This window comes from Zingiber officinale, chromosome 8B, assembly GCF_018446385.1.
Source record: "Zingiber officinale cultivar Zhangliang chromosome 8B, Zo_v1.1, whole genome shotgun sequence".
NCBI lineage: Eukaryota > Viridiplantae > Streptophyta > Magnoliopsida > Zingiberales > Zingiberaceae > Zingiber > Zingiber officinale.
Window position 1 is genome coordinate 86,819,128 of NC_056001.1, and position 72,089 is coordinate 86,891,216.

The 72,089-nt window shown below is 36.7% G+C and overlaps 3 protein-coding genes and 1 long non-coding RNA gene across 4 annotated transcripts; 3 read left to right on the top strand and 1 right to left on the bottom strand.

Annotated features, from left to right (window-relative positions):
* Nucleotides 1-9,834: 9,834 nt before the first annotated feature.
* Nucleotides 9,835-10,332, top strand: LOC122014392. The gene is made up of 3 exons (XR_006120662.1): nt 9,835-9,966; nt 10,131-10,202; nt 10,307-10,332. It is a non-coding gene; the product is annotated as an uncharacterized LOC122014392 (long non-coding RNA).
* Nucleotides 10,333-13,110: 2,778 nt separating this feature from the next.
* Nucleotides 13,111-14,720, top strand: LOC122014014 (pentatricopeptide repeat-containing protein At3g04760, chloroplastic-like). The gene is made up of 5 exons (XM_042570212.1): nt 13,111-14,101; nt 14,183-14,203; nt 14,252-14,254; nt 14,368-14,475; nt 14,691-14,720. Exons 1-5 carry the CDS (start codon nt 13,118-13,120, stop codon nt 14,718-14,720), a joined length of 1,146 nt encoding a protein of 381 aa, XP_042426146.1. The 5' UTR covers nt 13,111-13,117.
* Nucleotides 14,721-35,621: 20,901 nt separating this feature from the next.
* Nucleotides 35,622-37,470, top strand: LOC122016403 (putative F-box protein At1g23770). Its single transcript, XM_042573685.1, has one exon. It carries the CDS (start codon nt 35,700-35,702, stop codon nt 37,221-37,223), a length of 1,524 nt encoding a protein of 507 aa, XP_042429619.1. The 5' UTR covers nt 35,622-35,699; the 3' UTR covers nt 37,224-37,470.
* Nucleotides 37,471-38,389: 919 nt separating this feature from the next.
* Nucleotides 38,390-41,934, bottom strand: LOC122017982 (inositol-tetrakisphosphate 1-kinase 3-like). The gene is made up of 10 exons (XM_042575714.1): nt 41,391-41,934; nt 41,022-41,103; nt 40,746-40,778; nt 40,273-40,393; nt 39,955-40,047; nt 39,717-39,836; nt 39,460-39,636; nt 39,317-39,372; nt 39,142-39,226; nt 38,390-38,734 (listed from the first exon to the last, which is right to left on the bottom strand). The coding sequence occupies exons 1-10, from the start codon at nt 41,564-41,566 to the stop codon at nt 38,592-38,594; spliced, it is 1,086 nt and encodes a 361-aa protein (XP_042431648.1). The 5' UTR covers nt 41,567-41,934; the 3' UTR covers nt 38,390-38,591.
* Nucleotides 41,935-72,089: the final 30,155 nt, after the last annotated feature.

Genomic DNA, 72,089 nt, shown 5'->3' on the forward strand with positions numbered 1-72,089 from the left:
CGTTTGATCCAAAACTTAATCTATTTGTTCTTTTAGGTTTTGACTTGGATCTCCTGCGGAACTTAACACGTTCGACCCAAACCACCTTAAGTTATTAATTCCATTAAATATTAATTTCCATAATTGGTTCCCAGTACTGACGTGGCGAGGCACATGGCCTTCTTGGATATGGGAGCAACCACCACCGACTAAACAAAACCTTTTATAGAAATCTAATATTTAATTTCCTAAAATAACTTTAGGTTAACCGAAAAGAACAATCAAATCACAAGGAAAAATAAAACAAAAGAACACAACTTCGAAAAACATATTCGAAATACTAGAATCGTAAGCCTCTTGTATTTGGTATTATTTCCAAAAATAACTAGTATGATGCGGAAAGAAAAAATACTAGTTATACCTTTTAGAAAGACCTCTTGATCTTCTACCGTATTCCTCTTCTAACCTCGGACATTGTGTGGGCAACGATCTTCCGAGATGAGAATCCACCAAAGCACCTTCTTCTCCTTTCTTCAAGTTTCGGCCAAGCACAAAGCTTCCAAAAGATGAAGATCTTTTTCCACCAACCAAGCTCCAAGGGATACAAGCTTTCTCTCCTTCTTCTTCTTCTTCTCCAAGTAGTATCCGGCCACCACCAAGAGGAAGAGAGGAAGAGAGGTTGGCCGGCCACAACACCAAGGAAAAGAGGGAGAGAAATAATAGAGGTTGTTCACCATGAAGCCTTCTCTACCCCCTCTTTTATAATCCTTGGTCTTGGCAAATAAGGAAATTTAATTAAAAACTTCCTTAATTCTTTTGCCATGAAAAGGAAAATTTATTTAATTAAAAACAATTTTCTTTCTCAATTCTACATGGCCGGCCACACCAAAGCTACAAACAAGGAGAGTTTTAATTAATTAAAACTTCCTAATTTGTCTCCAGAAATTTATAAAATTTCTCCAATAATTTAATCCCTTCATGATTGGTTTATAAAAAGGAAATTTAATAAATTAAAATCTTTCTTTTAAACATGTGGATAAAAAGAAAGTTATCTCTAAAATTAAAATCTCTTTTAATCTACAAATAAGGAAAGATATCAAATCTTTTCTCAATCTTTTGTAGAAACTAATAAAAGAGAATTATTAATTTTTAAACTTTCTTTTAAATCATGAACATGGTTAAAAAGGAAAATTTTCTTAAAATTTAAAATCCTCCTTTAATCAACAAATAAGGAAAGATTTCAAATTTTAAACTCTCTTTTAAACATGTAGATGATTTACAAATAAGGAAAGTTTTACCAAAATTAAAACCATCCTTTTAAACTACAAATAAGGAAAGAGATTAATCTCTTCTCTTAATCTTTGTAGAAAATTATAAAAGGAAATTTTAATTTTAAACTCTCTTTAAAATCATGATATCCACATAAGAAATAATTTTAATAAAATCTTTTTAATAGTGGCGGCCACCTAAGCTTGGGACCCAAGCTTTGGCCCTACATGACTCATCCACTTGATCTTGGCGGCCCTAGCTTGGGTTCCAAGCTAGCTTGGCCGGCCCCATTGATGGGTAAGAATGTGGGTATGTGGGTATAAATCTCTATATACTAGAGGCTACGATAGGGACCGAGAGGAGGATTTTGGTCTCCCGATGAAATTAAGCATCCCGTGTTCGCCCCGAACACACAACTTAATTTCATCAATAATAATTCATTCCACTAAAGAACTATTATTGAACTACCGCACCAATCCCAAATTATATTTTGGGCTCCTTCTTATTATGAGCGTGTTAGTCTCCCTGTGTTTAAGATATTGAATGTCCACTAATTAAGTGAGTTACTGACAACTCATTTAATTAATATCTAAGTCCAAGAGTAGTACCACTCAACCTTATTATCATGTCGGACTAAGTCCACCTGCAGGGTTTAACATGACAATCCTTATGAGCTCCTCTTGAGGACATTATCAACCTAGTATCTCTAGGACACAGTTTCCTTCTATAATCAACAACACACACTATAAGTGATATCATTTCCCAACTTATCGGGTTTATTGATTTATCGAACTAAATCTCACCCATTGATAAATTAAAGAAATAAATATCAAATATATGTGCTTGTTATTATATTAGGATTAAGAGCACACACTTCCATAATAACTGAGGTCTTTATTCTTTTATAAAGTCAGTATAAAAGGAACGACCTCAAATGGTCCTACTCAATACACTCTAAGTGTACTAGTGTAATCATATAGTTAAGATAAACTAATACCTAATTACACTACGACCTTCCAATGGTTTGTTCCTTTCCATCTTGGTCGTGAGCTACTGTTTATAATTTATAAGGAACCGATAACATGATCTTCTGTATGTGACACCACACACCATGTTATCTACAATATAAATTAATTGAGCAACTACATTTATCATAAATGTAGACATTTGACCAATGTGATTCTTATTTCTAGATTAATGTTTATACCAAAAGCTAGGCTTTTAGTATACACTCTAACAATCTCCCACTTATACTAAAAGACTAAGTGCCATATCGGCTACATCCGATTCCCAACCCTTCAACATGCCCATCAAAAGCTCTTGCCTTAAGGACCTTAGTGAAAAGATCTATAGGTCATCACCGATGCAATCTAAGCGACAACAACTTCTCCTCGCTTATACGATTTCTCGTATTGGTGGTACTTGCGCTCTATTGTGTTTACTTGCCTTATAGACTTATGGTTTCTTCGAGTTTGATACTGCACCAACATTATTACATTAAATTGTAACAATCTTTGGACAAACCAGAAATCATATCTAAGTCTATCTTGAGGTTATTGAGTCATTCAGCTTTTATGGCTACCTCAGAGGCTTGCCATATACTAAGCTTCTATGGTGGAGTCCAGAAAAACACCTATGCTTATCGCTCTTCCATAGTTATGACTATACCTCCTAAAGTAATCACAAAACCCCGAGGTTGACTTATTATTATCCCTATCCGATTGGAAGCCAAAATCCATGCAACCCACTAGGACCAAATTAACTGCCTTGTAAGCTAGCATATAATCTCTAGCGCCTCTAAGGTACTTTAATATATGCTTTACTGCAGTCCAATGTCCTTGTCAAGGGTTACTTTGATATCTGCTAACTATGCCCTTGGCAAAACAAATTTCAGATCTCGTGCATAGCATACATTAGGTTGTCTAACTGCCGAAGCATAAAGAACTGCCTACATGTCCTCAATCTCCTTTAATGTCATCGGAGACATCTCTTTAGATAAAGATACTCCATGCTTAAAAGGTAAGAAACCTTTTGAGGAGTTTTGCATGCTTAAAACGAGTAAGGATTTTTCCGATGTATCAAGCTTGGAATAAATATATTTTTTTCTTGTGATCCCTTATTACTTTGATCTTAAAAATATATACATTCTCCCAAGTCCTTTATATCGAATTATTTGGACAACCATACCCCTACTTCTGACAACATTTTGATATTGTTTCCAACTACCAAAAATGTTATCTACGTATAGTACAAGAAATACCACCACGTTTCCATCACATCTTTTGTATACACAAAACTTTATCCGTTTACTCAATAAATCCATAGGTGTGGATTACTTTGATAAACTGGATGTTCTAAGACCTTGAAGCTTTGTATCAGTCCATAGACTGATTGAGCTTGCACACAAGATGCTCTTAGCACTTTGCAATGAACCCTTCTGGTTGCTTTATATGGATGCTTTCTTTAAGACTTCCATTAAGGAATGCTGTCTTGACATCCACTTGCCAAATAGATAAAAGAATCTGGATAGACTTAAGCATGGCTACCAGTAAAAAAGGTTTCCTTTTTCATCAAGCCTTGCTTTGAAGGTTTCTACCTTCCTGTCTATCCCTCTTTTTCTATTATAGACCTTTTACACCCAAAGGCTTTTACACCACTTGGTGGTTCTACAAGCTTCCAGATTTTATTAGAATACATATATTCTAATTCTATTATTCATTACTCTTTGCCAAGATGCTTCATATTTATCTTGGAGTGCTTCGTCATATGTCCGGAGATCAAGTTCATGTCTTTCAGGGATCGAGTTCAAAAACTCTCCCAAAACATGAATCTTTTAAGGTTGCTTAACAACCCTCCCACTACGACAAGGAATTTTCTGCAATTGTGTATCATTTGTGATACGTGTTGCAGTTTTCTTGTGGTATCTCATCTTGTACAGTTGGTACTAGATTAGACATGTCTTTTATTATTTTCTTAAGAACAAATTTACTTATGAGCACGTGGTTCATTATATAGTCCTTTTCTAAAAATCAGTCATTGATGTTATCAATGACCTTCTGATTTTTAAGACTATAAACCTACTTTTGTTTATCTAGGATAACTTACAAACAAGTGAACTCCTATCCAACTTATCATTATCTCTCTTTAACATATATGCTGGATTACCTGAATCCGAATATGCTTCAAAATAGGCTTACGCCTATTCAGCAATTCTATATGAGTAGAGAGTTATGACTTGGAAGGCACTATGTTCACTTTCATTTTCAGAGTTTATCCTTAAAACAAATTTGGTAATTTTCTTAATAACTCATCATCTATCTAATTATTCCATAAGAGTTCTTTTCCTTCTTTCTACTACACCATTCTGTTGGGGTGTACCAGATGCAGTTAGTTAGGATTGAAATCCAACTTCTGATAAGTGACTCCTAAAATCTCTCAAGAGGTACTTGCCACTACGATCTTCCATAGTGACTTTGTACTTTATTCCTCCGCATCAACCTTGTACTCTTTGAACTAATCAAAGTACTTAGTCTTGCGGTACATTAAGTAAATTTATTTGTATCTTGAATAGTTGTCTATAAATTAGACAAAATATTCAATACTACCTCTTGTCTAGATAGTCATAGGATCACACAAATCAGAATGAACCGATTTCAACATATCTTTGACTCCATACCCCTTGGACTTAAAAGCTTCTTGGTTATTTTCCTTCCAAGTAAGACTCGCAGGTTGGAAAGATTTCCACTATCAATGAACCCAAAAGTTCATCAGCTACCAATGAATCCTACTCAAGTATAACCTAGCTTTAGATGCCAAAGATATAATTGGTTCATTTCCGAAGGTTGCTTTCTCTTAAAATTAGAAGATGTGTTACTAATTTCTATTTGTTGCATCGTAAGAGTTATTGGATTAAAAATTGTCAACCATCATACCAGAATAGATAACTTCCCTATTTTTCTTGATAACAACTTTGTTATCAAAATAGACACAATATCTATAATAGTTTAGAAACTGAAATCAGGTTCTTTCTAAACTTGGTACGTAAAGACAATTACTTAAAATCCATATTTTATTCTTATCAAAGGATAAACATCTCCCACTGCAACAGCTACCACTTTTATAGTAGTACCCATGTGGACGGTGATTTACCTTTCATTTAGTTGTCGGGTTTCCTGGAACCCTGCAATGAATTGCAGACATGATTAATGGCATCTTGTATCTACACTCCAGGTTCTGGTAGATAACACCACTAGACATGTTTCAACTAATGAATTAAATACACCTAAATTGTTCTTAGTTCTTAGAAGACAGTCTACCTTAATGTCCAAGTCCTATTTCCAATCATTACAATTGGGACTACTAAGTCTTTCTATAGTATGACCACTAGGATTGACAAACATCCTAAGAATCACAAAATATTTGGTCAAGATCAACTCCTTAAAATCTCCATGAATTTTGTGTATACAAAATCGAAGAGGAGATTTTATTCATTAATTTTATTATCTTGTCAACTTTACTTTATGACGAATAAAATTAATAGTTGATCTGTCTTTGATCAAATATTTGGTCAAAACTCTTTGAATTTAAAATAACATTGATTCCTCAAACAATATTATTTAAATTCACCAACACCTCAAACACCGTGAATTTTGCATGCCACGTTAGTGTGGACAAATTTATCATTTGTAAAAGGAGGGTTTTACCCATTGACTATCTTGTCAATATAACTTTTGACAAATAAAATTACCTCAAACACCATGAATCTTGTATGCCACGTTAGTGTGGACGTATACAAATTCAAACATTTGTAAGAGGAGTTTATTAATTTTATTATATTGCCAATCTAATTTTATGACAAATCAATAGTTGGTTTCCCTTTGGTCACACAAGTGATAGTAGTGACTCCGTTGGGGAGGATACTATTAAATGTGTCTAAGTGTATACCATTACTTGACACTAAGTCCATTAATAAGATTATGCCCCTTCCGTTGGGGAAGATCACACGCTCTTAATTAACTTCCTATAGTCATCCAAAAATGGAAGTCTGTTCTAGTGATCCGCAAACAAGCTCATCCGTTATGGAGGAAGGCACTCAGAGCCAACGCGCAAGCTTGTTTGCATCACTTACAAACCAGTAATGGAGACCATGGGATTTATTTAAAAATCCCTCTCCCACTTAGTTATTTATAAATGAGGAATTTTAACTATGCTAGCCTACTAAATATGTAAACCAACATGCACACAATATAAAAGCAATAAATAGAAAATCTAATTTTCAACTATTATGGCTTTTATCTCTAGTTGTCCTCCGTGTGTTGTCATCCCAAGCTCTGCCATATTTGGCCATCGCATCCATCTTGCTCCTAGTTCCGCTGCGCCTCTGGTCCTTAGAAGGTTCCACGCTTTGCAAGATTCGATCCATGACATAAATAGAATTTTACATTTTGATCCTATATTCCATAAAAGGAATGTACATGTATCTAGATCAAAAAATAAAATCCTAATAAAACTAAATACAGCTCCTGCTGTATTTTATAATACAATCATGCACACACTATAAAATGCCCTTGACATGTCCAAGGGTCCAATCACACACATAATAACTATAAGCCATAATAGTTGGATCCTGCATCCACAAAGTTAGCACATCCTACTATTAACCTGCCTAAATTATGTATGACATGTGCATAATTAAACTAATACCAAATACACAGAGGCAAAACCCTAGCTCTGATACCAATTGTTGGTTGCTACTCAGAAAACCTAGAGGTTCCACTGTACAAAAATTTTGTACAAAGGTCTAAACCTTTTCCTAGCTACCATGTGTTCTTTTAAATTAAATTTTGGATCGGCTGCAGAACTTAACACGTTTGATCCAAAACTTAATCTATTTGTTCTTTTAGGTTTTGACTTGGATCTCTGCGGAACTTAACACGTTTGACCCAAATCACCTTAAGTTATTAATTCCATTAAATATTAATTTCCATAATTGGTTCCCAGTACTGACGTGGCGAGGCACATGGCCTTCTTGGATATGGGAGCAACCACCACCGACTAGACAAAACCTTTTATAGAAATCTAATATTTAATTTCCTAAAATAACTTTAGGTTAACCGAAAAGAACAATCAAATCACAAGGAAAAAATAAAACAAAAGAACACAACTTCGAAAAACATATTCGAAATACTAGAATCGTAAGCCTCTTGTATTTGGTATTATTTCCAAAAATAACTAGTATGATGCGGAAAGAAAAAATACTAGTTATACCTTTTAGAAAGACCTCTTGATCTTCTACCGTATTCCTCTTCTAACCTCGGGCGTTGTGTGGGCAACGATCTTCCGAGATGAGAATCCACCAAAGCACCTTCTTCTCCTTTCTTCAAGTTTCGGCCAAGCACAAAGCTTCCAAAAGATGAAGATCTTTTTCCACCCACCAAGCTCCAAGGGATACAAGCTTTCTCTCCTTCTTCTTCTTCTTCTCCAAGTAGTATCCGGCCACCACCAAGAGGAAGAGAGGAAGAGAGGTTGGCCGGCCACAACACCAAGGAAAAGAGGGAGAGAAATAATAGAGGTTGTTCACCATGAAGCCTTCTCTACCCCCTCTTTTATAATCCTTGGTCTTGGCAAATAAGGAAATTTAATTAAAAACTTCCTTAATTCTTTTGCCATGAAAAGGAAAAATTTATTTAATTAAAAACAATTTTCCTTTTCTCAATTTACATGGCCGGCCACACCAAAGCTACAAACAAGGAGAGTTTTAATTAATTAAAACTTCCTAATTTGTCTCCAGAAATTTATAAAATTTCTCCAATAATTTAATCCCTTCATGATTGGTTTATAAAAAAAATTTAATAAATTAAAATCTTTCTTTTAAACATGTGGATAAAAAGAAAGTTATCTCTAAAAATTAAAATCTCTTTTAATCTACAAATAAGGAAAGATATCAAATCTTTTCTCAATCTTTTGTAGAAACTAATAAAAGAGAATTATTAATTTTTAAACTTTCTTTTAAATCATAAACATGGTTAAAAGGAAAATTTTCTTAAAATTTAAAATCCTCCTTTAATCAACAAATAAGGAAAGATTTCAAATTTTAAACTCTCTTTAAACATGTAGATGATTTACAAATAAGGAAAGTTTTTAAAAATTAAAACCATCCTTTTAAACTACAAATAAGGAAAGAGATTAATCTCTTCTCTTAATCTTTTGTAGAAAATTATAAAAGGAAATTTTTAATTTTAAACTCTCTTTAAAATCATGATATCCACATAAGAAATAATTTTAATAAAATCTTTTTAATATTCTAGTGGCCGCCACCTAAGCTTGGGACCCAAACTTTGGCCGGCCACCTACATAACTCATCCACTTGATCTTGGCGCCTAGCTTGGGTTCCAAGCTAGCTTGGCCGGCCCATTGGATGGGTAAGAATGTGGGTATCGGTGGGTATAAATCTCTATATACTAGAGGCTACGATAGGGACCGAGGAGGAATTGGTTTTGGTCTCCGATGAAATTAAGCATCCCGTGTCGCCCCAACACACAACTAATTTCATCAATAATAATTCATTCCACTAAAGAACTATTATTGAACTACACCAATCCCAAATTATATTTTGGGCTCCTTCTTATTATGAGCGTGTTAGTCTCCCTGTGTTTAAGATATTGAATGTCCACTAATTAAGTGAGTTACTGACAACTCATTTAATTAATATCTAAGTCCAAGAGTAGTACCACTCAACCTTATTATCATGTCGGACTAAGTCCACTGCAAGGTTTAACATGACAATCCTTATGAGCTCCTCTTGAGGACATTATCAACCTAGTATCTCTAGGACACAGTTTCCTTCTATAATCAACAACACACACTATAAGTGATATCATTTCCCAACTTATCGGGTTTATTGATTTATCGAACTAAATCTCACCCATTGATAAATTAAAGAAATAAATATCAAATATATGTGCTTGTTATTATATTAGGATTAAGAGCACACACTTCCATAATAACTGAGGTCTTTATTCTTTTATAAAGTCAGTATAAAAGGAACGACCTCAAATGGTCCTACTCAATACACTCTAAGTGTACTAGTGTAATCATATAGTTAAGATAAACTAATACCTAATTACACTACGACCTTCCAATGGTTTGTTCCTTTCCATCTTGGTCGTGAGCTACTGTTTATAATTTATAAGGAACCGATAACATGATCTTCTGTATGTGACACCACACACCATGTTATCTACAATATAAATTAATTGAGCAACTACATTTATCATAAATGTAGACATTTGACCAATGCGATTCTTATTTCTAGATTAATGTTTATACCAAAAGCTAGGCTTTTAGTATACACTCTAACACCGGGATCATATAATATAAGTCTCCCTTTTGTCTTGTCTTTTGCTTTTAAGAAAACAAATGATTCATCCAAGGGACCTATCTTAAATGCTTTTGAGATATACAAGTATATGGAGATAAATTATGGATCCCTAGATGGTAAGTAAAGAAATATCTTGTTAATTTGGTAATCTAGAGCAACACTGTTTTCTTTTAGAGTGTATCCTTTATACCTCTTTTCTCTTCAGCACTGACCATGGAAAGCTTTGTATCACATTACCCAAAAGAAGTTTGGGCACAAGAAGGTGGAGATCCATGCTTACCAGCTCCATGGTCATGGGTTCAATGTAATTCAGATCCGCAACCACAAATTGTTTCAATGTACTGAATGCTTCTCTAACTCTCATTGGTCTTTGTCATGTTTGCTTTGCTTTCCCATGCATGATTTCCAGTTTCTCTAGCTGACCTATGAATTGTTGCTAATGTACAAATTTTAGCTATCTTCTCGCCGCGTGAACTAATGAATAGATTCGTATAATGAACAGTAGACTATCAGGGAGAAATTTGACGGGGAATATACCTGCAGAGCTTGCTAGTTTAACTGGCCTAGTCGAATTGTAAGTTAGAATCTACTTCTGTTCCAAGTCAATTTATTTCATTCGGCACAACTGTTGATGGATTTAATGATTCCTTGTCACTGTGTCAAATTCAAATATTTCAGATGGCTTGATGGAAACGTGCTTTGTGGCCATATACCTGCTCTCGGTGCATGCTTAAGTCTTAGAAACATGTAATATATAAATATTGCTGGTTTATATATCAAACACTTAATCATTCGCTAGACTTTTTGAATTGTTTTTTTGCAGTCACCTTGAGAACAATAAGTTAACTGGTGATCTATCATTTTTGGATGGCCTATCAAATTTACAAGAACTGTATGTCCTTTCTTGCCATTATATTGTCATTTAACGAACATCAATGTTTGCCCAAATTTGTTCTCTTTTAACGTTTGGCTTTGTCTAGCACCAACTCCAGCATGAAGTAACTATTGAGCTTGCAGGTACGTGCAGAACAATATGCTGTCCGGAACAGTACATGGTCATCTTCTTGGCAAAAATATAGTTTTCACGTGGGTATTTCTTATTAGATTGTGTTGAATATCTCTTTAAGTCCTACTTTCCAATGAAATTACAATTATCAAACTTGGGTATGCTATTTTGAGGCGTATCCCCAAGAAACTTAGACTATTTTCAAGAGAAGGTAGGTACGACTCAATACAACTGACTAACTTTTGTCTGAAACATGTATATGAATTAAAGATATTGTTTTTTCATTTGCAGATGATCTTCCACCTCCCCAACCATTCCAAGAGTTAAGTGCTTCTTTCGGAGGATTTGGCATTGAAACAGCACATAGATATTGGTTATCTGAAATCAACGATGCCACAGAAAACTTTGCTAAAAAAGTTGGTTCTGGGGGCTATGGGACTGTGTATTATGGAAAGTTGAAAAACGGAAAAGAAATTGCCGTCAAAGTTCAAACCAATGATTCTTGTCAGGGAAACAGACAGTTCTCAAGTGAGGTAGCCGTTTACATAGCTTTGGGTAAAAGGGTTACTCTTAATTGCTTAGATGATTGCTTAGCCAAACCAAAAAGATATGCTTAAGGTTCTTCATAAAGTGTGTTTATGGTAGCTTGCTGAAGGATTGCACTAAGTTATTATTGCACCAGTTTGACCAATAAAATTTGTTCCAGGTTTCTCTACTTTCAAGAATACATCACAGAAATCTGGTTGAATTTCTCGGTTACTGCCAGCAAGAAGGCAAAAGCATTCTTGTATATGAGTTTATGCATAATGGAGCACTGAAAGAGCATCTTCATGGTAAGCATCATTCTGTTATGTTTCATATTTATCTAAGTTAAGAGTAATTAGTTGGTTCTGGGTATTCGCAGGCTCCTTGTCTCAGGAAAGTCCCATCAGTTGGATAAACAAACTTAACTCTTTGTATAAATCCTTTCACACTTGATACGCATATTGGTGTAATAAGCAAACTTAACTCTTTGTATAAACATGTCAAAGGTCCAGTAGCTCTTGACATATTACAACCTCTAATGTTGGTGATAAAAATATATACTGGAGACTAGCTAGACTTGTTGTTGAATTGGATTAAAATCATGTGATTTTTATTTTCACAGGAAGTAAAAGGGTGTTATATACTTAGCCAGTTTTGGTACTTTAATCACAGGAATTACACAAGTAGAGAAGATTTGATCCAACAAAACAATATACTTTGGCATATATATGTGTGATATATTGTTATGGGTACTATTTAGTTTTGTAAAGTTTGGTGATGTTTGGATGTTGATGTTTGGTACTTTAATGATGTTTGGATTGTAGGTTCTTGATCAATGATATTTTGTAGATAACTTGAACTGAAAGTGAGTTATGCAGTAATTTTAATTTGTGCCTAGAAAGAAGTATTGTTATCATATTCAATTGTGTACAGCGTCTTTGTCATTTTCATCTTTATGCCATTTACTCCTGGGAAATGACTTAACTTGCAATCATATGCTATTTACCTCAGGGAAAAGATAATGATCCCGTACCCAGAAAGGAGAAGAAAAGAGAAGCTAGGAGGGAGGAGAAAGCAGAAAAGGTTGCAGTTATTGATATGGTGTTTAGAAGATGCACAGTGTTTAGAAGATGCACAGTAGAGAAGACTTGATCCAACAAAATAAGATATTTTGGATTTTATATATATGTGTGATATATTGTTATGGGTACTATTTTGTTTTGAAAACTTTTGTGATGTTTGAATGTTGATGTTTTGTACTTTAATGAGGTTTGGATGATGATGTTTGGTACTTTAATGAAATTTGCATTGTAAATATTGATTATGTTTGGATTGTAGGTTTTTTATCAATGAAATTTGCACTAGATGATTTGCCCTGGATGAAATTTGCACTGGATGATGATGTTTTTTATAAACTGTTGAGTAGGAAAAGATTAATAAATTTTTTATTTATTGTCAACACACTACAACAAAAACCCTCATAGACATCGGTGGAACAACAACAGTTTTAAGCAAAAACCGATGTCTATGAGTATTTTACACCGGTTTTTCCAAAAACCGGTGTCTATGAGCACAGATTTTCGCTCATAGACATCGGTTTTTTAGCCGATGTCTATGAGCGCCTTTTTTTTTATTAATAGACACCGGTTTTAACATCGGTTTTTAAAACCCGATGTTAATGAACCAAAAAAAAAAAAAATTAATGTTTCCACTAGTCAAAATTTACAACACTTCGTTCCTTTCAAACCTAAACCAATATCGCGCCGCTTCTCTCAACCTAAACCTAAACCTCCTGACCATCTCTCTCAGCCTCATCTTCCCCTTCCCCTTCCCAAAAAATGTCAATTTCTTTGCGCGTGTCCTTCGCTCCGCACCTCCTTCTCCATGCCACATTCCGCCGGAATTCCATCGGCCGTCGATATAGAGTTTTTACTATCAGGATCTGCAGCTATCAGGCAATGGCGTCTGCTGAAGCCAAGACGACCCAGCCGCAAACCCTAGACTCTAAGGAGTCTCACTACATGAAGCTCCTCAGCCGCTCCTGCAAAGCCGGAAAGTTCAACGAGTCCCTCTATTTCCTGGAGTACATGGTGGGCAAAGGCTACAAGCTCGACGTCATCCTCTGCACTAAGCTAATCAAGGGGCTCTGCAGCTCGAGGAGCGTCGATAAGGCCGTGCGCGTGATGGACATCCTGGAGTCTCACGGTGAGCCCGATGTCTTCGCTTATAACGCGCTCGTCAGCGGCTTCTGCAAGGCCGGCCGCATCGAATCGGCTATCGAGGTCCTCGGTCGGATGAAGAGCCGGCGCTGTCCTCCGGACATCGTCACCTACAATATTCTCATCGGCTGCTTCTGCACCAGGGGGAAGCTCGACCTGGCCCTGGAGGCCTTGGACAGGCTTCTGGACGACAAGTGCCAGCCGACTGTTGTCACCTTCACCATCTTGATCGAGGCGGCGCTGCTGCAGGGAGGGATTGGCGATGCCATGAAATTTTTGGACGAGATGATGTCGCAGGGGCTTCAGCCGGATAACTACACTTACACCGCCATAATCCGAGGGCTGTGCAGAGAAGGAATGGTGGATGCGGCGTACGAGTTCCTCAAGAGCTTGCCTTCGAGAGAATGCGACCCGGATGTAATGTCCTACAACGTCTTGCTCCGTGGGTTGTTGAGTTACAAGAGATGGGAAGATGGAGAGAAGGTTGTTGGTGAAATGCTTGAGACAGGTGTGAAGCCCAATACTGTTACCTATAGCCTTTTGATCAACTCTTTGTGTCATGAAGGTAAGCTAGACAGAGCAAAGCAGTTGCTTGACGATATGATCAGCAGAGGGCTGAAGCCTGATTCTTATAGCTATGACCCCTTGATCTCTGCTTATTACAAAGCACAGTGGGAAATTCTTAGGTCCGTGCTTTGTGAGAATTATATTGTGATAGAGCTTGTAATTGGAAATCATCTGTCTTTTTCTTCATTCATATTTGCAAATAGCATCTTAAAATCTTGTGTTAAATACTTATTCCAGGTTTTTATGAATGTGTTTGCAGTATGTTCTGTAATCTTTTTGAAAACTATTGGTAATATTTTGGCATAGCTGGTATTGATTTTCTATATACCTCCTTTCCTTTAAAAGCATTAGTTCTTCTTACTATTTCTGAACTTGACTTCTCAATCTTGGGTTACCAAATTTCTCAGTAACCTGATTTACAGGTCTTAGCTAGAGGCATAGAGTGCGACATTGCATTACTTGCAGTTGAGAGTGAAGAATTCTGGAAAGGTGCTGAACCACTTCGTTTTGGTCAATTGCCTTGCCTTCAGGTTGCTGTTGTTCATGAATTGCAAAAATGTTGCTCTTCCTTCATGATAAGCAACTTTTCCATAAGTAATTTGTGTTTCTTTTGATGCATCATTGAACCTGGTATTAGCCCTTCTCCAGTTGTTCATTGAATTGGCTTAATTATTTTTTAATTCCTATAAGCATTTTGCTTCAATGATACAACATATGATTGTTTTTTTTAATCCCTGACTTGCAGGATAATGAAGAGCTGGAAAATTGTAAATAACTGGCCTACACTTCTATATCTATAATTTTGATGAATTAAGTGTATCAAAATGCCATAATTAGCCTTTTTGTTCATCAAAGCAAACTCCAGTTACCAAGTTTGATAGATTGCTTGTGGTTCTTGTCACATAGTGGTTAGGTATTTATCCAATGTGAAGAAAGTGAGGAAATTTTATGTTCCATTTTGAATCACTGGTAGATGATGGGCTATTATAATATAATCTATAATGTTCTTTCATAAGGCAACGTACTCCATGTTTCTCCAAGTGAATTTATGCTTTGCCACTTGCAGCATGTTTTCTTTTGAAACAATAAAGATATTGATTATCCACACTTGAATTTTATCAGTGGTAATATGTACTTTTGGTATGCCAAGTCTGTATTTGTTGTCAAATCTTTATGTGATGAAGTGTGATCAAGTAGAAGTTCAGTTGTTGCAACAGTTAACATTTTCTAAGGCTCTCTTTTCTATAGGGTTATTTAATCTAGTTGTTCTTCCATAATTCATCAAACTAACAAGTTATATGATACACATGATTCAGTAACTGTTGTAGGATATCCACTTGGTGGAGATACAATCTCTGTGACAAAGGGTGTGGTATCACGAATTGAGGTTTGATTTCATGAAATTGTGATCATAAGCTTTTAGTATTTTTTTGGTGAATTTTATATTCTTGTTGAGATTGTTTTATAGATGATAAATTGCTGACTTAAGTGTTATCAATTTTAAGTTGGTTGAAAATTTTAGAACATGGTGTCCAAATGAGCTTTTTAATATTAATCATTGTCCAAATTTTAGAACATGGTGTCCAAATGAGCTTTTTAATATTAATCATTGTAATGCAATTGTAATAATATGAATCCTTTACGTTATTTTTGTATGTTTCATTGTAATGCTAAGTACCGCTCCTGAGCCTTGTTTCCCCTTGTTGTGATTAGGGACAAATTAGTGCATACTCGCAGTCTGGGTGACTATACCTGTATTTTTTTAGTAAGCTTACCGATTCTGATTGATGCCTAACAGGACCTAAATGACAATATGGCCATGGGTTTAAGTAATAAAAACACTTCTTATCTGTGTAATTATGAGTGCATAATATATCAAACATTTTAAAGATTTTTTTACTTTTCTCTATTTTGTAGGAATCCATAAATTGTATCAGCTTTAGTAATAAAAGTTCTAGATATCTTTGCTCTGGAGGAAGTGGGCATATTGTCAGAATATGGGACCTGCAGAGGAAAAGGTGCATCAAACGGTTGAGTGGTCATATTGACACAATTACAGGTGTAATGTACAACTGCAAAGATGAACATTTAGCATCCATCAACGAGAAGGGGGATCTCATACTTCATTATCTTGCTTCCGGAACACGGGCTGAACTCAAGGATCCAAATGGGCAGGTTATTGGCTGTCAAATATTTTGAAAATTCCAAACTTTCGCTCTACTAACATCTTTTTTGGTTTAACATGAATCTGTATCGGTGATGCGATTGCAGGTACTAAGAGTACTTGATTATTCTCGATTTAGTCGACATCTTTTGTCAACAGCTGGGGATGATGGATCTGTTCATATTTGGGATACAACTGGTCGCAGACCAAAGGTTAATAAAATAATATTTCTTAATCTGCTAAAATGAAGGAGAAATTGTATTTGTTCCCTGCATTCACTAAAAAATTGATCTCCATTCACTCTGGCTCTTGGTGTCAGGTTTCTTGGTTGAAACAGCATTCTGCCCCAACAACTGGTATTTGCTTCTCTCCATCAAGTGACAAGGTATTATCTTCCTAGGAATCTATTAAATGATTTGGATTTCTGGTGGATAATTATACATGGTTTGGCTAGTTTAGTTGGATGGGAGGTGCTTGTTCTATAGAAAATCAATGGCCATTATATCCTGACTTGTTTTCCCTGTAGATTATTGTTACAGTTGGTCTTGATAAAAAGTTGTATATGTTTGATTCTGGAACAAAAAGACCCTCATATTGCATGCCTTTTGAGGCACTCTTCTCATTGCTGGCATACTGTGATGATGGTAATCTATTGGCTGCTGGGACAAATAATGGACGTGTAGTATTCTATGATGTTCGAGGGAAACCTCAACCTTTCACAGTTCTTCGTGCATACAGTAGTTCAGAGGTAAGATATCTTATCTGCCAAGAATAGCATGTATTTCATAGTCATCTTGATTCTTTTTTTCACTGCTTCATTAAATAGTCTATTTATATGCTGATGATAGCATGCCTTTCATAGTCATGTTTGTTCTTTTTATGCTAAACAATCCTGTCAGGTCATGCAGAACATGCAAGCATATAGATGCTGCAAAGGTTTTTATTAGTTTATTTGATCTCATATGATAGATTTAGATTCAATTTCATCAAGTAATATGAGAAAATCACACGTTTGGGTTTTAGATTATTAGATCACAGGCAGTATAGAGGTAGTACAATAAATAGTATATCTCTTCATTTGCTTGTTAACTATGAACATTTTCTTTGTTCTTCTATGCTTCCTTCACTGTTATATTCGTTATCTTCCACAGCAGCCTTTAAAAACTCAGTATTCTATTTTATTTGATACATGCACACATTTGTTTTAGTTATTTGACATATGGTGAATTTATGTGTTTTTACAGTTTACAAATCTCAAGTACTCCAGAGTTGAAATTGATGAAGTGCGGTTCGAGTGGGCTGAATGCATGCTAGATTACATTTGAGACAGTTGTACCTTGATGTGTTAAAAGAATGTTATACTTTGATTTTGATATCTATTAGCTAGCTTTTGATGTAAAAAGAATGTTTGGGTATTTTATGGATATTGTTGTAAGAAGATTATTTATATAATTTGTGAATATTTGTGTATTTTATGGATATTATTGAATGAAGAATATTTGTACAATTTGTGAATATTTGTGTATTTTTTTTTGTTATTGTCGATTTTAAAATCAAATCTGTACTGTTAAAAAAAATACATATTACATCGGTTTTCCACCGATGTAAAACCGGTGTTATAAAGTAATATTACATCGGTCATTTACCGCTGCCAAAACTGGTGTTATTAACATACAATATTACATCGATTTTACACCGTGTATGAAACGGTGTCGTTAAGTGATACTACACCGGTTAATAACCGATTCGAAAACCGGTGTCGTTAAGTGATACTACACCGGTTTTAACCCGATGTCTAAAATGGCAGACTTTTAACATCGGCTTCATAGACATCGGTCGAAAATCAAATAGACACCGGTGGAAAACCGATGTCTATGAGCGATTTTGTTGTAGTGACATGTTGTATATTGTACCCAAAGACATCAGTTTAAATATGTCAAACTATTGTTAATAGCGTTAAAATACAACAGTGAAAAATCATTGTCAAACTGATGTTAATTAACATTGTTCGCTAAAAAGACAACGGTTTTTAACCGTTGTCAAACCAATGTCATTGGCAAAAAAGACAACGGTTTTTAGCCGTTGTCGTAGACAGTTCAAAACAGTTGTTGAAGAGCCTAGGCATACGCTCAAAGACAACGGTGAAAAACTGTTGTCTTTGAAGGAAAAGACAACAGTTTTTCACCGTTGTAAAAAATGTTGTCTTTGCCTTCAAAGACAATGGTTAAAAACTGTTGTCTTTTACCACCCCTTTTAACAACACGGCCTTTAACAACAGTTCAAAATGGCCTACGACAACGGTGAAAAACCGTTGTTGTTTGACTTTTTTCTTGTAGTGCGGGCTCCTTCTTATCATGAGTGTGTTAGTCTCCCTATGTTTAAGATTACGAATGTCCACTAATTAAGTTACTGACAACTCACTTAATTAATATCTAACTCCAAGAGTAGTATCACACAACTTCATTGTCATGTCGGACTAGGTTCACCTGTAGGGTTTAACATGGCATCCTTATGAGCTCCTCTTGGAGACATTCTCAACCTAGATAACTAGGACACAGATTCCTTCTATAATCAACAACACAGACTATAAGTAATATCATTTCCCAACTTATCGGACATATTGATTTATCGAGTTAAACCTCACCCTTTGATAAGTCAAAGAAATAAATATTAAATATATGTGCTTGTTATTATATTAGGATTTAGAGCACATACTTCTATAATAACTAAGGTCTAGTTCTTTTACTAAGTCAGTACAAAACGAACTTACCTAAATGGTCCTACTCAATATACTTAAAGTGTATCATTGTAATTTATTAGTCAAGATAAAATAATATTTAATTACACTATGACTATTCTGATGTTTGTTCCTTTCCATCTTAGTCGTGAGCAACTATTTATAATTTAAAGAGAACCGGCAACATGATCTTCTGAGTGTGACACCATACTCCATGTTATCTACTATATAAATTAATTGAACAATTACATTTAACAAATAAATACAGATATTGACCAATGTGATTCTTTTATTTCAAAAATAAATGTTTACAAAAGCTAGGCTTTTAGTATACACTCCAATAGTAACCCCATTCTTGGTGGATAAAACTGCAAAGTGGTGGGAGAGCATTGTACCTCCCATGTTGGAAATGGGACCAATCACATGACAGAAGTTTTGGGAAGCCTTTTTGAGGTAATATTTCCCAATGGTCATATGACTTCAGAAGCTGACTAAATTCAACAATCTCACTCAAGCTCCAGAAATGTCAGTAGTAGAATATTCATCCAAGTTCCACGCACTAGGAACCTATTCTCCAGCAATCATGACAGATGAGACATTAAAACTTTATCATTTCAAGAAGAGCATGAATAGCAGAATTCAGTCAGCTCTTGCGGTCTTCGAGCCAAGGGATTTTGAAGATGTAATGAGGGTAACAATCTGAGCTGAAATGGATATCAAGCGGCAAGAAGAGGAAAATAATTTAAAAGGCCCACACGAGTCAGGGCTCCTCTAGCAATGGTCAAATGTTCAAAAGGTTAAATCTTTCAATCCACCAACGCAGAGGACTCGCACCCCTTTGGACCAACCAAGAGGCTAAGGCGTGTCCCACTTGCAAAATTGCGCACCCTGGAGAGTGCAAGAAGAAGGCAGGAACGTGCTTTCGATGTGGACAAGGAGGCATCGTATCGCTCAATGCCATTATCCGGAGTAAAAGGCTGGAGGTGCAAGACATGATACAAGTACAAGGGCTCAGGGAGATAAAAAAGTAGTTGCAAATGCCCGTGTATATGTCATAACCCAAGAAGAAGCAAAGGTAGTCAATGACATCGTGGCAAGTACCATTCTAATCAACAAACTACCTGCTTATATATTATTTAATTACGGTATCACACACTCATTTATCTCTAAGAGAATTGCGAAGAAAATAAGGGCCAAATTAGAAAACTTAGAAGAACCTTATAAGGTAGCGACACCAGCAAATAAAACCCTAGAAAAACGCACACACTATATAAGAGTTTTAGTACCCAAATAATAAATCAAGAGTTTAGGGTCTATCTAATCTAACTCAACATGGTGAAGACCATCCGATTCCAAACTTAGATCAAGAAGAGATCGTGTTCCATGGTAAAGTTAAAGAGCGGAAATCTCTCTTATCCTCTTCTCAAACTTGGAAAGCCATGAAATGTGGGGAAAAGTATACCTTGCAATGATGAATGAGATCAAGGAAGACTCTGAGTTAAGACTAGAAGATATACCGATAGTAAGGGAATTTCCAGATGTGTTTCCAGACGAACTTCTAGAGAACCTCCGGACTGAGAAATTAAATTCGAGGTCAATTTAGTGTCAAACGCCACGCCTATTTCAAAGGCTCCATACCGAATGACCCAAGTGGGATTCAAGAAACTCAGTGAATAACTCTAAAAACTACTAGATAAGACCCAGATAAGGCCAAGTATATTACCATGAGGAGCACTAATGTTATTCATAAAGAAAAAAGATGACAACATGTGATTCTACATTGATTATAAGGAGTTAAATAATATCACAATCAAGAACAAATACCCTCTACCAAGAATTGTTGATCAATTCTTGATCTATTTGACCAACTCAAAGGAGCTAAAGTGTATTCAAAGCTCAACTTGAGGTCAGGATACCACTAGTTTAAAATCAAAGGAGAAGAGCTTCTAAAAATTGCTTTTCAAACGAGAAATGGGCGTTACGAATTCACAGTAATCCCATTTGGATTAACAAACACTCCCATAGCATTCATGGACCTTAAGAATCATGTCTTCAAACCATTCTTAGACAAGTTTGTGGTATTATTTATCGACGATATCCTGGTCTACTCATCAAGTAAAGAAGACCACATAGAACACCTCCGACTTACACTGAAACTCTTTGTGAGAAACAATTATACGTCAAGTTCAAGAAATGTGAATTCTGGCTAAAGAGTGTAATCTTCTTGGGTTATATCTGTAAGACCGTTCGATTCAATAGAGGGGGGGGGTGAATATCGATTCGAAAATCTCGAGTTAAGACGCAACGGAAAAGTAAAGAAGTAAAGAGATGAACACTGTTGATTTTTACTTCGTTCGGAGCCTGTGACGACTCCTACTCGAAGGCCCGTACTCCTTGAGTACTTTCGTTGGGCAATTCACTAGCAATTCGGATAATTACAATTTATGTACAAATATTGCTAATGAAAAGAAAGAAAACAAAGCTAACCGACAAACAATGAATTAAAAAGAGAACCGGAGTGAGTCGTCGGAGCTTTGTGAACGTCGTTGGAGCGCAGAGCAGCAGAGTGATTGGACTCAGAGTTCTCAGAAGACAGATCTTTCGAAGCTCCTGCCTGGGGCTTCTTTTATATGCTGCTCCGGGCGCCTGGATCCCTTCCGGGCGCCTGGATCCCTTCCGGGCGCCTGGAATGTGACGTAACACTCCCAACCAGCATGCTCCAAGTGTCAACGTCGTCCTGGGGATAAAATTTTCCTCCGGGTGCCTGGATCTCTTCCAGGCGCCCGGACTTCCGGGCGCCCGGAGCCATTCCGGGCGCCCGGACCCTCACTGTTCCCTACCTGCAAAACAGTGTTAGTCCGAGGCAAATAAACCCTGCAGCACAGTTTGTTAGCACATTTTTACAGATACGCTAAGTAATAAAAATTAGCATCAAGAGTATGACTTAGATTCCGTCTTTCCAAGACCGGAATCTAGTCACGATCTCGACTTAGATATCCGAAATGGATCTAAGCCGGATCGACGCCTAATGTTCCCTTCTCGGGAACGCGTCCTCGCAGTCACTCCCTTCCAGTGACTTACCTTACTTACCTGCCAGACGTCCGGTCAGCCCGTCGACCCGTCTGGACTTCTTGCCAAGCGTCCGGTCAGCCCGTCGACCCGCTTGGACTTCTCGCCAGCTATCCGGTCAGCCCGTCGACCTAGCTGGACTTCTCGCCAAGCGTCTGGTCAACCCGTCGACCCGCTTGGACTTCTCGCCAGACATCTGGTCAGCCCGTCGACCTGTCTGGACTTCTCCTGCACACTTGATCAAAGTGTCAGACAACAACAAGACTAACTTAACCTATTTGTCATTCATCAAAACCTAGGTTAAATCGTTAGTGCTAGCCGCACCAACAATCTCCCCCTTTTTGATGGAATGACAACCTGGTTAAGTTAGTGAAAGCATATGCAAGAAACAACATGCATTTATGTGGTTTTAAAGTTAGTTTGTGTTTTCAAATTAGTTTAGCTAACTTAACCACCTAACCCTTCTCCCCCTTTGGCATTCATCAAAAAAACAAGGGTAAACAATCATAGTGTAGAGTTACTGAAAACAATAACACCTAATCTTGAAAAATAACTGAGTTTGGTTCAGGATTCAAGGACAAAAGTATAATTTTTAAATCCAAGAAAAGATCAAGTTGACTGGGGGGAGTATAAAGATTTGAAAACTTTTAAGTTTAATTTTCAAACATAAGTGTATAAGGTCTAAATTTCAAGATTAAATTTTCAAAACAAGTTTCAACTTTGAAACGTTTTTCAAACATAAGTTTTCAAAACCAAAATTTCAAAACTAAGTTTGAAAAATCTATTTTTTCAAAACTAATTGAAATTTATTTTTCAACACTAAGTTTGTAAAAGATTCAAATTTCAAAATCAAGGAAAATGTTTTTGAGAAGCTTAGTTTGTAAAATAATTTTTGTAAAAGTTAACCTTCAAATCAAATTGTCAAAACTAAGTAAAATCAAATTTTAAGAACTAGATTCAGGAACATTTTCAAAGTAAAGTTAAATTAAATTTAAATCTTTACTTTTTAGAATGTTTTGATAAAATTTGTTTTCCAAAATCAAATTTTCAAAGTTTAAACGTACTAGATTCAAAACCATGGTTTAAAATACTTGAAAAGTTCAGTTTTCAAAGACTAGGTAAAAAGGATAAAAAGTTTGTGAAAAAAAATTTCACAATTTTAAACAAGTTGTTTTTAAATTTTGATTTTCAAAATTAAGTTTAAAATTCAATTTGAAAAACTAAAGTAGTTTTATTTCTCCCCCTGAATTTGATACTTAAAGCTTACCAGCTGTCTAACCAATTAGGTACTAACTAACTATCAGAAGATAGTAGCTTTCACTTAGTTAGTCAGATTAAGTTAATTATGATCAGTCAGTGTTTGACTTGACTGATGAACTTTAATCTGATTAATATCTGAATTGTATTTAACGTCCAGACTTATGCTGATGCACTGAAATAAGCATCTTAAGTCCAGACAGTTGGCCTATGCATCTCACCCCTTTCTATGTTTATCAAACACAAGCAAGGTAAACCTAAGATGTTGGTGAGATGCTCAAGAACTAAACCTATGGGTACATGCTTTCTAAGGATGTAAAACTAGTCTAAGGCAAAAATTTTTTTTTTTGAAAAATCTAAAAATGGAAAGTTTTGAAAACAAACAAGTTTAACCTATAATTTGATAAAACCATTTTTGAAAGTATTTTGAAATTTCCTAGTCTATTGAGCACATCCCTAATTGTCGTCGTAAGTTGCTAAATTCACTCTCAGGGAGTGGTTTTGTAAAAATGTCAGCTAAATTTGATTTAGACTCAATGTACTTGAGTTCAATATCACCTTTAGTAACATGATCCCTGATGAAGTGATGCCTAACTTCAATATGTTTGGTTCTTGAATGATGTACAGGATTCTTGGTTAAGTTAATCGAACTTATATTATCAATTAATACTTTTACATTTGTGATATTTAAGTTGAAATCTTTTAGAGTATGCATCATCCATAATATTTGTGCAACACACTCGCCTATAGCTATGTATTCTGACTCAGTTGTAGATAGTGCAACACAGTGTTGCTTTCTACTAAACCAGCTGACAAGGGATGGACCAAGTAGTTGGCATCCACCACTTGTGCTTTTGCGGTCTAATTTGCATCCGGCATAATCTGAGTCAGAATATCCTATTAATTCAAAGTTGTTGGTCCTAGGATACCAAATTCCTACATTTGTGGTTCCCTTGAGGTATCTAAAGATTCTTTTGACTTGAGTCAAATGAGATTCTTTAGCACAGGTTTGGTATCGAGCACACATACAAACTGCAAATAAAATGTCAGGTCGGCTTGCAGTTAGGTAAAGTAGACTACCTATTGCGCTCCGATAATGTTTTAAGTCTACTGATTTTCCATTAGGATCATCATCTAGGATTGTGTTTACGGCCATAGGTGTTTTTATTTCTTTAGTGTTTTCCATTCCAAATTTTTTAAGTAATTCCTTAGTATATTTTTGTTGATAAATATAATTTCCTTCATTTGTTTGTTTGACTTGTAACCCTAGAAAATAAGTTAATTTTCCTACCAGACTCATTTCGAATTCGTGTTCCATTAGGTTTGTAAATTCGTTTAAAAACTCTGAGTTTGTTGAACCAAAGATGATATCATCTACATAAATTTGAGCTATAAAAATATCTTCTTTTATTGATTTCACAAATAGTGTTGGGTCAATTTGACCTTGGTTGAACTCTTTAGAGGTTAAGTAAGATGTTAGTCTTTCATACCATGCCCTAGGTGCCTGTTTAAGTCCATATAATGCCTTTTTTAATTTCAATTTGTTTGCAGAAATTTGTAAAAATTTCAAAGGTTTCATCTTTATTTTTTAAGAATTTGACCCAAGTGAACCTGGAATAGTCATCTATTATAACTAAACAGTATAGACTTCCATTTATTGATTTGACCCCATGGGAGTCAAATAAATCTAAGTGTAAAAGTTCTAGGACTGAGTTGGTTTGGGATTCATTAATTGGTTTGTGGGTAGATTTTGTTTGTTTGCCTTGTTGACAAGCATTACATATTGTTGAATCTAAGTTAGGTAATTTTGGTAAGCCTCTAACTAGACCATTTAATTTACTTATGTTTCTGAAATGTGTGTGTGACATTCTTCTGTGCCATAACCAGGTTTCTTCTTTTTTTGTTAAATAACACTTGACTGAAGAGGTGGTTAAGTTGATGGCATAGATATTGTCTTTTCTAAAGCCTTTTAGGCTTATAGTTGGATTATCTACATGTTTGATCAAACATTCTGAGGATAGAAATTTTACCTTATACCTAGTGTCACACAATTGACTTATACTCAGAAGATTGTATTTAAAATTTTCAACAAGTAGAACATTTGAAATTATGAAATCTATTTTTAATTCAATATTACCTATACCAATTACCTTGAGTTTACCGTTGTTTCCAAAGGCAACTGTTCCTAGGCTTTTGTAGGTTAATTGAGTGAACTTGGTGTGATCTCCAGTCATATGTTTGGAGCAACCACTGTCCAAAATCCACTTGGTTTCCTACAACAAGTAGGATTTTTATGTTAGTCTTAGTTTATCAATTTTTAATCAATCAATTTTTTTTTTTTATTTTGAAATTGATTTTTAAGTTTAAAGTTAAAATTTTGAAAATAATTTTTAAATTTAAAACTAACATTTTGAAAATAATTTTTAAGTTTAAAATTAAAATTTTGAAATTAATTTTTAAGCCTTATTCATCTCACCCGATCTATATTATCAATCAGGGAATCCTATGATTTTGTGAGATGAAATTAGATTTTTAATTATGGAGTTTTGGTTTAACGTGTGTTAGATTCAGATTTAGTTTTGGTTTCCACAAATAGGCATTCTTCGGATAAATTTCTAAGCTTGGTGAGTCACATGGACATCATTAGAAGTAACCAACCTTTCGAAGTTTTCTGAATAGTCCTATCCACGGAACTTAGTACTAAATCTTGGTCTAACTGGTTAGGATTCGTTTAAGGGTAGCTTCGGTCAGTTCCACTTGGCCAAATGCACCATATCGAAGCCATATCTTTCTAGACATGCGATGTCCAAGCTTCCCTAACGTACTATCATCCAAAAACTTCACCAGTACCATGAGTCAAGTTAAACTTGGTCTCTCTTTAACTAATCCTAATTACCCTGCCGGGTTAGTTTGTTTTGGGTTACCCTGTCGGGTAGGTTAGTTTTGGAGGTGCCAGCTATTCTGGAGCCTCCCCCTGAATTATTGGTCATTAATTTAGATTTTGGGTTTGTGTCGATTCTTTTTATAGTTATAATCAACTTGGTGATAATCTAAATTTTGTTGAGTTTTGAATTTTGATTTTAATTTAGATTTATATTTTAGTTTTTGATCTGATTTATTCAAGTTTATATAATGTATTTTATCTTTAGGTATATAGAATTGATTAAGTCCTACTTGCGTGGTTAAGCACGCTTTCGGGACCCAAGCTTGTTTAGTTGCTTTGTGTTGGGTTAATAATGATTTAAAGGTTTTGTTTGAGTTTGACTTATATCCAAGTCCGGTTTTATTATAGCATGTCTTTTGGTTATTTAGAATTAAATCTAAATTTTTAGATCTTGTTGTGAATTTTTCCAACAATTCTTTTAACTTATTAATTTCATTTTTTAATGATAAATTCTCCTCCTCAAGTGTTCGATCTTGAGTTGGATTCGAATTTTTTAATTGTTCCTTGAGGTTTTGATTTTCCTCAAGAAGCGATTTATTTTTATTTTCCAATTTAATTTATTTTTATTTAAACACGAGATAATTCTAAAGAATTTACGATTTAAGTTTAGGTATACCTCTTGGAACCTTGGAAGCAGTGCGGACTCGTGGCTCGATTCGGTTCGGACCCGTCTTCCGATTCCTCTTCGCGAGCCATCAGCGCGAGGTGACTTTGGTGCTTTTGCCTTTCTCCCTCCGATTCGTCTGAGGAGGAATCGTCCCATGTTGCTTTGAGGGCTTTCTTCTTTGTTGACTTTGGTTTGTCAAGTTTCAATCTTGGGCATTCGTTCTTGTAGTGCCCCTTTTTGTTACATCCGAAACATGTGACATTTCTTGAGTCGGCTGGCGAACTGATCTTCTTTCTTGTGAAGCTTCTCTTTTCCTGGTGAACATTTTCCTTACCGGGTTCACCAGGTGTTCTTCGTCTTCAGAGTCTTGATCGGAATCTTCTTCAGATTCGGGCTTGTTCTTCTTTTCTTTAGAGGAACTTGCAAATAAAGCTACACCTTTCTTGACCCCGGCGTTAGTTTGCTCATGAAGTTCTAATTCACAAAAGAGTTCATCCAATTTTAATTTAGATAAATTTTTTGAAATTTTGTAGGCATCTACGATTGATGCCCACAAATTGTTTCGCGGAAAGCATTTAATGCATACCTGATTAAGTCTCGGTTCTCCATTTGGTGGCCTATCGCGTGGAGACCGTTGAGGATATCTTTGACCCTCGCGTGGAGCTGACTTGCCGTTTCTCCTTCCTGTATTTTTATATTAAAAATTTTATTTAATAGCAAATCTCTTTTTGTTACCTTCGCGTCGCTTGTTCCTTCGTGTAGCTCGATCAGTTTATCCCAAAGCTCCTTAGCGTTTTGATGCGGTCCGACCCGATTCAGTTCTTCTCGTGTTAGTCCGCAGTGTAGAGTATTGATGGCTTTGTTTTCAATTGATGCCTTTTTCTTTATATCATTTGTCCAGTCTTCAGGGTCTACTATGTTCCCGGAGTTGTACTGGAATTTTGTAAGCCCTTGTGACGCTCATCCATTGGTCGTAGTCTGTCTTCATGTAGACCTCCATTCTCCTCTTCCAGTACGAAAAGTCATCCCCGTTGAATAGGGGAGGACGTACTGTGTTGAAGCCTTCTTGTTGAGACATCTTATCCTGCACACACTAAATTAACTGGAAAAAAATCCCAAGACTTCGTCTTGGATTAGCAGTGCGGGAGAAATAGAAACTCTAAGTTGGTGTTGTACCAATTTAGATTTTAAATGCAATGAAAAAAAATCTTCCAAAAAGATAATAATATCAGTTTGGAATTGTTAAAAAAAATGATTTCACCCCCTGTCTGATTGGATCAGAGCGGTACCGGCTCTGATACCACTTGTAAGACCGTTAGATTCGATAGAGGGGGTGAATATCGATTCGAAAATCTCGAGTTAAGACGCAGCGGAAAAGTAAAGAAGTAAAGAGATGAACACTGTTGATTTTTACTTCGTTCGAACCTGTGACGACTCCTACTCGAAGGCCCGTACTCCTTGAGTACTTTCGTTGGGCAATTCACTAGTAATTCGGATAATTACAATTTACGTACAAATATTGCTAATGAAAAGAAAGAAAACAAAGCTAACCGACAAACAATGAATTAAAAAGAGAACCGGAGTGAGTCGTCGGAGCTTTGTGAACGTCGTTGGGCCTTGAGCAGTGAGTGATTGGACTCGAGTTCTCGAAGACCGATCTTTTGAAGCTCCTGCACAGGGCTTCTTTTATATCTGCTCGGGCGCTGGATCCCTTCCGGGCGCACGGATGTCCATAACACTCCCAACCAGCATGCTCCAAGTGTCAGCGTCGTCACCGGATAAAATTTGCCACAGGCGCTGGATCTCTTCAGGCGCCGGACTCAGGCGCCGGAGCCATTCGCCGGACCTCATTCCTACCTGCAAAACAGTGTTAGTCCGAGGCAAATAAACCCTGCAGTACAGTTTGTTAGCACATTTTTACAGATACGCTAAGTAATAAAAATTAGCATCAAGAGTATGACTTAGATTCCGTCTTTCCGAGACTGGAATCTAGTCACGATCTCGACTTAGATATCCGAAATTGATCTAAGCCGGATCGACGCCTAATGTTCCCTTCCCGGGAACGCGTCCTCGCAGTCACTCCCTTCCAGTGACTTACCTTACTTACCTGCCAGACGTCCGGTCAGCCCGTCGACCCGTCTGGACTTCTTGCCAAGCGTCCGGTCAGCCCGTTGACCCGCTTGGACTTCTCGCCAGCTATCCGGTCAGCCCGTCGACCTAGCTGGACTTCTCGCCAAGCGTCTGGTCAGCCCGTCGACCCGCTTGGACTTCTCGCCAGACATCTGGTCAGCCCGTCGACCTGTCTGGACTTCTCCTGCACACTTGATCAAAGTGTCAGACAACAACAAGACTAACTTAACCTATTTGTCATTCATCAAAACCTAGGTTAAATCGTTAGTGCTAGCCGCACCAACAATATCATATCAGTAGAGAGAGTATCAGTGGACCCAAAGAAGGTGGAGATGATAGTAGAATGGTTACGACCAACAATAGTTACCGAAGTTCGAAGCTTCTTAGGATTAGCTGACTATTATAGGAAATTCGTCGAAGGATTTTCTTCCATAGCCATACCTCTGACCAAACTCACCCAGAAAAATTTCAAGTTCAATTGGGATGGAGATGTGAGAGGAGTTTTGAGACCTTAAAAGGAAAACTAGCGTCGACACCAATATTGATTCTACCCACTGAAGGCAAGAGTTTTATTGTCTATAGTGATGCTTCAAAAGGAGGCCTGGGTGCATGCTTATACAAGAGGGCAGAGTGATTGCGTAAGCATTAAGAGAGTTAAAGACATATGAGCAAAATTATCCTACCCATGACCTCAAGCTGGTAGTAGTAGTCTTCACTTTAAAAATTTGACGACACTACTTATACGGGGTTAAATGTGAAATCTTTGCCGACCACTAGAGCTTCAAATACTTATTTACTCAAAAGGAACTAAACATGAGGTAGAGATGGCGGATTGAGTTCCTCAAGGAGTACGATCTCATTATTAGTTACCATCCAGGAAAAGCCAACAAAGTGGCAGACGGTTTGAGCCTAAAAAACTTAGAAAAGAGGATTCTTGCTTCAGTGCCAGTCGAACCATGCATACACGAAAGAATCAAAATGAGCTAGAACCAATACCCTAATTTGATTAAACTCAAAGCCCAAGCATAGGAGGGAAAATCTTCATAATTTCAGGTAGATGGTAATAACACAGTTTAGATGAGGGAACAACTATGTGTACTAAATGTTGACAACCTCCGAAAGGAAGTACTATCTGAGGCACACAAATCTAAATTCTCAATTCACCTCGGAAGCACAAAAATGTCTAAAGACTTGAGAAAAGCTTCTGGTGGAGTGGAATGAAGCGAGACGTGGTAGACTTCCTAACTAAGTGTTTAGTGCATCAACAAATGAAGGTCAATCACTAGCGACCTAGAGGACTCTTACAATTATTAGAAATTTCAAAATGGAAATGGGAACACATTTCAATGGACTTTGTGGTAGGGTTACTGAGATCACGCTAGAGTCATGATGCTATATGGATAATTATGGATAAACTTACCAAGTCTGCTCACTTCATATCAGTCGGCATAAATAATATTCTCAACAAGCTAGCAAATCTTTATATGAATAACATAATGTGACTTCATGGAGTGGCGATATCTTGTCTGATAGGGATTCAATATTTGTGTCCAGATTTTGAAAAAGCTTCTAACAAACAATGGACTCTAAAGTTACTCTTAGCATAGCTTACCATTCACAAACCGATGGGCAAATGGAAAGAACCATCCAAACACTCAAAGATATGTTGCGAGTATGTGCGCTAGATTTTAGTTCAAATTGGGCTGACCATTTGCCTTTAATCGAGTTTGCTTATAATAAAACCTACTATAGCAGTTTCGGGAGGCCCCGTATGAGGCACTATATGGATGAAAATGTCGATCGCCTTTATACTGGGATGAAATAGGAGAGAAAACACTTATGGGGTCAGAGCTTATACAAGCCACTGTGAGTAAGGTGAAAATTATTCGAGAGCGACTAAAGATGGCCCAAGTCCGTCAGAAAAGTTGGCCTGATGCAAAATGAAGGCCCTTAGAATTTGATATTGGTGAGGAAGTACATATAAAGGTATCACCGATGAAAAGTGTGGTGAGATTCCGCAAATCAAGAATGCTGAGTCCTAGATACATTAGAACATTTGAAATCTTAGGAAGGGTCAGTACCCTAACATATAGACTGACCTTACCTTCGACGTTATCGAGAATCTACAATGTCTTCCATATCTCTCAATTGAGAAGATATGTGGAGGACCCGAGTCATATCCTGAAAGAAGGTTACCGTTGGTAACTCAAGGAAACTTAAGGGAAAACCTGAAGTACAAAAAGATCCCGATTTGAATCGTGGATTCAAAGGATCAGGTGTTGAGACGAAGGACTATTCTGTATATTAAAGTCTAATGGTATATAACCATACTAGGAGGGATAATTGTAGAGATCTAATATCAATTAAGCCATGAGGAACATGATTTAATTTAAGTGCCCATGTGAAAATTTGTGTCTAGATTTTTTTTTTTGTTATTTTTACTATTACTTTGTAAGAATTTCAGTATTTATGTTTTATCCCCCCCTGCTGAGTGATTCCCAAATCACTCACCTCTTACAACTCATTTCAATTAGAGACAAGTGGTATTGAGAATTAGATCAATGATAGAGAGTAAGCTGAGTTCTGGTGATGTGAACCGACTCTAATTACGGACAGGAGGACTAGAATTCTACTGCAACTATGAGTTTCTTAATTTAGTTAAGAGAATGTAATTTAATTCGTCAAATAGTGAAAACAGTGTATTTTTTTATGTTGGGAATGTAAAAATTGACTTTATGTAGCAATTACTATACTACCAAGACTGGTTGTTTTCGAACTTTGGGTTGAACGCCGATGTCAGTTCCCGATCGATCCTCGGTCATGGGGCATGACATCTAGTGTAGATAAATCCCTTAATGATATGTCCATAGACGTGGCAAAATTGAATGTCATCGACGATGTGAGCCTTTTCTAGTTAGGAAACTTTTGAGTATTTGTATCTCTACGTGTTGTATGGATATGATGTGTTGTATGAATTTTGTGTATGTTAATCTCAATTAAACATGTTTGGTTACAAATGTATACATGATAAAATGTAAAAATTTGAGGAAAAATTTTTAGTTTTGTGATAAATTTTGCAACGAAAATTTTTTTGTCACGAACTAAATCACTATGCAAATATGTGATAGTGTTTCATCGCAGATTTGAGACGAATTCATATTTGTCGTAAATTGGCCAAGAAAAGCTATTTTCATCGTAGATTTACGACGAAAATATTTTCGTAGCAGATTTGTGATGAAAATTTTCTTTTCACAAATCAACAACGAATATGAATTCATCACAAACTCTGATGAATCCACTTTTGTCACAAATTTGTGATGAAACACTATTTTCGTCACATATTTGCTTTTGTGAATTTTGCGATGAATTTTATTTTCATCGCAAAATTACAATGAATTTTACGATAAAAATAAGTTTGTCACAAAATCTGTGACAAATTTTCTTCCTTTGCTGCCAAATTTGACGATGCCTTATTAGTGACGAAAACTTTTCGTTGTAGATTTTGTCACAAAAGAATTTTGCTGCATTAAAAAAAATCTCTCATCAATTTATTCATGGGTACTATATTTTTTATTATATATATTTCTTATTCCTCTTTTATATTTTACATTATATACAATTATTTTTTAAAAAAAAAAATAGGAAGTGAATTCTTCGAGTCTACTGCTTTATTTTTTCTTAATTGGATCGAGTTTCTATTTTTTTTAACAAAAACTAAAAAAATATTCTAATAATAAAAAAATTGAAAAAGCGACTCTTTCATGAAATTGAAGCTCCCTCCCTCTATGTCACCACGTCCACAGTTTGGAAGCCCTAGTGCACCAAATACCAATCTCTTCTATTGTAGTTGCTCATATCGTCATTAAAAATTGTTTTACATAAATCCATTTATTTCGTTCTCACCCTAATTTCTTGACTACTAGCTTATCAAAAATATCATTTCAACCTAAAAAAAAAAATACTAGAGTTTAGGTACTATTTAAAAAAATAATTAAGGTAAAGGATCACAGTCAGAAATGACCCTCCCTCAAAAAAAAAAAAATAAAAAAAATACACACACAAGTCTACTTTACAACCATGATCCACGCAGCATGACTACAAATTCACAAACAAGTCAACATGGCAAATTGTGGCTAATTTGCAGTTGTGATTCATAACTAGCCTGTGACAGCGACTACCGCTCGCACACAATCTACAATCGATAATTTGTAGCCAAACAACAAGCTTATGATCATCGATTGGTGGTTAATTAGGCTATGACCGCGACTCATGATCAAGTTTGACTTCGTGAGCTTGCCAACAGTGTTGGATCCCCGAGTCCATCAGAGTTTTTCATGAGAGTCTCACGAGAGAAATGAAATCTTGGATAAGAAAATATTTTAAAATTAATCTGGATTTAGCATTATCCCAGGATAGGAAGTTGTCTCAATGATGACAAAAGGTGAATATGTTCGTCCCTAGTGACCCCGTCAATCCGTCCCTGGGTTAATAGGGAGGAGGTAAATCACAGGCGACTACTAGCCTTTGGTATAGTGACTACACATAAGGGAGACATTTACCTCGACTTTTACCGAGATTCAAACCTCAGACCTCATGATGGGAACACCTCATGTGCTAGCCACGAGACCCATCCGAGGGGACAGGAAGTTGTCTCAATACTCTTATAATTGATGGTCCATCATTGAATTTGTTTATCAATCTTTTATCTATTTATTATTATCAATTAATTTGATTGATCTCATTCATAGAAGTTTTCTATCTGATGCGGTGATGATGAAGGGTCCCATCTCGTTACCACGGTGGAGGTCAAAATTAAAACGGTCAACGCGTAGATGACATCGGCCAGTCGGGCGAAGCATGCCCCGACCGGGGGAGAAGGCCCTGAACCATCGCTACCTTCAACACATGTAGAAGTCAAATGACTGACGCTCAATGAAGACAATATGCAGAAGCCGCCCGATCGAGCGACTTCCCCGCTCGATAAGGAACCAATATTCATCATTGGTAGATGGAACTACTGCCAAGCGGCTACCCTGCTCAGCTAGGCAGCCGAGCATGACATCGACATAATTCAACTTCGGTCGAGCGGCTACCTAGCTCGGCCTGGCAGCAGGTCTTAACTAGCGGAGTGGAACTTTAGTCGAGCAAACACACAAAGGAGTATCGAGATTTTGGTCGATCGGACGGGTCACTAGAGCGGCAGAAGGCCTGTCGAGCGATTGACCCGCTTGGCCTTATAGTACACTCCTTCTGATATCCAACGACATCCTTTTGGGAGTTAATGCCGTTGACATCGGGCATAGACAGACAGAAGATCGTACGGCGGAAGCTTCCACTGTCACTTTAGAGATATGCTCGGCCTGTTAAAGTACTATGTCAGGAAAACTTTACTGACAAGTCTTTTCAGGGGAAGCTTTGAGAAGCGTGTTTACCTTGGGAAGCGTGCACGAGCGCTACCGGAACTCTATATAAAGGGGGATCTAAGCATCAGTGGAAGTATGCGATATTCACTGTTGGCGTACAGTCTTCTTATTGCTACGTCTTATTCTTCATCGTTGGTGACTGACTTGAACGTCAGAGAGGGCTAACGCTGGGGACCCCTTCCTTGGCTCGGCACTGACGTAGTTTGTATTACAGGTCCGAGCGGAGTCCACAAGAGGTCAGCGCGAGCGCTACATCTCCATCTTTTCGTCTCTTCGACTTTCAGACAAGATCATTATTCACCATCAAAATAAATTAAGAAGCACTTACAATAGACTATCCTCAGCCTAATATTTTTAAATCAATCATCTATTAAGAAAAATTTATTTATTAATTCATTAAAATTAAGACTCAATGCTTAAATACGTAAAACACTTAAAAAAAAAAAAAAAATCTATCTGCATCATTGTCATGTGACAACAAAGATAACAAGATATCTCCAGACTATCTTATAATTCATGGTCCATCTTTGAAATTGTTCGGTCATCTATTATTATTTATTTATTTATTTATTTATTATTATTATTATTATTATTATTAGACATAAATTAAGGTGAGAAGAAATCGGAGAAAAAAAAGGGGATTCCAAATGTATAGATTCCAAAGGTATTCAAGGATGCTGCTTTGAAGCCACTACCATAAGGAGAGATGCTGGAAAAGGTAGTTGAAAATAATCAAATACTAATATAAGTTTAGAAATAAAATAAAAATATCTTATTGATTAGATTACCTTATTGAAGCCCATCTAGGGAAGGCAATCTCCGACATAAATTACCTTAAAACGGTAAGCTTTATAGCCCTGAAAATATTAAGAAATATATATATATAGATTACCTTATTGAAGCCCATCTAGGGAAGGCAATCTCCGACATAAATTACCTTAAAACGGTAAGCTTTATAGCCCTGAATATATATATATATATATATATATATAACTCAGTGGTAAAGTGGCGGGACTTATTCTCATATAACGTGGCGGGACTTATTCTCATATAACGATGGTTCTAATTTGATGTTGGATATTTTTGAACGTCCATGGAGTTTACTATTAATTGCGTTGGGAGTCTTCATCTATTTATTTATTTATTTTTTTAATATAAAGCTTATAGACCGTCCATTTATAGAATTCTCTTCTCCATGATATCCATCCATATTTTTTGAATTTATTTGATAGGCATTTCATGGGATCGACCGTCCTCTTATAGAATACCTAAATTATATATAAAAATGTTTAATGTAAAAAAAGTTATATAATAATTTGGAAAACTCAAAACCCTACAATTTTGACTTGTTTTTTAGACAACGAATCTTAAGAAGAGGCGTTTCTTTCTCGCCAAGCCAAGCCAAGCTCCAATCGAAGAAAGCATGAAGCTTCGGATCCGCTCCATGGCGACGAAGGAGACCCTGAGGATCGAAGCCCCCAATTCCTGCTCCATCAACAATCTCAAAACCCTCGTCGCTCGCGCCCTCTCCACCGCCGCCTCGACTTCCTCGATCTTGCCGGAGTCGGTTCGCCTCTCCCTCAACCGCAAGGACGAGCTTTTCGCCTCATCGGACCAGGACTCCCTTCAAGCTATCGGGCTCACTTCTGGCGACCTCATTTACTTCTCGATTGCCTCCGACTCCCAAACACTAGCCCCGTCGGCGTCCTGTCGCCCCTCTCCAATGGGAATATCGAATCTTCATCCGGTTTCGCTGATGGATAATCTCGGGGATGACGGTGATGCATCGGTAAGCCTTCGATCTGTGAATCTAGCTCTATTGTCTTCCCCCGTCCATGCTTCGAAGGTAAATGCAGATAGCTCGAGTATTGGGCAAGTTTTGGTTCCAGATAATTCCACCGCCATAGCCACAGAGCCGATTGTATCTCAACTAGAGGAAATAATTCAAGAAGATGACAAAATGGAGGTAGACGTAGAGGACATGATAACGGGGAAGTCTTTCTCGGTTCCTTGTTTTCTTGAGAGGGTTATGGAAGCCGAGAAGGGGGAGACTGAGGGCATTTTGGGGCGGCTTGTGATCACCATCCAAGCTGTTTTTCTTGAGTCAGGCTTCGTAGTTAATGATGGTGGAAGTGGCTATGGATCTCGATTGCCTGAAGGATGGTCATCAAAAGCTTCTAACTTTTCAATTCATTACACTCTTCCTGAACTCACAGAAGCCCGTGATGGAAGGAACGCCAAGGCAGCCATATTGAGGTTCTCGGTGATGGGGAATTATGCCACGGTTTATGGATTCCTGAGTGGAGCTCATCCGGATGTTTACCGAGTCTGTTTTGATCTGCCAAAGTTGGCACCTATATTGTCCTCATCATTTGATTCCCTCAGTGGATCTGAAGAAGAAGAGATTTTTGAACTGTGGAAGGTTGTCAAGGATATGCTCTCATTGCCTCTTCTCATTGATCTCTGTCACAAGAATGGATTGCAATCGCCAGCTTGCTTTATGCTCCTTCCTACAGATCTTAAGATCATGATTTTCGAGTTCCTTTCAGGCATCGATGTTTCTAAGGTTGGCTGCACTTGTTCTGAGTTGAGGTTTCTATCATCAAATAACGATCTTTGGAAGAAGAAGTTTCTTGAGGAATTTGGGGATGTTGATGAAAGGTTACTTATAGGAAGAAGCTGGAAAGATAAATATGCAAATTACTGGGTGAGAAAAAAGAATGCTGACAAGAGGACTGAAAGGAACATATTTACTATGCGGAATACGCGGTTTGACCCATTTATTCCACAAAGATTTCCGATGATGGGGGGAGATTATGACAGGTTCCCCGAAATTGGCAGTATGATTCCGGGTGGTCCGAGATTGGGATTTGCACCTCTTCGGGGTCGAAGGAACTTCTCCCCTAATTGCAACCTCGGAGGCAATGAGCCAGGGTTCCTTGGGTAAAATGCTTTCATCTTAGTAGTTGTTCAATAAGCCGATACATTGCATAGTTTTTACCCTCTTCTTATTCATAGATGCTATCAGTGGTTCATTCTGTTCATAAGTTTGCTAGGGAAATAACTGCTTTTGCATGTATAGCATATCAACTGAACTCAGTTTCTGATTTGTCTTTCCATCAACAATGTTTTATATACAAGTCATGTTTTGGAAATGCAATATGCAATATGGCACTGAGTATTCTGTTCTTTAATTCATGTGGTGTAGTCTTTGACTATTTTCCAACTATAGGTTTTAAATGCCTTGAAAGTAAATTGATTTTTGCCTAGATAGAGGTTGCCTTGTAAGTGCAATGTATTATTTTCTCCTAAATTAGATCCTCACTAAATGATTGGTAGTGAGAAATGCTAAAGTATTAACAAAATATAGAACCCATTTGTCCTCCAAATAGGCAAGAACCACTTTATTGTTCATTAAGGATATTAGCAAATTATGCCTCTTACTCCATAGATAACCTAATAAATGGCTTCCATTATGATTCGTTTTGTTGGAGATGATTGTCGAGATTTTCCATCATTTTCATTTGGTTACACATCATCCTATCTGATGAACACTGTATCACCTATTCTAAAGAGCTCAAGTGCTAACCTTTTTCTAGAGCCTAGAAATATTTCTCTTCACTCCCCGTTTCCTCGCTTCCCCCTCCTCCCTCCTCTCCTTCAAGAGTAGGCATAGCCTTAAATTGAAGAAAACGGAACAATTAAGGAATTTTTTCCTAGCTTCCCCTTTATCTTTCCGTAAGTAAAACAAAACCGACAGTGCTTGGTTTATGGAAATAACCATACTATACAAATTATCACAAAATAAATACTTAATCTGACTGCAAAAATTAATTTAGGATATCAGTTTCTCGTGGAAGAATGACTTTCTTTATAAATAATAGTTATTTTTTTATTCATTCCATTCATCAAATATATAAGTGTTTAAGCATTCAAAAGTTTATATTATGATGTGAACTAGGCAGGCAACAACTTAAGTAGACCCAGCACGTTGAGTAGGCTGATTAAGCTAAACGAGCTAGATGGCTGGTGACAAACAAGATGATCACATTGGATGAACCTATCAAGCAGGTTCGTCTGAATGGACCAATCAAATTGGTTGGGCTAAGCGGGTTGAATGAGTTAATTCCATTTGACAAAGCCATTACTCTAGGTTTGCAAACTACAATTTTCTTACCGAAAATATCAACGCCCACGCCATTATTTAGAAAAATAAACAAAGAAACGCCAATAAATAAATAAAAAATAAATAAAACCATGACAAACGTAAAGATTTAGATTTATGACTTGAAATGTATTCTCGAGCCATTTGCATTTAGAAGCTGGACGCAATTTCGTCAGTTTTGGGATTTGGTCGAGACGTTCGACTGCTACTAAGTCGCCTTCTATACTTGCTCTGTCCAATGCCGAGAAGAAAATCGGTAAATATGTGCTCATATTCTGGCATTTTACTGTAACCTGCAACCATATAAGTAACTTGTCTCAGGAGAAACACAAGCAAGACTAGTTATATAAACACCTATCATTCGATCAACAATGAAGAACAATTGAATTCAAAACTATAGAGGAAACTCCAAATGGACTAGTGACAAAATGTGAGAATTATTTGAATAAGTTGGTGCGAGAAGAAACAATTTTCCTGCGCAAATGCAGTTCTATGAACTGTTAAAGCATGGTACAATTTGCATAACGTGGAAAAATGAGATGCTTTAGTTACTAACTAATAATTTAGGATTTAGGATTTAGGGTTTAGGGTTTAGGAAAATACTTAGCTGTCATGTTCAGTAATATAACATGGTTTGATTCCATATGGTAAAAGTATCTAAATGAATGAGAAAGACCAAAACATACATGTGGCCACTTACCAGGAAAGTAGTTGATATCTATAACATAAAACCTGTCCCTTGTTCCGCGCTCTCTGATTATGTCTATGTTGAACAATCGAAGGCCCTATACGTGATAAACACGAGACGGGATTATATTATGCTAGCCTACAAAACATTATTCGGTACAATACGACACCAGTAGAATCCAACTGACCAGTCGATTACGGAGCTCCTTGGCAAGTTTCTCAAGCAATGGCCTTGGAGGGAGTTCTAGATCGATTATAAAGTTCAAATCAGTGACAAACTACTGCCGAATATCAGTATACATAGAGACCACACGAATTGCACAGCTCCTACCTGCAATACTAGGGTCCAAATCGGCATCATCTGCAGATGCTGCTGCACATGAAACTCTAGGAAACCGAAAAGCGCCTTTATTGCTTAACTGTTCCCGCTTATCGACATCGGGAAGGGAAAATCGACGAACAACTTTTACTGCCTCTCCAACAATATAGACCTTGAAGAGAATACCACCTTTGAAACGGTGAGGAAAATGTTTTAGAAGGAATATATGCAGAGACTAACTAGTCAGATAACATCCAAAAATCACATACCATGATTAATGAATTCTTGAAGAACCAAGGGTGGATCAAGCATTGACAATGAAAACTCATCATAGGCAAGTGATAACTCATGAGACTTAGCACTGCCATCCACCAGTAATGGTTTAACAACTGCATGCATAATTAAAAGAATTATGAGTTGATCACAGACATAACTCTCTTAGAACATGATATGCGATATTTTGATTCAAAAATAGGAAGGCAACAAGATGTTGAAGGAGGGCATTACCTAATGGCAGACCAAGCCTAGCTTTTCTAACAGCTTCAGGGATTGATGATGGTTCTTTGCTAATAACTAATTGCTTTGGAACGCCAACTTTACCTGGAAAAGAATTGAAAATTTCGACTGGGTTTCGATTGTAATTGTTCGAAACTAGAAGCAAAAGCAATAAATAAATAAATATTTGATGCCTACTAAAAGTTAGCAAAGAGAATCTCAAAATCCTCAAAAATTCTCTAGTCAAGTGATATATTACACACTAATTTCTTTAACAAATGAAGTTTGGATGAAACAAACTAGGGTAGAAGCAAAACTAAAACAAATTACCATAGCTGTCCGACAAGTTTAAATCGACTACGACCTGAAGCATTGATTGTCGATTATGAAGGTGTTGTATGGAAATTGGGGGATCAAGAACAGTAACTCCTGGATTCTCTTCCCTATAATCCTTCAAAAAATAAGGAAAAGAGGGTAAAGACATGAAAAGAGAGAGAGAGAGAGAGAGAAATCCCAAGTCATGCATATTTAAATGCAACCTCAAGAGATATCGAAAAGTAAGAGAATGGACAAAGATGTATGAAATCTTGACACTTATCCTATCGACAATCATGAAATTAGAAATCAATGGATTCTGCAGGGTTTTCACAGTACAGAATAGCTCAAAGTACCGTATTCTCTCATTAGCAATCCATATATTACTCTGAACTATTATCATTCAGATTGGTTAAATGAGCACAATTTAGATGATGAACTATCCGGATCGGCTAAAGAGGGAAGAATGAAGACTTTTATTTATTTACCTCCAGAACATGTTGCCACTCTTTTCCAGTTAACTGCAAAAAAAAAAAAAAAAATTATAGATTGATAAGAAAAGTTGGATGAATGCATTTCCTCAAGGATCGTAAAAAGTGCCAGTAAGAGGAATTCTTAAAAGGAAAATGCCTACAGTCTGTTTGCCTGTTTTCATAATAAGGATCTTTCATCTATCTACCAAAGTTTAGTGCTAGCCTTGATCATTCTTAGGCTAGTTTTTCTGAGTGATTAAATGAAAGATCATCAAGTTTTGGACTACTGACCTTGTGAAGAACAATGTCAAAAGGACCTTGATCCAGAAGAGACCGGCTCTGATCAATGGCCACAAATATAATCCCTTTCTTCCTGCATGTCTCAATACATGAACATTGAAATGGAAGCGACTTGCAAATCTTAAATCCGATGCAATAAAAATTAATCAGTCTCATCAAAAAGTCAGCAGCATAGCATAGATCAGGGGACAAATCAGATGCAATTTGTAAACAATGAACTAAACCGTTAGCAATGTAATATTAATTAATGTCTAACAGAAGAAAACTTGAAAGAAAAAAAAAAAATCTGATTGCACAGTTCAAAAAGGTTAAGAACAGCCATGTGACAGAAAGAAGTAAAACAAGGTCAATAAGGTTCACCTAGCCAATCTTTCGAGCTTTGGCTGGAAGAAGCTCTTCACTTTTTTGGATGTCAGAGCGTACCCGACGATGAGCCTCTGCTGCGGCGGCGGATGAGGTAACGACATCAGGTGCACCTGCTCATTCTCCTTGTCCTCGTCACTCCACGGGACGGGGATTCCCAGGTCGAACCTCATTCTCCGGCCGGCGTAAACAAAAGCCAGAGTTTGGAATCGAGGGGACGAGAAGCGAGAGCAGGGAGAGGGGGAGGGGATAATTGTGAGGCTTGCGAGCCGGGTATTTGTAGAAGACGGTCAGTCAAACAAGTAGCTGCAATCATTCCGAGACGCCACACAGATTCTGAAACTAGAGGACAGTGCACCGGCTCTAAGTCTGAAACTCTCTATTCAAACGAGATATGAAATTTGCTCACGGCTCCTCCAACTCAAACATCAGTGGCCTTGTGTGATCAAACATCAGGAGCGACAAGTCTAAAACCATAATGAATGAATTCTACTCCCTTGGTAGAAAATATCAGTGCACAGGAATTCCAACTTGCAACAGCAACCATAGATAAACCCTCTCTCTACCCATCAATACAATGTGGCAAATACAAGCATCATATACTGATGTAGAAACAAGCCATGATTCAGGAAAAAAGTGTGGCTGTGCCTCCCTGCGAAATATATTAATTCTACAAATTTAAAAAGCTTGTATTTAATTTTAAGCCCGTGCAAATTATGGTCCAAAACATATGGAGCAATATGATTGATCGAATTGGAGGTAGTTTCTGAAGTAGAGCCAAGTGTGAGGTTCATTTTTGTTTGGAAGAAAAATAACTGAAGAAGCAAGAAATGGCAATGGAGGCCAGGGAGGTCCTAGTCGAAGAGGAAGTCGTGTCATATGTGTGTGACTGCAATTAAAGATGATGCTTTCCCATGAAAGGCAATGCCAAGATCTTTTGTTTTTTCTTTTCTTTTCATTTTCCCCTGGCCATTGGTTTCAAACAAAAACATGAATAATTTATTCATGTGATGGTGAATGACTCCTGTCGATCTTTCAAGTATGATTGATATAATGTCCCAGGCATTTTTTTTTTCATATATCTCAGAATCGAATATCAATTTTAATAAATTAATAGATTAATTTCTCTTAATGAGTGTTGATATCACTGGACTAATGATTAATCCGTTTTGAATGTATTTCAATTTATGTTAATGGTTGATGAAAAAGTTCATCAACTAAAAAAATAAAAAATGAGGGGCAGTATACGGAATGCCACGTTATTTGTTTGGCGGAATCTGTCCAAATTGCTTGGTTCCACTTCTGGCAAATATGCCAGCAAATATAAGAAAAAATATTTTCTAACATATTTTATAATCACATCTAAATAGTAGAAAAAACCATATATTTTTTCTATTAAAATGATTTTTTTAGAAATAAAAGTATATTAGTGTAAACTATTTTCCAAATAAATTAGCTTAGAAGATGGCTCAAATCGAGTCAAAATGGCATGACCTGTGACCTTCTAATTTGAGTCGGGGATAGGCCCATGAGATCGAGGTTGTGCTCGAGTACTTGCTCAGTCTTGTATCCACTCCCATCACACTTGGGTTGGGTAGGTCGAGTTTGTCAAATTTAGACATTGTGCGTTTGCTATTTCATAGATGATCCAGTAGCATAATACATATTTTTTTTTTCTTAAATAACTCTAACAATTTTATGAAATAAGTGGTTGTGCAAAACATTTAACTAGTTCAATATTATATTACATAGGACATAAAGCAGTACTCTTGAAGTGGGAGTATATACAATGGAAAATTCAATTGTAGCAAAAAAAAAAAAAAAAAAAAACTCTTTATATGGATGGATTCTTAACGTATAATCAATTTTATTGTTATAGTAGTTTCCATGGATTGACGCAATTATATTAGTTTATACAAAAGTATTATTGTCAATAGATTTGGATTGCTTTTTAGCAATACGAAATGCCCTGTTGATTGTTTTAATCCATCCTTGCATACATTATTATTACTAGATAAATTTCTCGTGATTTCCCTTCCTTTCAAATAGTAGAAAGTCATCCTAAAGGGATCGCTGAGATTATAATTTCACCTTGTTATAGTAAGTTAGCATAAATCTACATTCATATGTTGATAAACCATGCTTAAATTTTAAAGTCATTTTGTAGATTGTGTTTCACTTATATTTGTATAAGTCAATGAATATTTTTCTATATTTCAAAACATTCAAGACAAGCTACTAATGTTTATAACTATGGTTTCAATTTTATTGGAGCCCCAAATTTATGATATTTTAATATTCTCTATTATTTTTTTTTTAAAAGATCACTTTTAATTTTAAATTATCTTTAATAATATTAATTTTAAATTTTAGTTTATTTTTGTTGGGTATTCGGGCCACAAAAATCGCGTTTTCGCTTCGCGGAAACCCCGAATCACCCATGCCACTGGATCTCGTGCGAAGGATAGATTTCAAAAATTTAAATACGAGTACGAGTTTACTAAAACTTAGATCTACTCCTAGATCTACATGGAAGAGATCTATACCTTCGATGCGTGCCCTTTTTCGTATCCCGCTCGTCCAAGATTCGTCGGATCTCGAAAGTATCAAGGATAGATACTTCTCTATACGTATCCACACGAACACACTAGGTGGAGATAACCAAAACAAGGTGTGCTAGCACCTTATGGGATTCGGCCAAGGAAAGGAGAGGGAGAGCAAAAATGGCTAGAGGAAGGAGATGAAGTGAATGCACATGAATGAGAAAATGAATTCACATCCACAACAAAAGGTGGCCGGCCACTTTCCCAAGTGTAACCCCTATTTTTGCATTAAGTGTGACCATTAAGAGATTTGTAACCTCCATGAGGTGGCACACACATGTGCTAAACATGATGATGTGGCACCTCATCATTGGCCACTTAATGCCAACTCACCAATGAGGTGGCATGAAGTCAAGTCAAACTTGACTCTTCATCTTCCTCTCAAGTCAAGTCAAACTTGACTCTTCATCTTCCTCTCAAGTCAAGTCAAACTTGACTTAATCTCTCTCATGGTTGATCTAATCCAACCATTTAATTCAAGCCAATTTAATATAATGAATCTAATTCATTTAATTAAATTGATTCAATGAGTCATAATCTAAATTAGACTCATTAAACACATGAATCAACTTGAGTCCAACTCAAGTTAGCCCAATTAGGATTACTCTTAATCCAATTTGATTCATCAAATGAATCTAATCCTCTTGGTTCATCATATGAATCCAATCTCCATCTAATTGTCCTTAGTGTGTGACCCTATAAGTTCTTGTAACATTGGCAATGCCCCTAAACCCATTTAGGAGCATAAGTAATGAGCGGTATCTAGCAACACATCATTACTACCCAATGTTACAAGAATGTTGAGATCCAACATCACCTTGTGACTACTAATTGTGACTCCTCATAATATATAACAAATGTCCTTCTATCCTACACATCTAGATTGATCAATATGAGGCATAGACCGTGTCATCCTCTAATCAATCTAAATCTTGAACTCTAAGTAGACTCACTAAATCAAATGAGCTCAATATCTCATATTGACTCATTTGGGCATGGCCATGCACTTCGTGGTCTCACTCTATCAAGAATATCGATGTCTCTCCCGTCATATAGGAGGGATAGATCCCATCTACATCACTCATATCCCTCCGCATAATTTGTTACATACCCAGTAATCGCCTTTATAGTCCATCCAGTTACGGGTGATGTTTGACGAAACCAAAGTACATAACTCCTTATGTAGGGAACCATGGTGACTTCAGGTCTAAGGACTAGTAGTCATACTAATAGCCACATGAGAAAGTATATGACACTCATATAACGATCCATGATACTTTCTCATGGCGGGTCATTCAGTATACATTCTCCAATGCATACCCATGTGTCAACTTGATATCTCTATATCCATGACTTGTGAGATCAAGTATCGAGTTGACCTACATGCTAGTCTTATTACATTAATATTGTCCCTGAATGTTAATACTCGACTTGGAATGATTAAGAGTAGTGCTCCCTATATCATCTCACTATCAGTTCAACTAACCGATTGATATAGGTGAGAACTGTCTACTCAAGGACGTTATTATACTTAATTTATTTGGCCCCAATACAAGTAAGTATAATAACCAAAAACCAAATGCCTTTATTTATATATAATATGATACAACAAGTCCAAAATACAATCATCAAATGATTGGCTCTAGGGCTCTAGCTAACAATCTCCCACTAGCACTAGTGCCAATCAGTGTAGGCTCTAAGCCCAAATGACCTAGTGTGACCATCATGCTTCCTCTGTGCCAAAGCCTTGGTCAAGGGATTTGCGATGTTAACCTCTGTAGGTACTCTGCAAATCTTCACATCTCCACTCTCGATGATCTCTCGAATGAGATGGAAGCGCCGTAGTGTGTGTTTGGTCCGCTGGTATGAGCGAGGTTCCTTCGCCTGTGCTATAGCTCCATTGTTGTCACAATAGAGCTCAATAGGGTCAGCAATGCTAGGAACCACCCCAAGTTCAGTGATGAACTTGGGAATCCAAACTGCCTCCTTTGCTGCCTCTGATGCAGCAATATACTCGGCCTCTGTCGTAGAATCAGCTACTGTGTCCTACTTCGAACTCTTCCAGCTCACAGCACCACCATTAATGCAAAACACGAACCCCGACTGCGATCTATAGTCATCCTGGTCGATCTGGAAGCTAGCATCACTGTAACCCTTTACAGCTAGCTCATCATTGCCTCCATATATCAAGAAATATTCTTTAGTCCTTCTTAAGTACTTAAGAATAATCTTGACCGCTATCCAGTGACTTTCACCTGGATCTGACTGGTATCTGCTCGTCATGCTCAAAGCATACGAGACATCAGGTCGAGTACATAGCATGGCGTACATGATCGATCCTATGGCTGAGGCATAAGGGATCTGATCCATGCGGTCTTTCTCTTCTCTAGAAGAGGGACCTTGAGTCTTCGAAAGACTCACGTCATGTGACATCGGCAGAAATCCCTTCTTGTTGTTCTGCATGGCAAACCGAAGGAGTACCTTATCAATATATGTACTCTGACTTAGGCTAAGCAATCTCTTAGATCTATCTCTATAGATCTGTATCCCTAGAATACGAGATGTCTCACCTAAGTCCTTCATTGAGAAGCAACTCCCTAGCCAGGTCTTGACAGACTGAAGCATAGGGATGTCCTTCTCAATGAGCAGTATGTCATCCACATACAATATGAGGAAGATAACTATGTCCCCTACAACCTTCTTGTAGACACAAGGTTCATCTTCGTTCTTGATGAAACCAAACTGTTTGATTGCATCATCGAATCGAAGATTCCAGCTCCGAGAAGCTTGCTTTAGTCCATAAATGGACCTATGCAGCTTGCATACTCTGCTAGTATGCTGTGGATCTACAAAACCCTCAGGTTGTGTCATGTACATATCCTCGAGTAGGTTTCCATTCAGAAACACGGTTTTGACGTCCATCTGCCAGATCTCGTAATCGTGGTAAGGTGCAATAGCAAGCATGATCCGAATGGACTTAAACATCGCAACTAGAGAAAAGGTTTCATCATAGTCAATACCATGAATTTGCTTGAAACCTTTAGCTACCAAGCGACCCTTATAGATAAGTCCATCCATGTCAGTCTTTCTCTTAAAGACCCACTTACACCCAATGGGTTTTACCCCTTCAGGTGGATCAACCAAAGTCCATACTTGGTTGGTGTACATGGATTCCATCTCGGATCTCATGGCCTCTAGCCATTTCTCGGAATCTGGTCTCATCACAGCTTCCTGATAGGTGGTAGGCTCATCCTCTATGAGCACAATGTCATCATGGTCAGACAAGAGAAATGAGTATCTCTCAGGCTGACGACGTACCCTATCAGACCTGCGAAGAGGTATGTCTACTTGAACTGGTTGTTGTTCCTCAACTCCTTGTGGAACAACATCATCCACAACACTTTGTGGTTCCAGTTCAATTTCCATCGAGGCATCAGTGCTATTGTTCGCATCTTGAACTTCTTCAAGATCGAACGCGCTCTCACTAGTCTTTCTAGAAATAAAGTCCCTTTCTAGAAAGACCCCAGTCTTTGCCACAACTACCTTGTGCTGACTGGGAATGTAGAAGTAATATCCCTTAGTTTCCTTGGGATATCCAATAAAATAGCACTTGTCGGATTTGGGTTCTAATTTGTCTGAGACTTGACGTCTAACGTAAGCCTCACAACCGCAAATCCTCATGAAAGACACCTGGGCATCTCTCCTAGTCCATATCCTATATGGTGTCTTTATCATGGCCTTGGATGGAACTCGGTTGAGTATAAAAGCTGCCGTGTCTAGAGCATAGCCCCAAAGGTATGTCGGAAGATCTGTGTGACTCATCATCGATCGTATCATATCTAATAGGGTACAATTCCTCCTTTCGGATACATCATTCCACTGTGGTGTTCCAGGAGGAGTGAGTTGGGATAGAATCCCACACTCAGCTAGATAGTCACGGAACTCATGGCTAAGGTATTCTCCACCTTGATCGGATCGAAGTATCTTAATACTTTTGTCAAGCTGGTTCTGTACTTCATTCTTGAATTCTTTGAACTTTTCAAAGGATTCAGACTTATGTGTCATCAAGTACACATAACCATATCTACTGAAGTCATCAGTAAATGTGATGAAGTATCTATAACCGCCTCTAGCAGCAACTTTGAAAGGGCCACATACATCACTATGTATGAGTCCTAACAAATCAGTTGCTCTCTCGCTGTGCCCACTAAAGGGAGTCTTGGTCATCTTGCCTCGTAGGCATGACTCGCATATCTCATATGATTCAAAATCAAATGAGTCCAACAAACCATCCTTATGGAGCTGGGATAAGCGCTTGTCATTTATATGACCTAAGCGACAGTGCCAGAGGTAGGTTTGGTTCATGTCATTTGACTTGAACCTCTTGGTATTTATGTTATAGATAGGGCTCTCAAGGTCTAGAATATAGAGTCCGTTTATCAGAGGTGTCCTATAATAGAACATATCGTTTAAAAGACGGAACAACATTTGTTCTTTATTGTAAATGAGAAACCTTTCTTGTCTAAACAAGAAACTGATATAATGTTCTTAGTTAATGCAGGCACATAATAACAATCGACTAACTCTAGTACAAGCCCAGAGGGCAGAGATAGAAAGTAAGTCCCTACAGCAACAGCAGCAACCCATGCTCCATTGCCTACTCGTAGGTCCACCTCACCCTTTGTCAATGCCCTGCTATTTCTCAGCGCCTGCACATCAGTACAAATGTGAGAAGCACATCCAGTATCTAATACCCATGATGTAGAAATAGATAGATTGACTTCTATAACATATATACCTGAAGTGGAAGTCTCACTTCGCTTCTTCTTAAGATCCTCCAAGTATACCTTGCAGTTCCTCTTCCAGTGCCCAGTCTGACCGCAGTGGAAGCAGGTAGCATCCTTGGCGACCCCTCCTTTAAGCTTCAGTTCCTTGCCTTTGCCCTTGGTTTGGGACTTTCCCTTACCTTTGGGCTTGCCCTTGCCCTTGTGTTTCTGAACCATCAGAACAGAGTGGGGCTTTGCCTTCTTAAGGTTCAGCTCAGCAGTTCTTAACATGCTAAGCAGCTCGGGCAGTGGCTTGTCAATCTCGTTCATATTGTAGTTTAGAACGAATTGACTGTAGCTATCCGGCAAGGATTGCAAGATCAGGTCAGTTGCCAGCTCTTGGCCAAGAGGGAACCCCAACCTTTGTAAGTTCTCTATGTACCCAATCATTTTGAGTACATATAGGCCTACGGGAGCCCTGTTTGACATCTTGCACTGAAACAGTGCCCTTGAGATCTCAAATCTCTCATGCCTCGCTTGACCTTGATACAGTTGACGAAGATATTCAACCATATTGTAAGCGCCCATTAACTCGTGTTGCTTCTGAATCTCAGAGTTCATGGTCGCGAGCATTAGACAAGACACATCTAATGCGTCATCTTGATGCTTCTTGATAGCATCTCGGTCAGCTCGCGGGGCAGTGGCAGGAGGAGCCTCCGGAATGGGCTGCTCCAGAACGTACAGTTTATGTTCTTGGGTGAGAACTATTCTTAGGTTCCTGTACCAGTCCAGGAAGTTTGCTCCGTTGAGCTTGTCCTTCTCGAGGACAGATCGCAGGGAGAAGGTGTTCGTATTCGACGTCATGGTAATCTACAACAGAAATAAAAGAAGAAATAAATATCATATTCTTAATCATTTAATTAGGCCTTTAACTAAATGACGTTCCTACTGAATTCTATAATTCATGTGGGACAAGATCCACATCATACTAATCCTTGAGTTAGCTTTGGCTAATACGCCCAAGACTTAGTATGATCGGTAGGTAACGATTACCAATTACATCTCTATGCAACTCTTGTTTATAGGATCAAGATCCGCATTTATATTAAAACTCGAGTTAGCTTTGGCTAATACGCCCGAGAGTTAATATAAACGTGATTTTGACCTATCTACCAACCATTGGATAATGTCTATAGTTTAAACTCGATCCAATTGAGTTAACTAGTTACTCAATCTAATTGAGTTGTACTCACCCATGCGTTGATAGGCGGGACCAAAATTGTCCCTCCGTACCCTACCAAGATAGTATGTGTTGCTCTGCTTTGGCAGATTCAACAACAACATGCAATCGAGGTAGTGGTAGGTATCACGGCATGGTAGGCATTACGAGTTGACGCGATTTAGGTCTAATCTAAATGATGATGCGTATCAAATACTTGATTTAGATCTAATCTAATCGTGGGGTGCATCATGTGCACGATTTAGATCTAATCTAATCGCTAGGCACTAATTAACTACTTAATTAAACATGCATCACATACATATAAGCAATTAATTAAATTATTTTGTGATTGTGTCATAGCCCTACTACGATCTTCTCAAGCCAATGAGAAGATCGAATGGTCAACCTAAGGTCAACAGCTTCTCAAGCTCCTTCCTTTGACCACCTCATGTTGCTCGCGCCCTCCTCGTAACTCCGTCTCGAGTGGACCTTCCACCGCTTCAAAATTTACATTACAATTTTGAAACTCGAGTTATATTCAAGTCTAAATCTAATTTACAACCAGAATATAAGAGAAAGGCACGACGCGCAGGTCGTGAAAATAAAATAAAATAAATACAGCACGCACATCACATAACGGCACGCAGGCCGTATTATGAATTACAACACATTTCCAAATCCAATTTGGGTCGTTTGGGCCATGACTATTACAAAATTAATATATAATTCAAAATTATATATTCTATAAATTTCAGTAATTTTTTTTATAATTTTACAATTTTTACAGGTACAATTTTCCCGGCGGTTCCGTTTAGCGGTTTTCGGGCGCAATCGCGGAACGAATCCCCTTGCGGGGCCAAGGGCAGCGCCCCTACCCGCGATCTAACCATCGCGAGGGTTCCTTTGCGATCTAACAGCGCCTTAGCCCGCTGTCCCAAAAATATTTGGAGCGAAACCAAGCCGTTTTGGAAAAATCTTCCCGGTAGCGGAAGCCTACAAGTGCCGAAACACTTGTGCTTCGCTTCTACGAGAAAATTACCAATGAAAACTATAAAAACACTAAATTTACAGAAAATCATAGAAGCTATTTTTCATAAAAATAAAAAATAAACTCGTACACGACTTCGCACGTGGCTCTGATACCACTGTTGGGTATTCGGGCCGCGAAAACCGCGTTTTCGCGTCGCGGAAACCCCGAATCACCCATGCCCCTGGATCTCGTGCGAAGGATAGATTTCAAAAATTTAAATACGAGTACGAGTTTACTAAAACTTAGATCTACTCCTAGATCTACATGGGAGAGATCTATACCTTCGATGCGTGCCCTTTTTCGTATCCCGCTCGTCCAAGATTCGTCGGATCTCGAAAGTATCAAGGATAGATACTTCTCTATACGTATCCACACGAACACACTAGGTGGAGATGACCAAAACAAGGTGTGCTAGAACCTTATGGGATTCGGCCCAGGAAAGGAGAGGGAGAGCAAAAATGGCTAGAGGAAGGAGATGAAGTGAATGCACATGAATGAGAAAATGAATTCACATCCACAACAAAAGGTGGCCGGCCACTTTCCCAAGTGTAACCCCTATTTTGCATTAAGTGTGGCCATTAAGAGATTGTAACCTCCATGAGGTGGCACACACATGTGCTAAACATGATGATGTGGCACCTCATCATTGGCCACTTAATGCCAACTCACCAATGAGGTGGCATGAAGTCAAGTCAAACTTGACTCTTCATCTTCCTCTCAAGTCAAGTCAAACTTGACTTAATCTCTCTCATGGTTGATCTAATCCAACCATTTAATTCAAGCCAATTTAATATAATGAATCTAATTCATTTAATTAAATTGATTCAATGAGTCATAATCTAAATTAGACTCATTAAACACATGAATCAACTTGAGTCCAACTCAAGTTAGCCCAATTAGGATTACTCTTAATCAAATTCGATTCATCAAATGAATCTAATCCTCTTGGTTCATCATATGAACCTAATCTCCATCTAATTGTCCTTAGTGTGTGACCCTATAGGTTCTTGTAACATTGGCAATGCCCCTAAACCCATTTAGGAACATAAGTAATGAGCGGTATCTAGCAACACATCATTACTACCCAATGTTACAAGAATGTTGAGATCCAACATCACCTTGTGACTACTAATTGTGACTCCTCACAATATATGACAAATGTCCTTCTATCCTACACATCTAGATTGATCAATATGAGACATAAACCGTGTCATGCTCTAATCAATCTAAATCTTGAACTCCAAGTAGACTCACTAAATCAAATGAGCTCAATATCTCATATTGACTTATTTGGGCATGGTCATGCACTTCGTGGTCTCACTCTATCAAGAATATTGATGTCTCTCCCGTCATATAGGAGGGATAGATCCCATCTACATCACTCACATCCCTCCGCATAATTTGTTGCATACCCAGTAATCGCCTTTATAGTCCACCCAGTTACGGGTGACGTTTGTCGAAACCAAAGTACATAACTCCTTATGTAGGGAACCATGATGACGTCAAGTCTAAGGACTAGTAGTCATACTAATAGCCACATGAGAAAGTATATGACACTCATATAATGATCCATGATACTTTCTCATGGTAGGTCATTCAGTATACATTCTCCAATGCATACCCATGTGTCAACTTGATATCTCTATATCCATGACTTGTGAGATCAAGTATCGAGTTGACCTACATGCTAGTCTTATTACATTAACATTGTCCCTGAATGTTAATACTCGACTAGGAATGATTAAGAGTAGTGTTCCCTATATCATCTCACTATCAGTTCAACTAACCGATTGATATAGGTGAGAACCGTCTACTCAAGGACGTTATTATACTTAATTTATTTGGCACCAATACAAGTAAGTATAATAACCAAAAACCAAATGTCTTTATTTATATAGAATATGATACAACAAGTCTAAAATACAATCATCAAATGATTGGCTCTAGGGCTCTAGCTAACAATTTTTATGTTATTTGTTAAAGATTTTTTCTTTTTAAAATATAATCTACTCTTAGTTTTCCGCATTGATTATAAAAAATGTGCGCTCTCATAGTCATGGTGATCTCATGCCCTTCCTCTCTATTGTAGATGTTCTTGTGCCTTTTTCCTCATTTGTGTAATGATCTTGTATCATTCCTCTCCCTCATCGATACTCTCTAAGGATACTCTTTTTTTCCCTCATTGGTGATCTTCTTTCCTCACTCTTTCTTCATCTCCCTGGATAAAAATAGAAATTAAGGTTCCTCATTTATTTGATGCAAACTAAAATGCTAATCTGTTTAAGCATCAAGTAAACAATGACCACATGTTATATATGGAAATTAAATAATAATAAAATAATAAATATTAATTAAGAAATAATCTTATAGAATTTTTAGAAAATTTTAAAAAAATTTCATGATTTAAATTGAATTCATATTTTTAAGGGCATAAATTTATTAGACCTTGAGTGAACGTTCACTAGGCTCAAATGTCTAACCCAAATCTCTCTGCCAGAGGAACGATAGTAGCAAGTATACTCGACCAGTATCGTAATTTCCTCCTACAGACCACCAGAGGACACGACTATAAGACCGCTTGGATACCCACCTACCAGAGGGGAACCAAGCCCATCAACACCCCAACCCATTTATGAACAAAGACCTGCAAGAACGAGATTCAGGGGTGGAATGAATAATGAAATGTGGAATCTACCGTCGGCCCAACAACAAGGAGACACCATGTTCATTATCCCAGAACAATTAGGCCTTTTTGATAATGCATTGTCACGTTGAGAATCAATTACAAAAAACTATCGCCAATGAGGCCTTTACTAATCCCAGAGATAAAATAAACTACACGGAGAATCTCTTAGGAGAAATTGAGAAGATAACATGGGTGCAATGGTGCATGAGCTACCCAACAGAGTATGAAGCCCTCATTAATACTGGAGAAGGGAGAGAAGGCACTCAGAATATCCTCTCACAAATGAGAAGGGTGTTCTCTTCTGAAGATCCTACTCAAGGATCAATAGTCATCCAGGACGTTGCTTATCGAGATATGGAGAAACTCTCTTGTGATAACGTCAAGAACATCATCCAGTTCCTGAATGACTATATGAGACTAGCATCCAAAACTAGAAGATTATTTGTAGGTCCAGAGCTTTCAGAAAAATTATGGTTTAAAATACCTGGAGAACTGGGGAATCGAATAAAAGCAGCATTTGACACCAAGTACCCAGGACTGAACGTCAGTGTCCTACCAAAGACACTTTTTGCTTATAAATTTTTAGAACAAGAATGCAAAGATGCGGCATTTAAGCGAGCTTTAAAGAACTTATCTTTCTGTATCCAAATTCCAATACCAGACTACTACAAAGGGCAAGAGAAGAAGAAATATGGCATCAGGTGCTCAAAGACTTATAAGGGCAAATCACATGAATCCCATGCTAGGATTGAAAAATGCAAGCACCTCATACAAAACAAAAAGTGCATGTGCTATCTGTGCGGGCAAGAAGGCCACTTTGCCCGAGAGTGCCCTAATGAGCACAGAAACATCAAAAGGGTCACAATATTTGAGCAACTAGACATCCTTGATGACTGTGATATACTATCAGTACAAGAGGAGAAGACCAAAGCGACACCATTTTCAGCATTTCTAAAGGAGAAGAGGACGATGAAGATCTCCAAAGGTCCATACAAACTCTTAGTTTATCTAACCATTCTATACTTATGCTTGGACAGTTAGAAGGAGGCTATCGCCCCCAAATTAGAGTAACAAATGAACAACTCAGTTGTCTACATGAATGGCACCACAACGAGCCCATTATTCCCCCTCATACAAGTTATTGTATATGCTGCAAAAGGGCTACATTACAAAGAGCAAGGATTCATTGCCCAAGATGCTTAGTCATGGCGTACAATCTTTGCGGACCTTATTACTTCAACAAGGAGGTACCTATCGCTCCATCAGCACTAACTCAATTTTTTTCCGAGAAAGTTATTACAAGGGCAGCAATACTACATTTGTGGTGTAAAGGAGAGATAGAACGCCTTCAAAAGGAAGTTGAATATTACAAAACCCAGTATGAGGCACTATTACTAGAAAAGGAACCGGGTCAAGACTTCCAGTAGCTAGAAAAAGAGAAGGAAGCTGAAACAGAAACTGCTAGCATGCTCCTAGAAGAAACACACCAAGTTACAGTGCAAGAAGCCAGGGGCCCTAAACTGGTGAAGAATATGTTGTATAATCTTACAGTTGATATGGAAATTCCCGAAGTACCAAGGTTTTCCCTGAAGGCCATACTAGACATAGGAGCCACTACCTGTTGCACAGATCAAAGGTCAGTACCCCCAGAGGCCCTAGAAAAGAATACATTCATAGTGAGCTTCAGTGGGATAAACTCGCAACAAACAACTAACATGAAAATGAAGTAGGGAAGGATGCTTTTTGGTGAGAACATATTCCGAATCCCATATACATACAATTTCCCCATGATACTAGGGGATAATATTCAAATGATAATTGGATGCAACTTCATCAAGGCAATGCATGGTGGACTCTGCATCAAAGGCAATGTCATTACTTTCTATAAGAATCTCACCTCCATTAACACGTTACCTGTTGTAGCTGCAACAATAGAAGAGCTTGATCTGGAAGAAGAAGAATACATCTAGATCAACGAGATGGTCAACTATTCTATTGGACCTTCCTAGTAGAGGTTTAAAACCCAATTTGGTCCCTTACTACAATTGCTAGAGGACCAAGGATATATTGATGACAACTCACTACAACACTAGGCAAAAAATAAAATTGTCTATCTGCTAGACATAAAAAATCCGGATTTCATTATTGAAGACAGACCCCTGAAACACCTGATGCCGCTCCAGAATGAAGCCTTCTCTAAACATATCAAAGCACTACTAGAAATTGAGGTAATTAGGCCCAGTAAGAGCCGACATAGGACCACGACAATTATAGTCAATTCTGAAACCATAGTTGATCCTAAAACAAGAAAAGAGATAAAAGGGAAGGAGCGAATGGTCTTCAACTACAAAATACTTAATGGTCTTATGAACAAAGACCAATACAACCTTCCTGAGATCAACACTATCCTAAAAAAGGTTAGTAACAACAAAATATATTCCAAATTTGACTTAAAAAGTGGTTTCCATCATGTTGCTATGCATCCAAACTCTATAGAGTGGACGACTTTCTCGGTACCCAATGTGTTATATAAATGGCTGGTCATGCTGTTCGGTTTAAAAAAATACTCCTACCATCTTCCAGCGAAAGATGTACAACTGTTTTAAAGGGACGGAGGATTTCATTGTAGTCTATATTGATGATATCTTGTTATTCTCTCCAAATGAGGAACAACATGAACACATTTACAAAGGATGTTATCAATATGTCAGGAGCATGGGTTGATACTCATCCCTATAAAATGAAGATTGCAGTTTCCGATATTGAATTCCATGGGGCAGGACTCAGAAACAGCAAGATACGTCTGCAACCACACATCATCACCAAGATTGCAGATTTTTAAGAGGAGGACTTAAAAACGACAAAGGGCATGAGGTCCTAGCTCGAACTTCTTAATTATGACATGAATTATATCCCTAACATTGGTAAATTACTGAGCCCTCTATATGCAAAAACAAGTCCCAATGGAGACAAGAGGTTAAATTCGCAAGATGGGCCCTCATCTGAAAAATTAAGGGTCTTATAAAAAATGTGCCTGATCTTGAAGTTCCCCCAGAAGAATGTTGTATCATCCTAGAAACAGATGGTTGTATGGATGGATGGGGAGAAGTTTGCAAATGGAGAAAAGGCATGTTTGACCCAAGAACATTAGAAAAAATATGTGCCTATTGAAGGGCGTTGGAATTCATTTCTGTTTAAATTTTCTTGTACAAAAATTATACAAGTACAGAACTTTTCCTAGCAACCCGCATGTTCGATCAGACATATGTTTAATCAATCAAGCAAGTTCTTGATGGATTAAAGCATACCTTGATCGAAGTACAAGATCGCTAAACCTTAGTATAAGGTATCGAGCATCTTGCTAAACCTTTGTTTATTATTTCATATCGTTGTATAGGATATTGAGTATCATATTAGACCTTTATTGTTATTTAGGCCTATGCATATACACTGGTGGGGTTAGACCAAGGTGTGACTATAGAGTGTTATATCGGATGGGATTGTACTTTTTCAACTTATTGTTATGTTGGTATATCCTAATGACCATTATCTCCCATTCATGATTGAGAGAGTCCTTAGTAATCGTTGGTATATCCTATCGACTATGGTCTCCCATTCGTGGTTAAGAGAGTCATCAGTGATTAGGATTCAAAGGACTGGCCACTATACCAGATAGTGGTAGCATGTATTGTCGCACTCAGTCCGTAACTAAATAGCTATATATCCTATCTTCACACCAGACTAGGTAGTGGTAGCGTATATTGTCGCTCGCAGTCAATAGCTGAGCAGCTAGATAGCTACCTCACCCTATCTGCCCACTAGACTAGATGGTGGTAGTGTGTATTGTCACCCGCAGATAGTAGATACCCTAGATGTGCTGTAACATATTGTTATGCTTGTTATGCAGGTGGTTATGGATGTACGATATGTACTCCCGATTTATTAGTTATATTTGGTTGAGCAGGTTAGTGTAGTATTATGTTATTGGATATGCTTTTAGTTAGTTGGTGATTATGTTGGGACACTTACGTTGGTTAGTAAGTACTTTATCTGAGACTGCATCCTTTGATCTCCTATCAGTATATTATTCATGCACTATTTTCTGTTGGTGCAAGTTGCACCAGAATCAAACCTGAGTTTTGATGTTGTCATAGGTTCAAGTTAAGTCTTGTTATGATCTAACAAGTTGACTGAGTGTACAGGATGTTTACTCAACCAAGAAAGACCTAGTTGGAGGCTAGGAAGGAGAAATCTTAGCAGATCGTGGAACCCAGGTGCAAGTCCAAGGAGGTCGAGAGGACCCGAAGCTTGGTAGTATGATCGAGAGGTCTGGAGGACCTAAGATCAAGGGAAAAGTCCTGGCGAGCCGATCAGAGCTAAGTAAAAGTCCAAACCAGATCTGGAGGATCAAAGTTTGGTGGGTAGGTTGAGGTAAACAACTGGAGGAGCGACAGTAAGGTCGAGTTCCAGAAGGGAACAACCCTAGGTCGCTGATCCAACTGAAGAAACCGGAAAAGTTTCCAAGTTGAGATCAAGAACAGTTCTTCTGTTCTTTTATTACTCATTCATTATTATACTGTGTGCTAACATCTATGTTGCAGGAAGTTTTTATTCTAACACTGTGTTGCAGGTCAGATTGGATCGGTCGACCGAACCAGCGGTTCAGTCGACCGAACCAGCGGTTCAGTCGATCGAACAAAGCATAACAGACAAAATCAGAAAGCAAACAGCTCAGACCAGATCAAAGTCAAAGTCCGATCAAAGCTTGATCGGTCGACCGAACAGTAAGATCGGTCGACCGATCCCTGGTGACTCAGCACAGACCAAGTTAACAAACATCGATCAGCAGAAAAGGGAAAAGGCTGATCGGTCGATCGAACTGGATGACCGGTCGACCGATCCAATCAAAATTAATTGCAACATTAATGAGGATCTCGACAGATTTCGACGAACAGGGAAATATACTGTTCAGTCGATCGAAAAATGGGTTCGGTCGACCGAACCATTCATGAGCATTTACTGCGATAGATCGAGCCAACTGCAGTCTTCAGCGAGGAAGGAATGGAGCTGGTTCGGTCGACCGAAAAGAGGGATCGGTCAACCGAACCTCCAGTACTCTTATAAATTGAGGCTCGAAGTCAGAGGTAGGAGATAACTTTCTAATAAATTCTGGTGCTCTTCTGCAAGTTGCTCACACCTACGATTTCAGCAAGCAACTTCATTCGTGCCGACCAAGCTTCGTCTTTCAAATCTTATTGTCGGTATACTTATTTTATATTGCACTCATTATACATAAGATAGTAGGTGTGTTACTATCTTAACATTCTTGTATCTGTACGATTCGCTTCTTTCCGAGGATTTCGAAAAGAAGGATTTTAGTGCTTTGCCCATCGGTGCGATCAAGGACTGCGGGCTTTCGAGTAGGAGTCAAGCTATACTCCGAACGAAGTAAAATACTTTATCTCCTTTTTATTTCCGCTGCACGACTTTGATTTGAAAGAAAAGAATAGCTTTAAAAAGCGTGATATTTACCCCCTCCCCCTCTATCGCTCCAAACGATCTATCAATTGGTATCAGAGCAAGTTAGCTCTAAAATTTCTTAACCGATTTTCAAAGCACCTTTTTAAAACTTTCTTTTCTTTTCCTTTAGAATATTTTTATTATTTATTCTTCAGGCATTACTAATCCCAAGACAAAAGTCTTGGAAATTTTTTTTTTTTAATTTTTATCTTGCAAGAATGATGAACTCGTATCAAGAAGGATATAGTACTGTCCGACCTCCACTATTCAAAGGAGAAAATTTTAGTTATTGGAAGAATAGGATGGAGTGTTACTTGAAGTCTGATATCGAGCTCTGGTTCACTATTTTGAAAGGATATACTCCCCCAACAAAGGACGGAACAACACTAGAACCAGAAGAATGGACTCCCCAAATGATCAAGAAGGCACAATTGAACTACAAGGCGATCAACACCATTCAGTGCAGGCTTACTATGGAGGAGTTGAACCGAATCGGTCCCTACGACGACGCCAAAGAATTGTGGGACTCGCTAGTCAAGCTACACGAAGGAACTGACGACTCAAAGATAAACAAACGAGATTTACTTTTAAATAATTTATTGAATATAAAAATGTTTCCCGGAGAGACGGCCTTGCAACTACACGCTCGACTGAAGGACATCTTAAACGACCTCCACCTGATCGGGCATAGTCTTGGAAACCGCAACACAATAACGTATGCTCTGAATGCTTTTCCGAGGAATGCTTTGTTGGCATCAATTGTAGATGCGTACAAAGTTTCCAAGGATCTTTCAATTCTTAAGTTAGACAAGTTATTTTGTGAATTGGAATTACACGAACAGTCTAACACAAGCCATGTCGAGAAAGGTGTAGCTTTGTATGCAGGATCAAGCAAGGAAACAAGATCAAAAAAGAAGACCGATTCAGAAAGTGAACCAGACTCGGACTCAACAAACGAAGAAGAATTAGTCAACATAGTCTGAAGGTTGTTGACTAAAAGGAAGTTTAGAAGAAGCACCAAAAAGTCCTCACCAAATCAGATCCAAAACAAATCAGAAGTGATTTGTTATGGCTGCAACAAGAAGGGCCATTTCAAAAATGAATGTCCAAATCAGAAAGAAGAAGGACCCAAATCATCAAGACGAAAGAAGGCTCTTCAAGCGACATGGGACGAAACTTCTTCCGACGAATCTGACGCAGAGCAAACGAAGCACTCGAGCCATCTTGCATTTATGGCAACAAACGAAGATTCTGGGTCTGAGTCCGACGAAGAGTACGAATCCGAGATTGACATCGAGTCCGATAGAAGCCCCGGATCGGAAGATCCCAATATGGTAACGATTTATTCAAAGTCTAACTTGCTTAAAGTAGTTAAATGTTTGTTTAAAAAATTATCGAAATCTGAAAAACAAAATAACTTGTTACTTAAGGAAATAGACTACCTTAAGCAACAAGTTAACTTGAGTGACTCGACTAACCGAGTTCAACTCGGAACTTCAACTCAAGTTGAAAAACTTGAGGAAGAAGATTCTGATTTGAAAGGTCAAGTCGAGCGACTCAAGAAAACGTTGGGAAGGTTTGAAATGGGATCCAAGTGTCTAAATATGGTACTTGGATCGCAACGAGCCGTGTACAACAAATCTGGATTTGGTTACAAACCCAAATAAACAAACAAACCAAACTTATCCTTAATCAGTCAAAATACTAGAAGTGAAGTCCAAGCATGGGTTCAAACAAAATTTTTAACCAAACAAATTGAACCAAACCACTACTTGGTCCCTAAGAGTCAAATCCATTACTTAGATATACCTTATCTAAGCTATGACTCAGGGGGAGCAAATAGAAAAAAAATCCAACCAACTTGATTAAACCTAACTCAATACTTAGGCTTAGGATTATTTTTCTGCTTAGAACGATTAGATAAAAAAGGTTTATCAAATCCTACAACATAGCACCGGAATGGATTGGGATGATAGTACGTCAAGGAAACTTTGTCGAAAGCATGTTTAGGCTAAATATGGAATTCTACCTGGTGCACTAGACTTAGTGGATCTAACCAAAGCTACCCCAGTCAAACATGGGCTAGTTAGACCAAAATTTAGTATTAAGTTTTTTGAGCGGAAACAACTTGGAAAGCCTTCAGCAAGTGGTCTAATGATATTCAAGTAGGTCGTATGCCTCGCCACTGAACTGAAAGCTTATCCTTAGGAAGCCTGCTTGATTAACCCAAAGCTAAGTTTGAATCTAACATGGGTTCAATAACCACTTTCAATAAATTCAAAATTAATTGAAATCTAATTCAAATCTAATTCGAACTTAACTAATTCAAATTAAAAATTATTTAAAACTATTTTAAAATTAATTAAAATGATTTAAAACTATTTTAAAATTAATTAAAATGATTTAAAACTATTTTAAAATTAATTAAAACTTAATTAAACTTATTTTTAACTATTTTAAAATTAATTAAAAATTATTTAAAACTATTTAAACTTAATTAAAACTTAATTAAACTTATTTAAAACTATTTTAAAATTAATTAAAACTTAAATAAAATTACTTAAAACTATTTTAAAATTCTAAAAACTTAATTAAACTTATTTGAAACTATTTAAAAATTAATTAAAAATTATTTAAAACTATTTTAAAATTAATTAAAAATTATTTAAAACTATTTTAAAATTAATTAAAACTATTTTAAAATTCTAAAAACTTAATTAAAATTACTTAAAACTATTTTAAAATTCTAAAAACTTAGTTAAAATTATTTTACTTATTAAAAATTTATTTTAAACTTATTAAAAATTATTAAAATTATTTTAAAACTTATTAAAATTATTTTGAATTTATTAAAATTATTTTATTTATTAAAATTATTTTATTTATTAAAAATTATTTTAAACTTATTATAAATTTATTTTAAACTTATTAAAAATTTATTTTAAACTTATTAAAAAATCATTTTAAACTTATTAAAAATTAATTTAAAACTTATTTTAAACTTATTAAAATTAAAAAAAAAACTATTTTAAAATTATTTTAAAACTTATTAAAAATTATTTTAAAAATTATTTATAAAATTTTTTAAACTTAACTATCTTAAAAATTATTTAATCTAAAATCATAAATACACTTTAACCAACTTTATAAACAACTAACCCACTCAATTTCATCCTTTAACCAAACTTTGATTTAATCCTACATTGTGTAGGCATCGAAAGCTCTGGATAAATGGATTTTGGACAGTGGCTACTCCAGACACATGACTAGGGATCAACACAAATTTACCAACATGAAATTCAAAAGCTTAGGGTCAGTTAACTTTGGAAACAATGGCAAGCTAAAGGTAATCGGTACAGGTGAAATTCAATTGCAGTCAAATATTTCAATTAAAAAGGTTTTACTTGTTGAACATTTTAATTACAATTTGCTTAGTATAAGTCAACTCTGTGATTCAGGATTTAAGGTTAAATTTTTATCTTCTGAATGCTTAATAACTTACAATGACTCAACTAATATCTTACTAAAAGGCTTTAGAGATAAAAATATATACTCTATTCATCTACCTAAAACAATATCCAAATGTTTTCTAACTAATAATGATGAAACTTGGTTATGGCATAGGAGATTAGCTCATACCCACCTTAGAAATTTATTAAATTTAAGCAAAAATGGTTTAGTAAAAGGTTTGTCAAAACTAGAAAATCCTATAAATAAATTTTGTAATTCCTATCAACAAGGAAAACAAATTAAATCAACTCATAAACCTATAAATCAAAATAGAACAAATAGAATACTTGAACTAATATATTTAGATTTATTTGATTCTCATGGAATAAAATCTTTAAATGAAAATCTTTATTGCTTAGTAATCATTGATGACTACTCTAAATTTACCTGGGTAAAATTCTTATCAAATAAAAGTGACACTTTTGAAACATTTAAACATTTCTGTAAACAAGTAGAAAATGGAAAAGAAATTAAAATTAAGAAAATAAGAAGTGATAATGGAGGTGAATTCAAAAATCAAAACTTTAATACTTTTTGTTTAGAGAATGGATATCACCATGAGTTTTCATGCCCTAAAACTCCACAACAAAATGGCTTAGTTGAACGTAAGAATAGAACCTTATAAGAAGCTGCTCGCACAATGTTAAATGAATATAATATACCAAAACATTTTTGGGCTGAAGCTGTTAATACAACTTGTTATGTCCAAAATCGAATTATAATTAACAAAGACCAAAATAAAACATCTTATGAAATTTACTTTAATAAAATTCCTAACATTAAATATTTCAAAGTTTTTGGTTGTAATGTTCACATCTTGAATCTTAAAGATCACTTAGGCAAATTTACTTCAAAAACTAACCAAGGAATGTTTCTTGGGTACTCATCTACAAGTAGAGCCTATAGAGTTTACAATAAATCTACTTTGAAAATTGAGGAAACCACCAATGTAACCTTTAATGAAAATGATCATATTTCAATCAATGAACATGGTCCAAATTCTAGTCATCCAGTTAATCAAGAAGAAGAAGATGAAACAAAAAATAAACAACCTAAAATTTCTAATCAAAGAATATTAAAATCTAATCCTAATCATCCAGTTGATCAAATCATAGGAAATCCTGAATTAAGGGTTCAAACAAGATCTGCCTTTAGAAACCTAAGTCAAATAGCATTGATATCTAAAATTGAACCTAAAACCATAAGTGATGCGTTAGTAGACCCTGACTGGATAATTGCAATGCAAGAAGAGTTAAATCAATTTGAAAGGAACCAAGTTTGGGATTTAGTACCTCCACCAAAAGGAAAAACAATTATAGACACCAAATGGGTATTTAGGAATAAATTAGATGATCAAGGTGAAATTCTACGAAATAAAGCTCGTCTAGTAGCCAAGGGGTTCAGTCAAGTCGAAGGACTAGATTACGACGAGACCTATGCCCCGGTAGCCCAGCTTGAATCAATTAGAATGTTGCTTGCCTATACAGCATTTAAAGGTTTCAAGTTATACCAAATGGATGTTAAATCTGCCTTTTTAAATGGTTACATTAAGGAAGAAGTCTACGTAAGTCAACAACCCAGTTTTGAGGATATAGAAAACCCAACCTATGTTTTTAAGCTAAAAAAGGCATTATATGGCCTAAAGCAAGCACCTAGGGCTTGGTATGAAAGACTGTCTAGTTTCTTAAAATCTAAAGGGTTTAAAGAAGGGCAAATTGATCCTACCCTATTTATAAAAACCTTTAATTCAGATATTTTCATAACACAAGTTTATGTTGATGATATTGTATTTGGTTCAACTAACTCACAATTCTTAAATGAATTCATAACCTTAATGGAAAATGAATTTGAAATGAGTTTAGTTGGTGAATTAAATTACTTCTTAGGTCTTCAAATTATATAAACTAAAGATGGTAACTATGTACATCAAACTAAATATACAAAAGATCTTATTAAAAAATTTGGTATGGAAGATTCAAAAGAAAGTAAAACTCCTATGGCAAGTAACATTAAACTTGATAATGATGAAAACGGTAAACCTATTGACTTAAAGCTTTATAGAAGCATGATAGGAAGTTTACTTTACCTAACTACGAATCGACCTGACATTTTATTTGCAGTTAGTATGTGTTCCCGTTACCAAACTTGTGCGAAATAATCCCATTTGTCCTTGGTTAAATGAATTATTAAATATTAAAAGGAACTGTCAATGTAGGAATTTGGTACCCTAGAACTTCACTTTTTGACCTAGTCGGATATTCTGATTCCAATTATGCTGGGTGTAAGTTGGATAGAAAGAGTACAAGTGGAGGGTGTCAGTTGTTAGGTTCGTCTTTAGTTAGTTGGTTTAGCCGTAAACAACAATGTGTTGCCTTATCAACCACTGAAGCCGAATACATAGCAATGGGCGAATGTGTAGCTCAATTGCTATGGATGTCACATACATTAAAAGATTTTAATCTAGATTATAAAAATGTAAAAACCTATATTGATAATATAAGTTCTATAAATCTAACTAAAAATCCAGTACATCATTCTAGAACTAAACATATAGAGATTAAACATCACTTTATTAGGGGTCATGTGTCAAAAGGAAATATTGAATTAAATTATATAGAATCTAAATCTAACTTGGCAGACAATTTTACTAAACCATTACCTGAAACAGAATTTAGTAATCTAAAACGACAATTAGGAATGTGCTTTATAGAATAGGTTTGTTTTTTTTTTTAAATTATTACTTAGTTTATCTTTCAAAATTATTTTTGTAAAAATTCCCTTTCAAAATTTTAGTTTTCAAAATTTATTTCAAATTTTCTGGAATAGCTTAGGATCTACCGTAGAATTGCATGATCCTATAGTCTTAGGAGCCAGCATCTCACAAACACAGTAGGATGCCTTGTTTGATAACTTAGAATGAGTGAGATGCTTAGGTCTTAGCCCTAGATTTCAGATGCTTATGTCTGTGCATCGTCATAAATCTGAGCTTTAAACAACATACATGAATCAATTTGGGTTAACTAACTAGTAAAAACCTAGTTAGTACTAAATACTCAAATTGACCAACCTGAGTCATCAGCTACTATCTAGTGGTAGTTAGCCTTGAACAAAGGTTGGACATTTCATCATAAGGACAATTTTCCTTAGTTTTCCTACCCATGCTTGGACTTTTAGAAATTTGTCAATTTTAGGGGGAGCTTCAAAACAAGATTTTTTTAAGCTTATATTATTGATCAAATTATTTTCAAAATATATTTTTCAATTTTCAAAAGATTATTTCTCAAAATATTTTTTAAATTCATTCTTTTCAAAATATTTTTTAAATATTTTTTCAAAATTCATTCTTTTCAAAATAGTTTTTTAAAATTCATTCTTTTCAAAATATTTTTTAATTCATTTTTTTAAAATATTATTTTTCAAAATTCATTCTTTTTCAAAATAGTTTTTCAAAATGTTGTTCTAAATTTATTCTTTTCAAAATATAAAATTTCAAATGTTTTAATTTTCAAAATCTCTTTCAAATTTTATTCTTTTTTTTAGATATTTTAAAAAAAAATAATTTTTTTTATATTCAAACTTAGTATTATGTTTAAATTCTTTGATAATTCTATTCATAATTTACTTTACTTAGTTAATATTTTCATATTTTAATCATTTAGAAAATGTTATGATTAAATCTTGCTTGGTTTTTGGTTCTGCCCCTATTTTTTATGTGTGTCAAAAGGGGAGAGATAGTGAATTCAGGGGGAGAAAAATTGCTTGTTTATTTACTTGTTGCATATTTGAACTTAACTTTGAACCTTGGTTGTCAAACATCAAAAATGCGGAGATTGTTGGTGCAAGTTGCACCAGAATAAAACCTGAGTTTTGATGTTGTCAAAGGTTCAAGTTAAGTCTTGTTATGATCTAACAAGTTGACTGAGTATGCAGGATGTTTACTCAACCAAGAAAGACCTAGTTGGAGGCTAGGCAGGAGAAATCTTAGCAGATCATGGAACCCAGGTGCAAGTCCAAGGAGGTCGAGAGGACCTGAAGCTTGCCAGTATGATTGAGAGGTCTGGAGGACCTAAGATCAAGGGAAAAGTCCTGGCGAGCCGATCAGAGCTAAGTGAAAACTCCAAACTAGATCTGGAGGATCAAAGTTTGGCGGGTAGGTTGAGGTAAACAACTGGAGGAGTGACAGTGAGGTCGAGTTCCAGAAGGGAACAACCCTAGGTCACTGATCCAACTGAAGAAACCGGGAAGGTTTCCAAGTTGAGATCAAGAACAATTCTACTGTTCTTTTATTACTCATTCATTATTATGTTGTGTGCTAACATCTATGTTGCAGGAAGTTTTTGTTCTAACACTGTGCTGCAGGTCAGACTGGATCGGTCTATCGAACCAGTGATTCAGTCGACCGAACAAAGCATAGCAGACAAAATCAGAAAGCAAACAGCTCAGACCAGATTAAAGTCAAAGTCCGATCAAAGCTTGATCGGTCGACCGAACAGTAAGATCGGTCGACCGATCCCTGGTGACTCAGCACAGACCAAGTTAACAAACATCGATCAGCAGAAAAGGGAAAAGGCTGATCGGTCGACTGAACCGGATGACCAGTCGACCGATCCAATCAAAATTAATTGCAGCATTAATGAGGATCTCGGTAGATTTCGACGAACAGGGAAATAGACTGTTCGATCGACTGAAAAATGGGTTCGGTCGACCGAACCATTCATGAGCATTTACTGTGACAGATCGAGCCAGCTGTAGTCTTCAGCGAGGAAGGAATGGAGCTGGTTCGATCGACCGAAAAGAGGGATCGGTGGACCGAACCTCCAGTACTCTTATAAATTGAGGCTCGAAGTCAGAGGTAGGAGATAACTTTCTAATCAATTCTGGTGCTCTTATGCAAGCTGGTCACGCCTACGATTTCAGCAAGCAACTTCATTCGTGCTGACCAAGCTTCGTCTTTCAAATCTTATTATCGGTTTACTTATTTTATATTGCACTTATTATACATAAGATAGTAGGTGTGTTACTATCTTAACATTCTTGTATCTGTACATTTTGCTTCTTTCTGAGGATTTCAGAAAGAAGGATTTTAGTGCTTTGCCCATCGGTGCGGTCAAGGACTGCGGGCCTTCGAGTAGGAGTCGAGCTAGACTCCGAACGAAGTAAAATACTTTGTCTCCTTTTTATTTCCGCTGCACGACTTTGATTTGAAAGAAAAGTCTAGTTTTAAAAAGCACGATATTCACCCCCCCTCTATCGCTCCAAACGATCTATCATTTTCTTCTATCCACTGAGTTGTTGTACTCACTAGCCTTTGCTTTTCCTTTAACTTTCAGGTTAGCAAATAGAAGAGGTGATGTGTCACTTAAAGGTCCTGGCTGCCAGCCCCACTCGAATTTAGATTTTTGTTTGAGTTGTTGGTGTACTTTCTGGTGTTTGAAATTTTGATTTTCTTTTTGTATCAAATATTTATGTTGTTGGTTATCTTTTTGGTTAGCCTAATATGATCACATGTTCATGTATACATATACGCATCATCTCTAATGTGTTTATTGATTTTATATCGCATTGGAGTTTATATGGGCTTGAATTCATTTGATATCGATTATTTCCTACATTGTCACTAAGGGATACCATCCGGTTTTGACGGATAAGTATACCCTCAGGGCATGATAATTTTATTGGTATCAGAGCATGATTTGAGTTCGAATGCTGGGTTTTTTTTGGATTTCCAGCTCATTTTGATTTACAATTTTTTGAGTTCAGATACAAGACAAGCCGAAGGACATCTCTGAGCTATAGGAAAGTAAAGTATACTTATAGTGATTATCTTACCTTTAAAATTTAGTATTTTACTTGGGTTATTGTTAGACAAGTTGAAAGTTATAGAAATTATGGTATGGTTGGCTAGATTCTCTCTAATTTTATTGTATGGTATAGCTATTTCTATACCTGACTATTAGTTACTTAGTTATTCATTTTTAGCATGATGACACTTAGTGAGTCAATCTTATTCATAGTTGTGGTTAGGGTCGATCACGAAAGTGACCAACTGACACTTTAAGACCAGAACCTAATGCAGAGAAGGTAGATTCTCCTATGACACCAACTGATACCAAGTTGGAAAGCATGTGTCAGGCTCGTCAATGACCTATTGGAGATCAAGAAGCACAGTCTCAGGTTAAGGATATTGGGGACCTTGTAGTTCGATGCTTGGTGTGTCAACAAGTGAAGGCAAAATATCAGAGTGACGCAGCGGAAGCATGGTAGGCCCATAACCCACAAGATGAGTCAAAGACTAGTAGTCTTACTTCGGAAGAATTTTGTACCTGAATAGAAAAGAGAGCATAGTACTATGATCTTTGGAGGATGTATGATTCAATTTGGGTGATCATTGATCGATTAACCAAGTTCATCCATTTTTCTACTGACATGCTAGATGACTCTTTGGATTACTTGGCAAAGTTTCCAATGAGTCATAGGTACAGAACTTTATTTTGTGTAAGATGTTAGACAGACAGATAGACAGAGCATATCATTCACTAACTGAAAAACTTACTTCGATCATGCAAGAAGAATTTCGAAGGCAACTAGTAGATCCTTTAGTGTATAAGGGATCTTATACCATTCTAGGCTTTTCAAGATATTAGAATGGACTAGTATCAGGGCATACTACATAGTTGTTACCTTTAGATGAAAATATCGTAGTAAAAAATTTGGGGTCAAAGTTTTATTAGTGGGGGAGAATATAATATGTTAAAAATATAGATAAAGATGTAAATAATTAAAATTTAACTTAATTAAATTATTTTAGTGAATAATTTATTAGAAATTAAGTTGATATGAATTTATAAAATTTATTGAAAATTTTTAAGATTTTAAAGAAATGGTTTTAAATTTTATGGGATCAATGGATAGGATTAGAAACATGTTTAGAAGTAGCCTAGTTAAAGGAGTCGATAATCCTAATTAACCTAAGCTTAGATTACAAAACCTAAGTTCGCGTGAACAATAGAGGTGGCTACTATTCATCTCTTCACACGACACACCGACGTGCGACCCGAACGCATTGCTCACCACCTGTAGGTCGATCATCGGTGCCACCCTCCGCCCAAAGCCGACGTTGCTTCCCTACCCACGCGACCGGCGAAATGTCAACGTCCTATCAATGTCCTTCCCCGACCATCGAGCACTGCTCCTCTGCCATTTTCTCTTGCGCACATGCACTGTTCACCATCACGTGCGATCAACAGCCAGGGATTGATCGTCGTCACTGTCCTTTTTCCTTGCGAGCAGCCGATACTAGCCCCACCTCTTGTCCTCTTCCCATCGTGACGCTACCTCGCGATCTCACATGCGCATAGTAGCCGCGCCGTCGCACATGATGCTCCCATAGGGCTATTTGCCCATGAGCCACTGTCGGCGCCTCTCTTCCCTGCTAGTGTACCTCACCACAGTCATCATCGTTGATGTTGGGCCATCGAACAGTCGCCATGAGTAGCTTCAGCCCAGTTGACTATCAGGTGGTCCTGAACCATAGCCGCCTCATGCCCGTAAAACATTTATTGTTGTGACTGTTTCATACCACAGCAACAACAATCCATCGTCGGGAGTCACCATCGGTGACAAAGACGATAAACAATAAGGTAAATTCATTGAATTAAGCTTTACATGGTTTAATTAGATTAGTTAATTAATAAAAATTAGTTTATTAATTAAATGATATTCAATTAATTAAGGTTAACATAGGGATGATTGGGTTTTAGATTATTGTGTAATTGGAGATTTATTTATTAATAGGAGAATTAATATTAGTTAATAGATAATTAATTATTATTTAATTAGTAAGTTAATTAGTTGTAACTATGAGTTAATTAATTAATAGATTTATTAATACTCATTATTAATTTAGATAAATTAAATAGATGATCAAGAGTTGAGTAGTAATGAAGTAATATAATCAATCGATTGATTAAATGATTTATAGATCCTTATATCAGCTTTATATCATATATTTGTAGGATTCAAGCTCGAGATAGACTTTGGACTTAGGACGATTAGGACAATATTTTACAATGAGGTGGGTAGTTTTGATCATAATGCATGATTATTTACTTACATGTTTTGTGAGGTCACAATTACTCATTTACCTTAAATCTATCTTATATTGCTCATGAGTTTGATACCTTATTGTTTATCCTTATATGTTGACTTATTCATGATTGTGTTTATATATATGCATGATATTACCATACTATAGTGTTGGACATTGGACATTCTGCTAGACCCTCTTGGTAGATGATTTGAGTTTGTAGTTATTATTAGGACAATCATACCATAGTATAGGGTATAGAGCATCTTGCTAAACCTTTGTTTGTTATTTTATACCGTAGTGTAGGATATTGAGTATCCTAATAAACTCTTGTTGTTATTTAGGCCTATGCATATACGCTAGTGGGGTTAAACCAAGGGGTGATTATAAAGTGTTATATCGGATGAGATTATGCTTTTTTAGCTTATCGTTATGTTAGTATATCCTAATGACCATGTCTCCCATTCGTGGTTGAGAGAGTCGTTAGTAATCATTAGTATATCCTGTTGAATATGTTCTCCCATTCGTAGTTGAGAGAGTTGTCAGCAATAAGGATACATAGGACTAGCCACTAGACTAGATAGTGGTAGCATGTATTGTTGCCCGCAATCCATAGCTAGATAGCTATATGTCCTGTCTACCCACTAGATCAGGTATGGTAGCGTGTATTGTCTGTTAGTATTAGCCTTAGCACCAATTATAAGATAATTGTAAAGGGCTCATTTTATATCATATATCATTATTAATAAAATACAAAGTTGGTTATTATATTTATTTCAGTTAAGTACCGATTGAATAAGTATAATAATATCCTTGGGTAGTAGGTTCTTATCTATAGCATATCAATTGGTTGAATTGATAGTGAGATATTGTAGATATACATAGAACACTACTCTTAACTATTCCTAGTCGAGCATTAATATACAAGGACAATATTAATGCGTTGATACTAGCATGTAGGTCAATGGATGACTTAATCTCACAAGTCATGGATATGAGATATCAGGTTGACACATGGGTATATATTAGAAAATATATACTAAATGACCCGCCATGAGAATGTTTCATAGATTATTATATGAGTGTCATAATCATTCTCAATTGACTATTGGTATGAATAGTCCTTAGACCTGAACTCGCTACGGTTCCCTACATAAGGAGTTTTGTACTTTGGTATTGGTAAACGTCACCTGTAACAAGGTGTACAATAAAGTCGATCATTAGGTATGCAATGAATTATGCGGAGGGATGTGAGTGATGTAGATGGAATCTA

Excerpts from the sequence above, each read along its gene's own strand:
- LOC122014014 (XM_042570212.1), top strand. The coding sequence starts at position 13,118 with ATGGCGTCTGCTGAAGCCAAGACGACCCAGCCGCAAACCCTAGACTCT. Across the intron at positions 14,102-14,182 it reads ATTATATTGTGATAGAGCTT|GTTTTTATGAATGTGTTTGC; the intron begins GTAATTGGAAAT and ends TACTTATTCCAG. Across the intron at positions 14,476-14,690 it reads GTCAATTGCCTTGCCTTCAG|GATAATGAAGAGCTGGAAAA; the intron begins GTTGCTGTTGTT and ends CCTGACTTGCAG.
- LOC122016403 (XM_042573685.1), top strand. The coding sequence starts at position 35,700 with ATGAAGCTTCGGATCCGCTCCATGGCGACGAAGGAGACCCTGAGGATC.
- LOC122017982 (XM_042575714.1), bottom strand. The coding sequence starts at position 41,566 with ATGAGGTTCGACCTGGGAATCCCCGTCCCGTGGAGTGACGAGGACAAG. Across the intron at positions 39,637-39,716 it reads TCAAGAATTCATTAATCATG|GTGGTATTCTCTTCAAGGTC; the intron begins GTATGTGATTTT and ends ACCGTTTCAAAG. Across the intron at positions 39,227-39,316 it reads AGGAGCTCCGTAATCGACTG|GGCCTTCGATTGTTCAACAT; the intron begins GTCAGTTGGATT and ends TATCACGTATAG.